Here is a 72,089-nt window from a genome sequence, read left to right as displayed (position 1 = left end):
CAACAGAGCGGCAGGAACACAGAATCCCCACAGACATTCCGAAAGAAAAATAACATGCTGGGTTGCGGATTCTATCAGAAGCATAAACATCAGAACAGACGGAGCAAAATTTTTCTAATTAGCCTCATAAACATAGACCAATAAAAACGATATTAGTAATAAGAAGCAAATACATGAAAACAAAAAGACCCAAGAAGCAGAGCAGCGCTGGGTGTGAAAATGTCTTGGTTGGAAATAAAACATTCGATTCGGAAAATGAAGCCATTAAAATGAACAAAACAGCCCTGGGGTGTAGGTCAGCGGTAGGCCATTTGCCTAGCACACACCAGGTATTGATTTGGAACCCCAGCACCACAAAAATGAACCAATAGGATAATTATAAGCTAAGGAGTGGGGGAGGGTCAGAAGAGGAAATTCTTAAAAAGAAAGGAAAAGACAAAGAATGGGGGACCCCTAAGAGAGACGGGAGACACCAGACCTAGCCCACCCCAGGGAGAAGGGAGTTGGGGTCCTCTTTCTGAGAGGAATTGAAGAACTTGTGGGTTCTCCATCTTCTCCACTGATAGAATTTTCTTTTCTTTTTTGAGACAGGATATCTACGTAGCCCTGGCTGTCCTGGAACTTGCTTTGCAAACCAGGCTGGCCTCAACTCTGCCTCCCTTGTGCTGGGATTAAGGTGTGTACCACCCATGCCCAGCTCTAGAATTTTCTTAATGTATCATGCTTGGAATAAATGAAGACTGATGTCAAGCCTCGATTTTAGAAAATTCCTAGCGGTTGTATCCTTAGTTCATTTTTTGTTTGTTTGTTTGTTTGTTTTCTCTTCTGAAACTATTATTAAACACAAACCAAAGTATCTCATACCTAGTTTCTATGTCCTAATTTGAGCTGAAATATTGTTAACTTCTAGTTCTTTACTTCTTTCTAAACCTGGAGAGAAAGAGAGAGATCGTGTGTGTGTGTGTGTGTGTGTGTGTGTGTGTGTGTGTGTGTGTGTGTGTGTTTGAACAGGGTCTTGCATTAGCCTAGTCTGGCCTTGAACTTCGACCTTCCTGCCTCTGATTCCCAAAGGCTAGAGTTGTAAACATGCATTACCATACCTGGAAAATGAACTCTTTAATTGGGACTTACCTGGTACTTACCCCCTCCTTTTTCATTTTAACATTCCATTTTTACAGTTATAGAATGCATGTAAGTTTAATTTTTTATTTATGTGTATCTATGTGTGGACATGTCTGTGGGACATGAGTGCCCACAGAGACTGGAAGAGGCTATCAGATCCCTCTGAGTTACAAGTAGATGTGAGTCACTTAATGTTGGTGCTGGGACCTGAACTCAGGAGATCTGGGAGAGCAGCAAGTGGTTTTAACCAGAGAGCCATCTCTTCAGCCTCCAGAAGGCTACAGTGCTTGTCACTCTTCCTGGCCACTTCTGCAAGTCTTTCATTGCTGCCCCAGTTCCGTGATTCCATCCTTTCTTCCTTTGCAAGTTCCCTACAAGATTGTTGTATGCTTAAGTCTGGTGATTCCACTATCTGATGTCCTTGAGGCGCTGTCTATGTTGGTTATTTCTTCTGGCTCTCTCTCCCTCAATGAGCTGTTGCCTTGTGTTTGTGGTGATTGATGATTGTGAGTTCACATTGATAGATGTTCATCTGTGGAGTATCTGGCTGTAAAAAGGGAGACTTTGTTCAGAAAACATCTCCCCCCAATATTTTTCAGGGTGCCAAGTTTTGTACTAACCTGAATGTCTAATCACTAGTGTACCTGCCCACTGTAGGGGTCTCCTGGATGCTAGCTCAAAGTTTAGTCTTTAAAAAAAATATTTCTTCTTATTTCTGATTAGGTATGCATGCATGTGTGTTGTCTGTGTGTCTCTGTGTGGGTATGTGCATTTGAGTGCAGGTGTTCTCAGAGGACAGAGGTGCTGAACCCTCTTGGAGCCGGACCTACAGCCCTTTGTGAGCCATGTAACATGGATGCTAGGAACCAAATTTGGGTCCTCAGAACAATAGATCTCTTAACCACTGCACCATCTCTCCAGCTCCACAAAGTTCATCTTGCTGCATTTGTGTGTGAGAACATTTATACACAGGGCACTTACATCCCAACAGCGTGGTTATGCCTTCTGCGGTGTCAGTACACTTGGTCCCTTAGAGATTTCATTTACTTGCTGCAATCACAGCTGTGCAAGAGGAACCATGTTCCCCGCAGGTTAGACAAGAACATGACAAGACTTGTCAGTATAGCTAGGCCGCTGCTTGCCAAAGTAGAAGGACCAAGAATTCTTGGCTGAGGAAATATCCCCTTGTAAGAAAATTTAGCAAAACTTTTGAGAGATGTTAACAAAGAAAACCAATGTACACAACTGGTGATTACCAATTAGAAAATACAACAGAGCCTGGCAATGATGGCTCACACCTTTAATCCCAGCACTCAGGAAGCGGACTTCTATGAGTTCCCTGCCAGCCTGGTCTACAAAGGAAGTTCTACAACAGCCAGGGCTACACAGAGAAACCCTGTCTCAAAAGAGAGAGAGAGAGAGAGAGAGAGAGAGAGAGAGAGAGAGAGAGAGAGAGAGAGAGGAACAAACAAACAACAAAATATTCACAATGGTAATGAATGTTAAGGTACTTAGGACTAAATCTAACAAAATACTTTTTATGGAGCAAAATCAGAAGACAGAAGGTCTGGATAAGTGGGGTTTTGAATATTCATGGGTCATATTCCTGGGTTGGAAGATATTGCAGTAACGATGTCAGCTCATCTCAATTTAATTTATAAACTTAAAGCAATAAAAATAAAAATGCTGCAAGTTTGCAGAACTTGGCCAGCTTATCCTAATACTAATGCTGGAAGAGCAAGAAGGCCCTGAAACAATCTTGGAGCTATGAAGGCAGAATGCAGCTCTCCCTGCCAAGGATGAAGATGTATTAGAAACCTGCACCGAGACAGTGTGCTATTAACAAAGGGACAGAAAAGTAGCCCATGGATTAAAACAGGCTTCTGCCCGGAAAATAAACCCACCAACTTGGAAATTTGATGTATGAGAGAGGCTGAATTACATTCATGGGGAAAGAAAGGCTGTTTAATAAATGATGCTGAGGCAAACTGTTGCTTCTATGGGGTAATAAATCTCCACAGACACCACATCAAATCCTGCATGGAATAAATATGAAAAGCCAAACTTGCAAAAATCTTTGTGATCTCAAGTTGGAAGGAAAAGAATTTTTTGAGGCTGAACACAAGACTTCCCAGTTCTAAAATATCAAAGTTGGTCTCATTTAAATCAAGAACTTTAGGGTGGGGCCTACTGGTCAAGATACAGCATTTTCAAAGCCCCCAGTTCATTCCAAGGCACTGAAAACAAGTAGAACTTTGTTGCAACAAAAGACACCATCCACTTTTAAACATTGACTTATTTATTCATTTATCTATTACTGTGGGGGGTGCACTTGTTGCAGCATGGGTGGGTGGTCAGAGGACAGCTTGTGGGAGTTGGTTCTCTTCTTCTACCTACCATGTGTGTCCTGGGGCTCCACCTCAGGTTTTCAAGCTCGGCAGCCAGTGCATAGTCACTGGCTGAGCCATCTCCCTGGTCCTAAAGACACTATAAATACAGCCAAAGACAAGACACACACTAGAGAGGGGAAAATTGCAACACTAATAACTGTGGGTTGGCATCTTGACTATACTGAAAGGTTTTACCAATCAAAAATTTTAAATGACACAGTTAGGCAGAAAAAAATTGACACAAATGGGCTTCGGCAGAAGGGGAAACCCAAGTGGCCAGCAGTCATCTGAAAAACTGCTTGACTTCAGTAGTAATCAAGAAATCACACATTACATACCCACCCAAATACCATTGCTGGATATTAGGCATTTAATATTAATAAATGTTTGCACTTTTAGAAGCAAAAGCTTATGTAACTATTCTAAAGAGCAGTTTGACAAAATCTAGCAGAGCCACGTGCCTGACACCCAGCCATTCTTCTCACTGCCGCAGTCCCTGGAGAAGTTGTCATATGCATAAAGAGACCCCGTGCGGGAATGCTCAACATTACCCCAGCACCGCTGGCAATAATGAACAACCAGAATCACAGGAGAATGGATAAATCACGACAGAGCCCGTTGAAAGAATACAGTGAAGCCTTCGGAGTAAATGAACAATAGCCTCATATATCAATACAGATGTCTAACTCCACAGTGCCTGAAGAACGTATTCTGTGAGGTGCCATTTATAAAAAGTTTCAAACCATGCAAATGGCTCTTTATATTGTTTATGGCTGTGATTACTATATGTATAAAACATAGATGGGAAGTAAACACAACAGAACGTTAAAAATTGATAATGTCGATAAAGTGGGCGCATGGGGTGTCTTATTATATTACTCTTCTTGCCAGACCCAAGTTTTGAAGTATTTCATTTAAAGAAATCACCCTGTGGCTGTGTGGGAAATGGAATTGAAGGAAGCAAAACCTATGGGTGGCTCTTGCAGCAGAGTGTAGGTGTGAGGTGGTGAGGGAGAGGGTAGAGGGATGGTATGAAAATGCCCTTTGTGTTGCTGTGACAGAGTATCTGAGGCAGAGTAACATTGCAAAGAAAAGATGTCTATTTAGAGGGCAGCTTTGGGCACTGTCAGACTAAACAGCTCGATGCAGGCCCTGGAAAAGGCTGAAGTCCCTTGGAGGTATCACCTTGTGGTGGATAGCAACGGTGGGGGCATGCATTCAAGGAAGAGGGAAGCCAGATGATTTAACTTATTTTTATTATTTTTTTATTTTATGTACATTAGTGTTTTGGGTCCCCTGGAACTGGAGTTACAGACAGTCATGAGCTGTCACGTGTGTGCTGGGAACTGAACCCAGGTCCTCTGGAAGAGCAGTCAGTGCTCCTTACCACGGAACCATGTCTCCAACCCCAATTTAGCTTATTTTTGTAACACTTGGTCCTTGCAGAAAGTCAGAGGCGCCACAATCCTTAATGGCTTCCAAGGGCCACAGCTTGCATTCCCTAAAGTCGTGCCTGTGTGCCCTGCTTCTATACAACCACACAGGGGATCAACTTCTAAATATGATACAGATATGGGGGAAAGCACTCAAACAGCTGCAGAGAAACGAAGGATCAACATTTAGTTCTGTAATTATGAGTTTCTTGTTACTTTATTTTGGTTTTGTCTTATACAACTCTGTAAATGGGGAAGCTAAGTGAAAAGTTTGAACATATGACCATTTCAAATACTCTCATGGGGGAGAACATGGAAATCATCTCGGTGGCTTTGTTGGTCCTTTGGTGACAGCTACACTTCTAGTCAAACCCACGTTGTTCCTATGCTATGATAGTACAGTGGTGAAAGCCATAACCCACCAAGGAGGATGAATGCAACGCGTGTACCACCGTGTATGGTGGGCTGGCATAAACGACCCCTCAGCTCTTCTTGAGACTGATGTCCAGAAGCCGGGAGTAGCCTGGAAGTCAGGAGTAGTGCCTACAACCCAGGAGCAAAACAAGAATGGGTCTTCTTTTAAAATGCAGTGAAAAGCTGGGCGGTGTTGGAGAACGCCCTTAATCCCAGCACTCGGGAGCTAGAGCCAGGCGGATCTCTGTGAGTTCCAGACCAGCCTCGTCTACAAGAGCTAGTTCCAGGACAACCTGCAAAGCCACAGAGAAACCCTGTCTCAAAAAACAAAACAAAACAAGACAAAAAACCAAAAAATAAAATGCAGTGAAAAGTTAAGAACCCTTAAAGCAAACACAGTTTCCAGAGGTTGAGAACAACCACAGCCCCACTGCCTTCTCCAGCCCTTATGCCGGGCAGACCCCCAGACCTCACCTCACTTAGCAGTCATGAGTAATGAATGAGGATATTACAGAACAACAAGTATCCCAAGATACTCAAGTATCTTAAGAAAGAATACAGGGTGAAAACAAAACAAAGCAAAACAAAAACAAAAACAACAAGGTCCTGAGCTGTGTACAATGGTGCTCACCTTTAATTCCAGCATTCAGGAGGCAGAGGCAGGTGGATCTCTGTGAGTTTGAGGTCAGCCTGGTTCCCTCCCTCTCTCTCTCCCTCCCTCTCTCTCTCTCTCTCTCTCTCTCTCTCTCTCTCTCTCTGTGTATGTGTGAGTGAGAGACAGAGACAGAGACAGAGACAGAGACAGAGAGATCGAAGTCCTCATAGAAGTGTGCAGCGTTGTGTGGATTTACTAGAGGAAAGTTATGAATTAGTCATACATTTTCTGCCGACACATAAAATTCATTTTTTTCTTTTTGAGATAGGGTTTCATGTAGCTAAGACTGGGCTTGAAAGCCTAGTCCTATCGCCTCAGCCTTCCAAGTGCTGGGATTATAGGTATACTGCACTATACTCAACTAAATGCATTTTCAGTGATTTGGAAGGTGATCACTTAAATTTTATTTTACAAATTTATTCTTTCACAATTTCATGCATAGATATAATGTCCTGTGGACATATTTACCCTCATTGCCCTCTCTTATGCCCTCCGGTCCTTCCTGATCCCCTCTGCCCAGCAAGTCCCTTCCTGCTGCCATCTTTTTTTTTTTTTTTAAAGGATCTAAATGATTTTAATTAGGGCTGTTTGCATGAGGCCCTGGGTGTGGGGTTATTTACTGGGGCGTGGGCAGCTGGCCTGTGACTGCACCACGAGGAAAATTTCTGCTCCTCCCCAGCAGCCATTAGCTGCCAATAGCTCCTCCAGGAAGGGGGGGGGGGCAAAGCCGTTCCCATACCCAGGCAATAATATTAACCAGCCTGGACTTGTGGAAAGATGATCATTTTTAATGATCATACAATTCATAATGGCATTTCTCCAGGTGATGGGAAGAGATTGGGCAGGGGGAGGAGGAGAGATGGAGCAGAGGTGGTGTTACCGGGTAATTTGGGGTTCTCTTTTTGAGTTCCTAGTCTCATCAACAAGAATCCCAGCACTCGGGAGGCAGAGGCAGGCGGATCTCTCTGAGTTTGAGGCCAGCCTATTCTTCCAGAGAGAGTGCCAGGATAGGCTCCAAAGCTACACAGAGAAACCCTGTCTGGAAAAACCAAAAAAAAAAAAAAAAAAAAAAAAAAAAAAAAAAAAAAAAAAAAAGAAGACTTACAAACCAGCTGAGAATGAATCGTTTAAGGGGAAAACAACAGGTCAGGCAAACTGAAGCTTTCAGTAGCTGTTGGAGGAGGGGGATGTGGAGAAAACCAGGCATGGAGGAGGAGAAACCGTGGGAAACCCTGCAGGGTCAGAAACAGGAGCAGCCTCTAAAAGAAAAAGAGAAAGCAAGCATTGAAAGGAAAAGTTACGTATTTTGAGGTACAGCTCAGGAAATGGGAGGGCTTCACAATGACACTGGAAGCTCTTCAGGGGACAGCACTGAAGAGGGGTGGGCCTTCTTTCTCACTAAGGGAATAATTGTTCCTCCCAACTCTTAGCATATCTTCAGGTGAGTCAGATTTTCCAGGAGGGGGGTGTCCTGGCCAGGTGACTCTTAATGTATTTGTTTACTTCACATTTTTAAGCTTTAAAATTTTTTTAGAGAGAAGTTATGTGTATGGGTGTTCTGTCTGCATATGTCTGTGCACACACCAGCATGCCTGGTGACCTTGGAGGCCTGAAGAGGACATTAGACCCCCTGGGACTGTAGTCACAGAGCTACATCCTCTGTGTAGGTGCTGGGAATCCAGTCCAGGTCCTCCAGAAGAGCTGCCAGTCCTCCTAACCGTTGACTAATCCCTCTAGCCCCCTTTAAGTGTAGTTCTGTATGATATGTGGGCGCGGGGTGCCCATGGACTACAGTTTGAGTGTGGAGGTCAGAAGGAAAAGTTTGCAGGAGTTGGTTTTCCTCTTCCACCTTGTGGACCCTTGAATCAAACACGCGTTGTCAGGTGTCTTCACCCACTGAGCCATCCTTCTGGTTCAAAATCTTTTAAAAACAGCATTTTATGTATTTATTTGTGTGTGTGTGTGTGTGTGTGTGAGAGAGAGAGAGAGAGAGAGAGAGAGAGAGAGAGAGAGAGAGAGAGAAAGAGAGAGAGAGAGTGTGTACATGGAGGTTAGAGACTTCCTATGAGAGTCTATGCTCTCCTTCCACCAAGTGGGCTTCAGGATGGCTTCCCGTCTTCAAGCACAGTGGCAAGCACCTTTACCTGCTGAGACATTACAGTCCATTTTTACATGTGGGAGGGGGGTTGTTTTTGTTTTTCCAGACAGGGTTTTTCAGTGTAACAGCTCTGGCTGTCCTGGAACTCACTTTGTAGACGAGGCTGGCCTCGAACTGAGAGATCCACCTTCCTCTGCCTCTGCCTCCTGAGTGCTGAAATTAAAGGCGTACACCATCACTATCTCCCAGCACTGTATTAACTTTTAAAGGAAGATGATAGTATATGATATTTTCATCTTTGGGACAGTTCCATGAGGTAGACTCCATTATTTTGATAAGAAAGAAGCAGTTTTTATTAACAAGCCTCAAAAAAAAAAAAAAACCCTGAAAGTTCCACCTTTTTATATGTTAATTAAGTTTTGTTTTGTTTTGTTTTGTTTTACAAAGTCTTATTATGAATCCCTGGCTAGCCTGGATCTCACTATGTGATGTAGACCAGGCTGGCCTCAAACTCAGGGAGACCCACCTGCCTCTGCCTCACAAGTGTAGGGACTGAAGGCATGCACCACCATCAGTAATTACATTTTAAGGGGGCAATTGTGATGCTTGCCCTTTCTGGAGTTACCAGTGACATGAGAGGTGTGGCCCAAAGCCGACCACAAGAGAAGGGCCCTTCCTCGATGGCCTCCAAGGCTGATAATCAGTCCCTTGTTACCTAACAGCTTTGTTCATTATGCCTAACTGCTGAGGGAGGGGCTACTGTAGTTTTAACTGCACACACTTTTCCTGTAATAACATAAAATACAAAGCAGAAAACCCAAAATGCAGTATGTCATCAGGAAGTGATTTCTTGGGCCTAAAAGTATAGATAATGTCACCTTTACATCCCTGTGCTTTCCATGGTATGGTTTTAATTTAAACCCCTCTTTACAGTTTGCCATTCTGGGAGACTATGATGATGAAGTCAGCATCACCTAACTTGAGCACTCTCGGAGACCCAGTAAATATTTACTGATCTTAGGGAAGTAAATGAGATGGGACAAGCTGGTGACAACGGCTTGGAAAAATCTCTCTGTGAAGTGGTGCAGATGCCAGTCTCTTGCTGCTGTGCTGGGAGGAGTCCTGTGGAGGTGGCTGTGAGCTGGAGGTGGAACGGGTCACTCAGCAGAGTAGAGGTCGACCACTGCCAAGAAGACGCGCTCTGAGTTGTAAACCTCGGATCTATCGCTTACAGTGCACAGCCTCCATTTTCTCAACTGTACGATGGGAGTGATGTTCACCCAGCAGAGGTGTAGGAACCACAGACCCAGAACTGCTTTCATTTAGACCTCCAGGGTCTGCCTCCTCCTCCTTCACCACAGTTAAAATTCAAGCTCATACCCCTGTCCTGGGATGTGGGGAGTACAGGGATATTAGAGGGTGAGCAGGGGCCGTGTGGAAAGGGGAAAGATGGGTTTTAAAATCATTGCTCTGGCTGAACGCGAGGGTGAAGGGAGAGCCATTTCCTGGGTTCTGGGGGGGGGGCACTATGTCAGCAGGGGTGGGTGCCCTCCTCCCTGGAAGCATCTGGGGTTCCAGATAACCCTCCGGATGGCCGCCTTACTGGGACTACCTCTGAGCGCTTTCCAGACCCCATCTCTACTCAGGAACCTGCCCCCACAGGAGCCCCTTTCTCCCCCCTCATTTATCTCATAACAACCCTTGATGGCTCATTAACTCCAGAACATAAACCAGCCTAAGACTAGTCCCTCTCTGGGGAAGCTGAGGCCTCCGACCCATCCAGAAGAGCAAAGGGAGGACTCGATGAAGATGAAGAGATAAGAAAGGCGGGGTCTAGTGTAGCAGCAGTGTCTGCCTGCTTATAGCAAAGGCGCTTTCCTTCTGTGAGGCGCTGACAGCAATTGTAGCAAATGGCTGAGTTAAAGTTAAACATGTTGATTGCAGGGATTATCGGAACCTCCCAAATCTATGTACTGTGCAAATCTTCAAAGAGAGAATTTTAAAAAATAATGAGAACTGTAAACAGATTCCTAGACTTGCTGGACCATAGGGCTCTTGTTCCAGAGCACAGCAGCAAATCTCCTCTGAAATGAGAGCCTAAGGAGTGTCATCTCTGCAACAGGGTTCTGGGGAACGGGCTATATAACTGGGCTCCCCCCCACCCCGTGTGTGTGTGTGTGTGTGTGTGTGTGTGTGTATGTGTGTGTGATGTGTATGTGTGTGTGTGGTGTGTGTGTGGTGTGATGTGTGTGGTGTGTGTATGATGTGTGTGGTGTGTGTGTGTGTGGTGTGTGTATGTGTGTGGTGTGGTGTGATGTGTGTGGTGTGATGTGTGTGGTGTGTGTGGTGTATGTGTGTGTGTGTGATGTGTGTGATGTGTGTGGTGTGGTGTGTGTGTGTGTGGTGTGTGTATGTGTGTGTTGTGTGTGTGGTGTGATGTGTGCGGTGTGTGTGTTGTGTGTGTATGTGTGTGTGTGTGGTGTGTGTGTGTGGTGTGTGGGTGTGTGTGGTGTGTGTGTGTGTGTGTGTGTGTGTGTGTGTGTGTGTATGTGTGTGTGGTGTGTGTGTGTGTGGTGTGTGTGTGTGTGTGTGTGTGTGTGTGTGTGGTGTGTGTGTGTGTGTGTGTGTGTGTGTGTGTGTGATGTGTGTGTGGTGGGGTGTGTGTGTGTGTGGTGTGTGTGTGTGATCTGTGTGGTGTGTGTGGGTGTGTGATGTGTGTGGTGTGTGTGTATGATCTGTGTGGTGTGTGTAGGTGTGTGATGTGTGTGGTGGTGTGTGTGATCTGTGTGGTGTGTGTGGGTGTGTGATCTGTGTGGTGTGTGTAGGTGTGTGATGTGTGTGGTGGTGGTGGTGTGTGTGTGTGTATGTGTGTGTGTTGTGTATGTGTGTGTGTGGTGTATGTGTGTGTGTGTGGTGTGTGGTGTATGTGGTGTGTGTGTGTATGTGTGTGTGTGTGGCGTGTGTGTGGTGTGTGTGTGTTGTGTATGTGTGTGTGTGGTGGGTGTGTGTGGTGTGTGTGTGGCGTGTGTGTGTGTGATGTGTGTGATGGGGTGTGTGTGTGTGTGTGTGGTGTGTGTATATGTGTGTGGTGTGTGTATGTGTGTGGTGTGTGTGGTGTGGTGTGCTGTGTAGTGTGTGTGTGTGATCTGTGTGGTGTGTGTGTGTGATGTGTGTGTGTGGTGTGTGTATGTGTGTGGTGTGTGTGGTGTGGTGTGTGTGTGGTGTGTGTGTGTGTGATCTGTGGTGTGTGTGTGTGTATGTGTGATGTGTGGTGGTGTGTGTGTGTGTGTGTGTGTGTGTGTGTGTACATACAACATATGTGGAGGTCAGAGGACATTTTGTAGGAGTTGGTTCTCTCCTTCCAGCACATGGATCTTGGGGACCAAATTCAGATCATCAGGCTCGGTGTTGAGTGCCTTTACCGGCTAAACCACCTCGGTGGCTCCAAGGTATATAAATTAAACCTTTTGAGATTATTGTGGGTTCACATTCATTTGTAAGAACTGTTACATAGCAAATTCCTGTACCCTTTATCTGCTCCCCCCCCCCCGTGGTAAAACTGTAGTTACAGTATGACAACCAGGCGATGGTGTTGAGTGTGGACGCAGTGTGGCCATCCCGCCTCCCATCTAGCTGCCATGCCTCACCAGCCATGATGGACGGATCCCACAGGACTAGTAAGCCAAAAATCAACACTTCCCCCTTGAGTTGCTTCTCTCGGGGTATTTTATCACAGCAAGAGAGTAACTAAGACACATGGGTTCATGTAGACACCATGATCAAGACACATAACTCTCAACCACATGGATCTCTCCTCTCCTCCAGCCCCTGACAGGGCTTTGTGAGGGCTTTCCAAAGAGGAAGAGGAGAAAGAGAAAAATTTTAAATAGAGTCATGCCCCAGGAAGGCTGGCTGCCCACAATGAGGACTGCATAGGACAGTGGGGGGTTTTAGAAAGGGGCAGTTTTAGGAGGCTTTGCTGTGCGATGGATGAGTTATGTCACCATTTTCCCACACAATCTGAAGAATGTGGGTCTCCAGTGGGTGGGGGATGGAGTACGGAATACTCCTTTACACTGTGTGTGGTGTGTGTGTGTGTGGTGTGTGTGTGTGTGTGTGAGTGTGTGGTGTGTGTGTGTGGTGTGGTGTGTGTGTGTGTGTGTGTGTGTGTGTGTGTGTGTGTGTGTGTGTGTGAGTTGTGATTGGATTAATAAAGAAGTTGCCTGGCCAGTAGCGGGGCAGGAAGAGATTGGGAGGGAGAGCCAAACTGAGAATGCTGGGAGGAAGAAGGGCAAAAGTCAGGGGTTGCCAGCAGACGCAGAGAGAAGCAAGATGGCATGCCGTACTGAGAAAAGGTATCAAGCCAGGTGGCAAAGCATAGATAAGAAATATGGGTTAATTTAAATGTAAGCGATAGCTAGAAACAAGTCTGAGCTATTGGCTGAGCATTTATAATTAATATTAAGCCTCTGTGGGGTTACTTGGGAGCAGCTTGTGGGACAGAAACTTCTGCCTACAGTGGAAGGAACTAGAGGGGGATGGATCCTTGTTAGTCTCTAGTGAAATGTCACTGGCTCCACCACTGACTAAGGAAATATTCTGTCCACTGACACAAGCAAACAGAGTGGCCAGAGGTGATTTGCCTGAAGCCACAATCCTTGGAAATAGCAGGCTTTGAGGAAAAATAACCAGGTGTGGAGACTTCCTGGGGAGTTGGGGGGAGCAAGCTGGCTGGGCTTCAGGTTAAGTCTGAATCTTTCTAGATGCCAACAGAAGCCAACATGGAGTGTTCAGTCAGATTTCTTACTGGAGAGACCAGTTCCTTTCGGGCCACCCACTCTCAGAGAATGACGCCATCACAGTCATCCCCACTACCCCGGGGTCTCAGCCCCACACCTTGTACACCACCTGGAATCCCCATGGCTTCCACTGAGCCACCCACAAACCTTCATCACCTTTTGATAGATTTCTTGCCAAAACCTCTTAACCAGCTCTCAGCTTCCCTTGCCCAATGCCCAAGGGCTGTGAATAAGGACCCCTCATGGGGTCCTACCCAGCATGCCCTGAGGCCAAACCTGGGCTGCTGCCTGGCTTTGTCAACCACACATGTTGGGGGGGAAAAGAACTTTCTTTTATTAAACGATGGAGGAAAGCCAGAAGACTAATACTTTGTGACAGAAAATATTATGGAATTCGGATTTGGATTGCGAAGAAGTGGGATTTGATCTGATGCAGCCACAGCCATCGCTTATGTATTGACTGTATCTGCTTCCACAGAGATGAGTGGTTCCTGCTGGACCTCCGCAGTTTTACTGACTCACACCCCTCATTCTCCTCCAATGGCCTCCTTTCCTCCCAGAGTTCCCAAGTCTTCCTCACTCCCAACCAAAGGTCCAGCTGACTCTGACTATCCCTTCTCACTCATCACTTCTGTATTCCTGTCTTTCTGGCCTGCATGGCTGTTTTTCTGTCCAGAATGTTCTTCTGCCCTTTGTATAGCGGACACCTTTGATCCAGGCATAATGGTGAATATTCGTCGACAACTTGACTGAATTTAGGATCACCTAAGAGACTGGTGAGGTACATCTGTGAGTGTGTCCATGAGTATGTTTCCTGAGAGGATCAACGGAAGAAGGAACACTTAGCCTACACGTGGGTGGTGTGTGGTGTGTGTGTGTGTGTGTGTGTTTGTGTGCAGTAAAAGTTGGGGAGAGCAAGCCAACAGGGCACCAATGTAGCCTGCCCCCTCTACCCTGCTTCCCTGCCCTGCAGGATGTGTTCCAATAAGTTCTGTCAGGGAAGAGAAGATATTAAATGTTCAGTGAAAGTTTGTGAATGGGGGAGTCATTTTTTTGGATCAAGAGCTGTGTGTCCATTTGGCTAGCAGGGTGACTTCTGCCTCCTAGGTCAGAGCACACCCTGCCATTTCTTTCTCGGTGTTTTTTTTTGTTTTTTTTTTTGTTTTTTTTTTTTTTTTCTTCACTTGGACTCGTCAGTGTTATTAATCACCGTGAGTTTGTTCCAAAGACTCTGTCTGCCTTGAGATTGTTTTGCAGGGAACCATGAAGACAGCTGGCCCTTAACCAGTTTAGGAAAGACATACTTTCCTTTCTCAGCAGGTGAAGGGGCTCCTTCTTCAAGGATCCGCAATACCAATCTATCAAAAAGATTAGCCGTGTCAGCATCCAAGTTTAGTGACTGGTACAAAATATAAAGCTTTCCATTCCAAGAAGCAGGAAACACTTTCAGCTAATAAACACAATGGGTTGCGGTACTATAAGGCTGAGAGAGGAAACAGGCAAGAAGTGCATGGCTGGGCTGATTGATTAGATGATGTTGGGAAAATAAAGTCCCCAAGTACCAATACTTGAAACAACACAGGCTTGTTCCTGCTAGGGTTGTCAACTTGGTGGCCTCTCAGGAATCCAGGATGGTGGAGCAGTGGTCAGCTTTTTGTTTGTTTGGTTTTGGTTTTTTCGAGACAGAGTTTCCCTGTAGCTTTGGAGGCTGTCCTGGAACTCACTCTGTAGACCAGGCTGGCCTTAAATTCACTGAGATCCGCCTGTCTCTGCCTCCCAAGCGCTGGGATTAAAGGTGTGCGCTACTACTGCCTGGCCAGAGGTCATTTTGAACATTGCTGGTGGCCATGCCAGAAAGAGATCCCTCCCTGGGGGTCCCACATCAGCTATTAGAAGCTGTGAGGAAGAACAGTGAAGGCTTCTGCTTACCACCCTGGCTCAACCCATGAGTGCAGCCCCACATGACAGAATGGGAATACAATCTTGTCCTGAGCCTAAAAGGTGTTGTGAGTGCTGCATGGAAAGTAAAGACAGCCACATGCATGGGCAGTGAGGGAACCCTGCTCTCTTTAGAGACTACGGTAGGAAAGGAAAACACAGGGAGATGAGCACTGAGAGCAGAAGTCCTGGTAGACCTGTAAAGGCACGCCAGCAAGACTAACAGTTCTGGCTTTGTTTACCGGAGCTGCAGAGTCCCAAATGCCATCTATTGTCACGGTCTTTGAAAAGATTACTATGCTTTATTCATAGTTCCTCAGTCACTCCTTACCCTTAAAACATCAATAGCACCCTTGTGAACAGTAAGTTACAGCAATCCTCATCAGGTAAAATTATTCTCCAGGCTCCTGCCTCAGTGAGCAGAGGCATACACCCCTGGGGGACATGCCTAGCCAAGGTATGAACTTGGGAACAAATGCTTCCCAAGCATTCCTCACGGCTTACTTCACATTCCAAGCATTAAGGACTATGGCTAAATAAAACAATTAGGTTTCTTCTCCTCCTACCCTAAGATGTGTTTCCAGATACAGCCAGACTTCCTGATGGCTGGTCTCATTTTCCTTCAGAATGGCATGTCACCACATTTGTGATGCTTGTCTCTGTGTGCACCATCCAACACAGGAACCAGGAGCCACATGTGAGTTCCAGGCTCTGGAAATGTGGCTAATGTTATAAGGGCAGAGAGAGAGAGAGAGAGAGAGAGAGAGAGAGAGAGAGAGAGAGAGAGAGAGTTGCTAAGGATCAAATCCAGGTCCTCAGAAATTCTGGGCAAGTGCTCTACCACTGAATTGCATCCTACACCCTTTGGTTTAACATTAAATGATTTAAGCTTAAGTAGCCACTGGTAATATGTGGCCATCTCAGGGGAAAGTGCAGTTTTGGTGTAAAAAAGAAAAAACAAACATACTTTTGTTTGTATTTAACCATCTTTGTCACAGAAAAACAGCTTTCCTTTACCCATGTAGAAAGAGAAAATGCTGGTTATGGTGTGTGAACCTGTTAGACCCCTGGAAAACTCAGGTATCTGGGGTCCCAGGCCACAACGATGGTCACCCCAATCACCAGGCGGATTCAAGAGCTTGATGCAAACTGCACGAGGCTTTATTGTAATTTAACGAGCTAATCCCATGTTAGCTCAGGTCTTTCACCCACCCGCCATGGCGGATGGCTTGCAAAAGTCAACTCCTAGGGCCTCCCAAGAGATCTTGTAGGGCAGCATAAGGGGATTGTCTAGGGGTACGCACAGGCTCACGATTGGTGTGCCTCCAGCCTTGGAGGGCTTGCCCTGTGTTGATTGGTCAACTAGTTGTTATGGCCCATAGGCCCTCCCAGGGTGGTTGCTATGCTCTGCGTCATTGCTGTGTACTTGTCCGAAAAGCACACCCAGGGTTATAAAGCATAGCGCCACCAGCTAACTTCTGATTGGTTCCTTGTCACGATGCAGGCACCTAACCTCTGGTGACTAAGACAAGGTCATAGAGCATGTGTTACTGTCATGGCTGCCAAAATGGGGAGCTGGTCCCTTCAAACCCAATACCCCCTTTGAACTCACACTGCCTTACTCAGAGCCTCTTAGCCAGGGAAGGTGTTGACACTGTTGCTTGTTTAAACACAGCCTCTAGTTGGGTGAAGAGGTAAGTCACCATCCAGAGGCTCTTGTTTATCTCACAGAATGCCACAACATGGAAAAATAGTCTCCACAGGAGCAGTGATGATGGATCTATGAGCTGCTTCCTGAAGATGTTTGTTTGTTGGGTTGGTTGGTTGGTTGGTTGGTCTGGAGGATGTGACCAAGGTCGCCATGAATTTAAGTGCTCTGCGACTGAACTACATTCCCAGCCAGTCAGCATTGAGAAGAGGCAAATATAACAAAAAGAATTTACTGAGAGAGCTGGGTTCCCAATGGCCATCCTGTCTGAATTGTCCTTACTGTCCAGACCTTCAACACGAAACCCAATAGATGACCTTTGCCCTTTATGGGACTGGGAGTCTTTTGTTCCATGTTTCAGAAGAAAGCTAAGGACATAGCACAGTGGTACAGCTCTTGTCATGTGAAGGCCTCATATCCTACACACACAAAGAAATTAAAAGAGGGTAGAGGAGTTAACAGTTAAGTTGGTAAAGTGCTTGTTATGAACACGAGGACCTGGTTTGATCCCCAGCATTAAAACAAAACAAATGAACAAAATATGGCACAGTGACACACGCTTTGAATGGCCACACTGGGCAGGTGCATACAGAAGATTCTTAGGGCTTGCTGGTCAGCCATTTGTGGTTCAGGCTGGGTAAGAAACCCTGTCAAAAAAAAAAAAAAGTGGATGGGCCCTGAGAGAAATAACAGTTAAACACACATGAAGGGACCAGCTCCCCATTTCAGCAGCCATAACAGCCAAACAGGTACTTGCCTGACCTTGTCTTGGTCACTAGGAAGTCAGAAGCCTGCCCCTTTCGGCAGCCATGACAGTAACACGTGCTTACCTGGCCTTGCCTTGGTCACTAGGAGGTCAGATGCCTGCCTCGTGGCAAGGAACCAATCAGAAGTTAGCCAGTGGTGCTATGCTTTATGGCTCTGGGTGTGCTTTACGGACAAGTGCACAGCAATGAAGTGCAGAGCATAGCAACCACCCTGGGAGGGCCTATAGGCCATAGCAACCAGTTGGCCAATCAACACAGGGCAAACCCTCCAAGCCTGGAGGCACACCAATCCTGAGCCTGTGTGTACACTCCCCTTACACTGCCCTACAAGATCTCTCTGCAGCGGATTCGAACTGTCTTTGCTAGCCATCTGCCATGGCGGATGGATGAAAGGCCCGAGCTAACATGGGGTTAGCTCGTTAAACAACAACAAAGCCTCATGCAGTTTGCATCAAGCTTTTTTCACCTCCCCCTGGTGATTGGGGTGACCGAGGTCCTGGGCTGAGATCCTGGGGGCCTGAGCCCACCTGCACAAGAAATTAAAACAAAACCCTCCTAACTCAGGACATCTCACCATTGGCACTATGACTTTCAGGGCCAGATACTCCTCCATGTGAGATTGCACTTCACAGGCCTGGAGCAGCACCCTTGGTGTGTCTACCCACTAGAACCAGAAACAAACCCCACCCACCCACCTCTAGTCAGGATAACCCCACATGCCCCCAGATATTGCTGAACATCCCAGGAGTGGGAGTAGGAAGGAAGAATCTCCAGTCCCCTGAAATCAGTTCTGTAACTGAATCCCAAGTCCACCTCCTCTGGTCTCCTCAGGAGGGAAAGACAAGAGAAGTAGGTTATTCCTAGCAACATCACATTTCTCCCTCCTTCTCTTTCCCATCCTAAATAAAGATGGCTTTTTTAGTCACTTTCTTAGACTCTGATTCACAGATATTGGTGGAGGCATCTAAAGATGAGACTGGAACCATTTGGTTGGGAGCAACTGTGTTGCCTTAATTTACCTATTTATAGAGATACTGGGGCGGGGCAGATGCAGCTGAGCAACCTGCAGCCCTGGAAGTTTCCAGGCCAAGGAAATGTCCACAGTAGGAGCTGTGGGGACTCAGCACCAAGCTGAGCCAGCCTGTTTCCCCATAAACTGACTCAGACCTTTGTAAGCCAGCTAACTGCTGATTTACATGACGAGGGGAGAGGGTTTGTCCTTTGACACAGGGGGATTTGTCTCTTCCCACCCCCTGAGCATTCCGCCTTTTCCCAGAATCTTTGTGTTTTGTCTCTGTTGGGGACACAGCAAACTTAAAAATGTAATTCCTCATCTGTTTCCTCAAATACATACATCTGTCCAGTTTCTTTTAAATTTACTTTATTTTATTTATTCATGTGTGCCTGCGTCGGGGGTATGTGCAGGTGACCAGAAGAGATGGACCCTCAGGAGCTGGAGTTGCAGGTGGCTGGGAACCGGCTGCCATGGGTGCTGAGAGCCAAGCCAAGATTCTCTGAAAGAAAAGCATGTGCCCTTAACCGCTGGCCCATCTCTTCAGCCTTCTACCCAGTTTCTTGAATCAGAAACCAGGGTGTCATCCTTGAACAAACACCCCCTCCCTCACCATCACACCTCACTGAACACTCAAGTTTCAAATTCTGTCTATTTGAGACTACCCACCCCTTTCCCTCCCCTTCCCTGGGTACTTAGCAGCCTCTCAGCTACTTGGACCATCCCTAGGTCATCTCTGTTCCCTCCCGTCCTTTGTGCTGCCATCAAACTAATATCGTAAATGTTTACATTTACATGTTTCATCCTACTTAAACCATCGGTAGCCATCCATTGCTTTAGGATGAAGTCTAACTGTCTTACCAAACCTTTTAGGTTCACCTGCTCAGCACCCATGGGTCATCATTTCACTGTCACTTCAGTCCCAGTGGTCTTTCAGCTCTTCAAAAACATGTCCAGCCCCAGACCTATAGCTGGGATACCAGCATGGGACTGATCCAGACTCCAGGAACATGGGGTTCAGTGAGGAAACCTCGGAAATCTACAGGACCTCCTGTAGTAGTTCAGAACTTATCCCTAGCATAGGTGTGGACTTTGGGAGCCCATTCCACATAGAGGGATACTCCCTGAGCCAAGACACACAGGGGTGGGCCTAGGCCCTATCCCAAAGGATACGATAGACTCTGATGACACCCTATGGAAGGCCTCACCATCCAGGGGGAGCAGAAAGGGTATGTGATAGGTAGGGTTTTAGTTTGGGGGGGGGAGGCGGTGGTAGGGGAGGATGGGAGGGAGAGGGAACCGGGATTGTCATGTAAAACAATCTTGTTTCTAATTCAATAAAAAATTTGCAGATTCAATAAAAAATCTGCAAATAAACAAAAACAAAAACAAAAACATGCCCAGTGTGGATTCTGAGTCTTTGCTCACATTGGACTATGTTTACGCCCTGCACTAGTCAGTTTTGGCATCATTTCCTAAGAGCTTCCTAAGAAATCCTCAGGAAGTCCAAACAGGTGGAATTCTCACAACACTTTGAGATCCCACTATGTTTGGTTAGGTCCCCCAGTGCAGGCCACGAGACAGACTTTTGTGCAGGTCACGGGTGTGATCAGACAAATCTGGAGTGTGTATGCCTCAAGTTGGAGATGCTGCCAACAAGACATGGATCTGAGTTCATGCAGATCTGTCCCCCTGGCCATGGCTGGAATCAGAGGCAATGGCGGAAGGGTGACCTAACTTACCAAATGTGGCACTTGCTACTGCCTCCATCACACTTGAAATGGTCAAATCCACTTAAATTTTCTCCTGTCCATGAGTATAGAGTTTTTCTTGTTCATAGTTCATTCTCAATGCCTAGTTACTGTAGGAAAAAAAAGTACTCTGGCACATAATAGGTCATTAATTAACTTTTACTGAATTAAAAGGAATTCAATAGGGTAGTAATTGGGTGAGCAAGCCTAAGGGGAAAGGACCCTGAGGTCCTAATTAGGATGTGATCGTTCTTTATCCCAGTTGAGACTTGGTATTAATTTATGGATTGAATGCCAAATTTATTGTTGCCTTTGTTTTTCTCCCCTCTTATCAGTTCAGAGTCCTTTTACATTGGAAATAAAGATGCTTGAATCCCCTGTACCCTACCATCTTAGTTATCAAGATCACATTACTCTCTGTCTAAACCAAGGTATACCAGATCTTGCTTATTAAAAGTGCCAAAATTCATCCTCACTGGATGGTGACAGAGAAGCCTGATTATAATGAGTCCTCACTTAAAGCTTCCCACTCCACACTTGTCCTCCCATTCTGTCTGCCAGCCCCAGAATAAATGTCCCTTGTCCTATGTTCTCTTGATACCAGCTCTTGAGGGATCTTTTTTTAATCTGCTGCCCACATATTTGAGAGTTCACTGTACACCAAGTGTTGTGCTACATTTTGTGGCTACAAAAACATTCTGCTGTGTGCTTGCCTTCCAGAATCTTGCAAGGGAGATAAACTCATAATCCACTGTGCAAGTCTAAAGATACGATGGGGTGAGGTTTGGGGTACCATGTAAGTACTAAAGAGATATCTACCCGTTCTTGTGGGTTAGTGGCAGAGCAATGCATGGTTTGAGATTGGAAGCGTGAGTAGGGGGGAACTGTAAAGGGAACAGCAGAGGACATGCCAGGTGTTGTGGAAATGAAGCCATCAGGTATGGAGCAGTTGGGTAGATCTGGATCAAGATGTTAAGGGATGTGACCAGCAGAAGAGTCTAGAGAGGGAGGCAGAAGGCAGTTCCTGGGAGATTTTGAGCACTGTGCTAAGATTTTCTTTATGTGGCTGACTGCCTCCTCCTCATGAACCATGTCAGTCCCCCTTAACCCCTTACATTTGCCTTGTATCTCCTCTACACTTTAAATGTTCCCCTGAAAACTCCCATTACGTTCTGCACCCCCATCCACAAGTAAGGGGTTAGACAGGGGTACACAACAGAAGCGGGAGATCTTGGGGCTGTCTTGGAATTCTGTCTATCTTATAACACATTACTCTGCAATGTATTTTAAAGATTGTTTTTCCCCAATGGACTCCCTGATTCAAATTCACCGTTTAATGAAGTGAGGCAATTGTACAGACTATTAGTGCCTCCCTAACATCTGACCCCTGGGTTCTAATTCTATCACAAGGGGTACCATAGAAGTTCTAGCTGATACAAACCTAATTAGAAAATAGAGAGCAGAAATAGAAAATAGCTACGAGAGTATTTTTTTAGTAAAGGAATATAAGTAAACGATAAGGAGCCTTCTCAAGAGACCCTGACTCTTGCCCTTTTCTTTCTTTTTTTTTTTTTTCAGAGTCTCCTGTACGCCAGACAATGTAGGCAAAGATGACCTTGAACTTCTGATCCTCCTGACTGTCAGATTCTGGGAACACAGGTGTATGGCACCACATGCCCCTGAAGCAGGGAAGGGTATCAAACTCAGGGCTTCACAGATGCTATGCAAGTTCTCTGTAAATGAAACAACACCCCCAGTACTCTACAGTCAGTTCTCTTCATTCCTTTCTCCATATGCGGATGCTGGACCCCAAGTATCAGTATCTAGTTCCATGAGAATAGAGATGTCAGGAGCCTAAACCTTCACAGACTTTGTGGAACAGAAACACTGTAACAATTTTAAACTGTTTGCATCTGGACTTTTAACAGGTAGAGAAATAAACTTGAATTGTGTTTAAGCCATGGATACTTAGTTGAATCTAGCCCCAACCAACACAGGAGCTACCCTTGGTCTTCCTAGTTGTGAGAACTTATTAATGCTCTTTTCTCAATTTCCCTAAGATCTTAGTCCACTAAGATACCAAATCCTGTTCAAGTTTCCTCCATGTTTCCTCTCAAATGCTCCCTCTTCTGCAACTTCCCCAGCCCTCTTGAGCTTACTGTTTTCCAAACCCTATCTCCTTCCCCTCAGTCAGAACAGTGCAACCCCAGATTCCTGAATATCATTGAGTTCACCATGTCATTCCTTACCCTCAACCCCCCTGCCAAACGTGGGCTTCAGTTATGTTTAATAGGACAATATCACAATTTAGTCTTGACCTGGAATTTTAGTATCTCCTTCCTCTGATAATTGTTCCCAACACTATGTCTCCAGCAGAGGCCATTTTCTCTGAATTTCCTTGCCTTTTTTTTTTTCCTGAGTTCTTTCGGCCCTGGCTATACATTGGAACCATCTGGGAAGTCATTGAACAGGACATATGCCCAGTGGATTGGCACTCAGGAGAAAGGCATTATTTCACGGACCCACAAAACAGCCCTGGGAGATGCTGGTAATGTTACTGTCCCTCTCTAAAGCAGAGGGAGGAAGAGGCAGGAAGTTCAGGGCATCTTTCCTGGCCAGTGAGTGGGAGCCAGATTCCAACAGTGAGGACTTCCCTCCATTCCAAATCTTGACTCCTTGAACTGTATTACAAATTAAAAATGATTTTCAATAGCACGGTACAAAACTGCCAACAAATCACAAAGTACAAATGAAATATTACATACTATCAATTCCTGGCCCTCACCCCAAACTGATGAATGTGTAATTTTCTGGGAATCTGGGTCTGAGTGAATTCTCATTCATTTGAGGTTGAGCCAAATTATCTCTCAGGGACCCTGATGAGAAGCCAGGTTGAGAATTGCTTCATCGAGGTGCACCGACCTGTCTTCCGCCCATGTCCTCTTTCACTCTGGGGTTCAGCCCATATCATCCGTCTACAGACCTGACCTACTTTCCCCACATGCATAACCCTTCCCTTTCCCAAATGCAGGTGGCACAACTTGTCCATCCCAGCGAAGCTGGCACACACTCCACTCTTCAGTTTGGACCTACCTCCTCTTGGCTTTCCGCCTCTAGATTCTTGGCAGACTTTGCACATTTCATCATTTGCTGCTCAGCTACCTCCACCTCTGCTCCAAACAGCAACAAGCACAGTTGCTCCTCTATCAGAAAGCAAGGCTTAGACTCAGGGTCTTGCCAAGTGGCATTCTTGAATCCGTAGGCCATCCTAAGCAACCCCAAAGCCAGGGGAATATGGTTAGTGGACAGCAGTTTTAGAGCAATGAGGGAAGGGAGTGCACGCAGGGCTTCCAGGGTTTCAGGTGCAAACATGGGAGTGAATAAAATAGTGATGGAGGTGATGGCCTCTCTAAGGATCTGTGGGCAAATAGACGCTGAGAGCAAAACCTGAATAGAGCCCTGTAGCACGAATAATAAAAACCCAGAGACAGATATTGGGGTTCAAGCTGAAGATCAGAAAAGCAAAGCAGCCTGCCACTAGAGCATTGTCACTTCTACCAAAGCTCAGACAAAAAGGGCGATCCTGTCCTCAGCATGGCTGCAGACTGACTGACTCCTGTCTCCTCCCCTCTTGTATTTCTCTCTAATCCTGGGATTAAAAGCATGCACCATCACCACCACCACCACTGGCTTCTACAGCTAACTAATGTGGTTGCTGGGATTAAAGGTGTGTGCCACCTGTATGTATATGCCTAGCCTGTGTGGTTGACTAGTGTGCTAGCTTTGCACTCTGATCTACAGCCAAGCTCTATTTGTTAGATCATAAACAAAATATTACCATAGAGCCCAGAATAACAAAAATTGGTGGTGGTCAAGGGCCAGGAAATGAGAAGGGAAGGATTTAAGCAGAGGTGGTATTGGGTCAACCGAGGTTGCTAAAGATTGATAGAATAAATGGATAGTCTCCTGGGTGGCTGGGAAGAATTTAGGAGCTACGACACTACTGCTTTGTGTAAGAGGCTGTTAGACAGGAGGGATGAGGTTTAACATCTTAGATACTTTTCCATTGCTGTAACAAAACCCCATGACCAAGGCAATTTATAAAAGAACACGTTTACTTTAGGGCTCGTGGTTCCAGAGGGTTGGAGTGCATGACCATCACGGGGAGGAGCTCAACGATAAGCATGCAGCATGGTGCTGAAGCCCTAGCTGAGAACCTACATCTTCATCCACAAGTGTGAGACACAGACAGCTAACTGGGAATGATGTAAGCTTTGAAAACCTCAAAGCCAAGCCAGGTGGTGCTGTTGTAGTGTTTAATCCCAGCACTTAGTGTTGTGCCCAAATTCTGACCCCCCAAATCACCAAGAGGCCCATTTCAATGCAAAAGCAAAGAGACTTATATTGCAGTTGTTTAACGAGCTAACCCCATTAGCTCGGGCCTTTTATCCATCCACTGCGGCAAATGGCTGGGGAAAGACTCCGAGAAACTACAAGACAGGGATCCTATAGGGCAGTGTAAGGGGAGTGTCTAGGGGTACACACAGGCTCAGGATTGGTGCACCTCCAGACTTGGACCACTTGCCCTGTGTTGATTGGTCAACTGGTTGTTATGGCCCATAGGCCCTCCCAGGGCGGTTGCTATGCTCTGCATGCCATTGCTGTGCACTTGTCCATAAAGCACACCCAGAGCCGTAAAGCATAGCACCACCAGCTAACTTCTGATTGGTTCCTTGCCACGAGGAGGGCATCTGACCTCCAAGTGACCAGGTAAGGTCCAGCAAGATCAGGCTGGCCTCGAACTCACAGAGATCAGCCTGCCTCTGCCTCCCGAGTGCTGGGATTAAAGGTGTGTGCCACCAATGTTGGCTTCCTCTTCTTGACTGTTGCTCGTATTACTCTCTTTGCCTTTGCAAGTCTAAAAGCAAGGCCTTGGGAAGGCCAACCTGTGAATTTGAGGGTAGCTTGGTCTACACAGTGAGTCCCAGGCCATCCAGGAACACACAGTGAGACCCTATCTCAAAAACAGAAACACTACAAATGCACCCTGAGAATAACACCTTGGGTGGAGGGCTGAGATGGGACAGGCTCATTTCCTGGCCTCCCTGCTTCCTCCAGAAAGCCCCGGGACTTCTGTGAGACAGCCTGCGCCATCCAAGTTCTTACCTGAGTCATGCTGATTCTTTCTTTCAGTGATTTTGAACTGAAGATCATCAGAGGATCTCATGCTGTCCTGGGATGTCCCTTCCAGGGGCTGGGTAGCCTGAGACATTCCCTCCAGATCTGTCTCTCCCAGCACAGGTCTGCAGAGCTGTCATCAGCGTCACAAGCCCCTGGACTTTAGTAGGGTCCCAGACCTTAGCACAACTGACTCGATGATGGAAGTACCATTCAGGTTATAAAACTCAGCACGTAGACAACACCACCTACCAAAACCAAAACAAAGGCTTAACCCATCAAAGTTCATAGTTCTGGGAAAGTCTCTAAATGTACTAACTGAAAGGTTTATGCCCTGCACCCTGACAATGGTCAGGGCATGCATAAGAAAACATGCTACGTCATCGCCACGTCACCCGTCACCCATGAGGACTCTGCTCTGGGCATGCGTGGAACCTCAGTGCACATGCACAGTCTTCCCTTTAAAAGCTCCAACTTTCCTGCTTCACTCTCTCTCTATTCTCTGTTTCTTCTTGGCTCTCTCTCAGCCTGTCTCTATGGTGACCGGCCATGGCGGTCAGCCATTACCCCTGTTCCTCTTCTCTTAGTCTCCCTATTCTGCCGGGCTCATATAATAAACTAGTCAACATGTCTCATATTGAATCTTTCTCTTTTCCTCTTTTTAAATAAAAACATAGCACTAACTTTGCTTTTCGGTGTCTCTAGTTCTGCTTCTGGCTAACTGTTGTTGTTAACTGAAGTATATCAACCCAGAACATGGGGCCGGTGCTTGAAAGTTTGTCTTAAGAAAGGTTCAGGGCTACAGTGAGATCCCGAACACCCAGTGTAGTCACCAGCCTTCTAATAACGACTTTCTATTGGCTTAGACGGGTGTGTGAATGGGCTTCTCTGGTGGAAACCGACAGCAGTCAGTGTTATGACCAGATCAGAGTCCCCCAAAGACTGACAAGGAGACCGAGTCCCGTACGTAAAAGCAAAGAGCCTTTATTCAAGCTTAAGCTTGGACCCTCTGTCTGTCCAATGCATCGGTTGAGAGAAGAGAGTGCCCAGCCTAGGTGGGGCAGGGTTTTTGTCATAGTAGAGGTTAGAGGTGAGGGGATTTTCAGGGTTTAAGACCCTGACTGGCTGACATTTGTCTAGGGGTGTCTTGGTGAAAGGGGATGGGTGTGTGTTAGGCTAAGGGACATCGGGTGATCCTAGCTACAATGGTTGGAATATTAGGTATTTTCCCCTTGGATGGTCCCAGCCTGTGGTCTCTCCTGGAGTCAGGTGTTGCCCCAGGATAAAGTGAAACTTGAGGCCTACTTTCTGGTTTCTGGTTCTGCACTGAGCCTCCTCGGCACAGCAGCCATGCAGCCAAGCGGCAGGTGTGGTGTAGACCGAATTGCCCTGGGCCCCACAGTCAGCAGCACCACTGGCTTTCTCAGGCGATGTGGTGTGCGGTACAGATGATGTGTAGCCTGCAAAGCTCAGCAGGGAAGCTGTTTCCTGAGCATTCGCTGTGTGCCTGCTGGCATAGCTAGGCCACATAGAACCTACGGAGGCGGGCAATGTAAATCAGGGCACAACTCTACGAACAGAAAGAATGGTTTATTGAGGATCAAATTGCCAAGGCCATCTGTTAGAGGACAGAAAAGCAACATGGTAGAAAAGCATGCGGATTTTATATGACAATCATCAGGGTAAGACCCTTGAGCTCATACGGGCTGTTTGGATTGTCTGGGAAGTAGATGCCCAGCCCATGTTAGGTGACCTGGTAAAGGCTTTTGTTTACCCAATAACAATCCTCCTGTTGACCTGGTTAAAGTCATTCTGTTAGGACATTTTCACCAGCACTGCCATTTGGGAGGGCACTTTGGAGCCCTAACATGTAAGACCCCCTTCCAGCTCTAAGATTTATCCCAGAAGAAGGCTGGACGCCTTACTCAGAGAATGGCAATCCAAATGATTAAACCAGGAGTCCCTTCCTCGTCAGAGACTAATGACATACAAGCCTACAACTATGGCGATCAGAGGCCTGAAACGGGGAGTCAACATTTGGTCTGAGTTTTGGGGAGGTGGTACATGGAAATAAACGTTTAAAAGAGGGACTACCTATCTCTGTTCACAAACACATGTTGGTTGTTGTGCCAGGCACAGTGCCAGAAGGAATTGAGGAAGCCAGGGGAGTACTACAAGATCCCACAAGCAGACTTAGGCTACAGCTTAACGGGACAGAAGTTCTGGGTAGGGGAAGGATGGTGGGTTGATGTCCAGACCATGTAGGTTTGGTGCATATCCTACTGGAAAATAACTCTGGGAGAGGGGAAGCCAGATCACCACACAGCCATTACTATTATCACCACCACTCACCTGTACTTGATTCTGAAAGCATTAGAGCTGCTTTGCTGGGGGAGGGGCACGCATACAGAGGCTGGTGGGTTGTAGCGCCAGCGCTACAATGCTTCCGGCGAGGGACCTGAGGATTCAAATAAAGACAAGACAAGGAGTCATTCTTGCAAGGAGAATGCAGTTTATTACAAAGGAGGGGAGGCTTATATGCCAGTGAGCAGGCACGGTGGAAAACTACCCAGGTCAGAAGTTCATGTCCCCAGGCCCCTCCGGCAATAAGGATGGGAGGATATTTTTCATTCTTGCATTCAGGCCTTATCAGAAGGAGGGAAACAAGAAGTAAGCTCCCAGTGACGAGATGGTCAGCAGACCCTATGGGGTAGGGCCCAACAGTGGGTAGTCTGGAAGGGAGGCTACAGTATCATCTTTGGAGGCAACTGGACCCTCAATGTCACTATTACCAAGATGTTCCTTGACCAGTGTCCCCAAATGTTGCCAGGAAGGGTGTATACAGTGGAGAAGGTAGGTTCACTCATAGCTGAGAGAATCCTTGTTGGGTAGGACAGGGAAGAAGGCATACCATTTTTTTCACCACATTCTTGTACTGTTGTACCTGAAGGGACCAGCTCCTCTTTCGGCAGCCATAACAGCCGAACAAGTGCTTGCCATAACCTTGCCTTAGTCACTTAGAGGTCAGATGCCTGTCTCGTGGCAAGGAACCAAGAAGTTAGCTGGTGGTGCTATTTTGCTTTACGGCTCTGGGTGTGCTTTATGAACAAATGCACAGCAATGACGCACAGAGCATAGCAACCACCCTGGGAGGGCCTATGGGCCATAACAACCAGTTGACCAGTCAACACAGGGCAAGCCCTCCAAGCCTGGAAGCACACCAATCGTGAGCCAGTGCGTACCCCTAGACACTCCTCTTAGGCTGCCCTATAAGATCTCGGTCCTGTGGCTTCTCAGAGTCTTTGCTAGTCATCCGCCATGGCGGGTGGGTGAAAGACCTGAGCTAACATGGGGTTAGCTCGTTAAATTACAATAAAGCCTCATGCAGTTTGCAGCAAGCTCTCGAATCTGCCTGGTGATTGGGATGGCCGAAGTCGTGGCCTGGGACCCGGATACCTGAGTTTTCCGGGGGTCTAACAGTACCCAAATTCTAGAACCCCCCAATCACCAAGAGACCCATTTCGATGCAAAAGCAAAAAGTCTTTTATTGTTGTTTAATGAGCTAGCCTCATTAACTCGGGCCCTTTATCCATTCATTTTGTGGATGCTTGGAGAAGGACCCAGAAGAACCTCAAGGTGGGAATCTTATAGAGCAGCGAAAGGAAAGTGTCTAGGGGTAGCAATAGTCTCAGGATTGGTGTGCTTCTGGGCTTGGATGACCTATCCTGTGTTGATTGGTCAACTGGTTGTTATGGCCCATAGGCCCTCCCAGGATGGTTGCTATGCTCTGCACATGACTGTTGTGTACTTGTACCTTAAAGCACAGCCCCACCAGCTAACTTCTGATTGGCTCATTGCCACAAGGAGGGTTTTTTTTTACCTCTAGTGACTAGGACAGGAGGGCCAAGGTCAGGCAAGCACATGTTAGCCTGTCATGGCTGCTAAAGCAGGGGGCTGGTCCCTTCAGTACCATCTCTTGTGTTCACACTCCAGTCCTGTGGACAGTTAACCTTCATTACCAACTTGACTGGATCTGAAAATGTTAGACCCCCAGAAAAACTCAGGGTCCCAGGCCACGACCGCGGTCACCCCAATCACCAGGCAGATTCGAGAGCTTGATGCAAACTGCATGAGGCTTTACTGTTTTTTAACGAGCTAATCCCATGTTAGCTCGGGTCTTTCACCCACCTGCCATGGCGGATGGCTAGGAAAGACAGCTCAAAGGGGCTGCATATAGATCTTTTAAGGCAGCGTAAGGGGAGTGTCTAGGGGTACGCATAGGCTCAGGATTGGTGTGCCTTCAGGCTTGGAGGGCTTGCCCTGTGTTGATTGGTCAACTGGTTGTTATGGCCCATAGGCCCTCCCAGGGTGGTTGCTATGCTCTGTGCGTCATTGCTGTGCATTTGTCCGTAAAGCACACCCAGAGCCGTAAAGTATAGCACCACCAGCTAACTTCTGATTGGTTCCCTGCCACGAGGCAGAGATCTGACTTTCTAGTGACTAGGACAAGGTCAAACAAACATGTGTTCAGCTGTTATGGCTGCTGGAAGGGGTAGGCATCTGACCTTAGTCACTAAGACAAGGTCAAACAAGCTGTTATGGCTGCTGAAATGGGGAGCCGGTCCCTTCAAAAGCACCCATGAAATATACCGCTGGGTGTGACTTCAGGGTGTTTCAGACAGCTTTAACTAAGAGGTAAGACACACCCTGAGTCTGCCTGGCACTGTCCCATGAACTGAGTCCCAGGCAGAATAAAAGAGGGAAAGAAGACAGCAGAGCCTCAGCAGCCATCACCCTCCCGACTATGGCCCCTCCCATTGTTGTATCTTCCCCACTGTGATGGACTGTCTTTCTTCAAACCATGAGCCAGAACAAGCCCCTCCTTTCCCTAAATTCCTTTTGTTAGAGCAAGGAAAAAAGTAATTAAAATAAGAGGACTCGACCTCATTTTACAGTCAAGGACATTCTGGCTCAGGGAGAGAAAGGGACCTGTGGAAGTTGAGCCACACAGGTCCCCAGGGGCCAGACCGCATGCCACTATTCCAAATTTTGTTCTTAGTGTGGCTCCTACCTGATAGAGACAGGTAGGTTTGTTTGTCTCTGTGGCTAATGAGCTTCCTGTGTGGTCAAGGGGAAGCTACCCAATGATGTGTGACCGTCCATCCCTTCCTTTACCAGAGGAAGAAAGGGGTGGGCTCTGGACACAGGGGCAGGCAGGCAGGAACCTTGGGGCACAAGTCACACGTTTCTCGGGTAACAGAGTGAGCAACATTAGAGTGGAATGAAACAAACCTATGGGAACCCCCTCCTTAGGCTCCTGGGAGCCTCCTGAGAAAGGGGAAGGCAGGGATCATTTCAATACCCGGCCCGCAGGATCCGCCGCAAACCCCTACCGGATTTGCACGTTGGCCTTTTGCCTGGGCAGAGCTCTGAGGTTCAGCTGCCACCTCCTCGACTTGGCCGACAGCCCTAGGCTAGGCGCTTGCTATTTTGATCTGGTGGAAAGAGACTGAGTCAAGGGCTCAGACTGGGAAATGCAGACACTAAGAATCTCTGAGATTAGGGGCTCCCCTTGGACAGCCTGCTACGCCATCCCCAGCTTCTTTCGGCTCGCTTGTCCCAGGAGTAGAGAGGCACTCGGAGAAGTCGGTCACTTTTTTGGCCCAAAGGATTCTGTAATTTACTACAGCAACCGGGTCCTCAGACTTTCCCAAATCAGTCGACCTTCCAAGAGGAGGCTCCCCCTTAGACCACGCCAGAGCCATACAGCCCATCCCCCGCCCAGGGGTGGGGGGAACCTCTGGAGGTAGGATGGATCCCTGCGGGGTTTCCTCCATCCTCAGGGCGGGGCACAGCTGGAGGAGAAAGGGCAGGGTGTCCCTGCTTCCGGGAGAAGCATCTCGCTCTCTGGTCCCAGGGTTGCGCTGGACACTAGGGTGGAAGGAAGGTGCACGGACCAGCCTGCGGTGCTGGGTTTCTAATCTTTCAAACCCAGTAGGACGTTTATACCCTGATTCGAACCTATCCTGGGCACCCGGACTCAGGCTCACACAACAGCAGGTCCATGAAAGCCTGAACGCGGGACCCACCCACCCGAGGACAGATAGACCTAGATGTGGTGCGCACACGTGTGTGCGTCCGTGGGCGTCTGCGCGTGCAAGGCTAGAGGGTCTCGGTGTCCCCCGAACTCTCTCTCCCCCTCTCTTTCTCTCTCTGGGATTCTATAATTTGCCTTCCTTTGTTCTCAAAATAGTAAGCGAGCGCTGCCGGCACTGCTCTCGGGAGGGGTGGGGGCTGCTGCGCGCTCGCTCGCGCGCAGAGTTAGCTGCAGGGTTACAAACAGTCTCTCCTGCTCCCCCGGCCTGAATTAATGTGTTACTATTTCGGGCGAGCCAGTGTTTCCAGGGGAAACCTAATGACGCAATGACGTCAATGCAGGTCAGCAGCAGACTCTCCGGGAGGGCGGGCGGGCTCCCGGCTTTCAGGCTCCGCGCAGTCTGCGGGCGGGAGGGTGCCGGCAAGGTGGTGAGGGCGGCAGGTGCGGGGGCGCAGCAGCCCTGGCCAAGCCCAGAGACCGGAGGACACCCCCTCCCAACGCTCTAACACGGGCAACTTCCCACTGCCGGGGACGGAGTTTCTCCGTTGCCCACGGACATCCAGGAGGAGGTGTGGAGGGCAAGCAGGGTAACCCCCACTCCTAACCCACATCTATGCAAGGGGAGCCAGAGGAGCCAGCAGGTCCGGACTCGCTGAGGGGGCTCCACGCGAGGCCTCCCACGCACAGGTACGCGCTGGTCCTCTGGGTGTCTTCAGTTTGGGAGGGAGACACACTTCCGTCCACTCTCCTCTACTGTCCTGGCACCATAAATGGGCGTTTGGGAAAGAAGACGGGGTGTCTGAGGAGCTAACCTTGCAGTCCGTCGCACTCCCTGCTTGTGGGCCTAAGAGCCGACTGCCCTGCTCCAGCAGCTTCCCTGGTCTCAGGCTAGAATTAAGGCTTCCTTACTGGCTGTTTCCCTTGGGGTCACCATCTGAGGCCCAGAAGCAAAGCGGGAGGGACATCCAGGCCACACGGGCCACGATGATGCTGGAGAGGTTCCTTGGTGGCCTGGTGGGAGCCAGTGCTGGTATTTAGAGTGAACAGAACTGCTTGGATGTATTTGGTGTGTTCTAAAGTGTGTGTGCACCCCCTCCCCCCGAGGGTCTATGTGCAAATGTGTCTGTGCCACTCATGTACGTGGGAATGCCTTGTGTATCCTTCCTTGCTCTGCACTCACGGCATCTTCCCTGGGTGCAGGAGGTCAGAGAGAAGTTCAGGGTCTTTTCCTTGCTGGTCCCCGACGACGGTTGGCCCAGATTGCACCTTGCTCCCCCGGAGGATCCTGGCCCGCTTTCCCCAAGCTTCAGATGGCTGCATACTTCTCAGAGCTCAGCCTATCTTCTTGCAGCAACTGGTTCGTGCACTTCCTTTGAGGATAAGTAGATGAGGGGGGATCGAGAGGGAAGAGGGAATCCCTTTCTACCCGCCCCCTCTAACTTGTGGCGGAGGCGCAACCTCCTCGGGGCTCCTCTTTTTAGGCCGCTACTCTCCGATTTCAGCACCTAGGCGTGGACAGCTCCAGGCCGGCTCCTGCGTACCCTCTTCCTCTTTCTTTGCCAACCCTGGAGTCAGGCCTGGGAGTGAGCAATCCCTAGCCTCAGTCTACTCCTCCCGTCCCAGGCCTTCTCAAATTCTAACGAGCTCCAGAACTCGATTCTAGATCCTTCTCCCAGCCCCTCAACATACACACCACACAGAAGTGTTTTGTGTCAGGTAGCCAGGAACTCCAGGTTACCTTTAAGGGATAGGTGACGCCTTTGCCACAAGATCCCCTTTCTCCATTCAATTCATTAAGTGAATAAAGAGATTTCCACTCCCTAAAAGGCAAGCCAGCCTTCTGAAAGCAGAAGAGTGGGAATGGGAAGCCCTTAAGACACACCCCCTCCACTCTCACACCCCCGGCTTCCTTGAGTCTGAGATCTGGGATGAATTGACACTGCACAAGTGGTCAGAGGGTTCAGATGATGTCATGGTTCAGAAGCTCTGTATGGAATAACACTTGAGAAGGTTCTTATGAGAGTGTGTCCAGGGCTTCCCAGAAAGTCTTCAGGGATACATGTTTTGTGTGTGTGACAGAGTTCTACACAATTCACACTTATTAGGTTGTGTCCACCCAGCAAGCTGGAGAGAGCAGCACACACACCCCAGCACAAGTGGAGTCCAGGATAAAGGATAAAGCAACTGTGCCTTTAGCTCACTCCATCCTGTGTGTCATGACCAGCAAGGTGCTGTGATACTGTCCCAGACACACCTCAGGCCCCCGCTTCTGGAGTCTCCTTGTCATCCTAGATCTCCCAGAAAGAGCTGGGAAGAGTCTGTGGGATATCCCAGTTGGCCCAGGGATGAGCAGAAGAAAACAGAGAGAAGTCACCTCTTTCCATCCCATTCCACCCTGTTTCAGAGACACACAGAGCTCCTTGCACTCTGAAGCCTGAGTTTGAGACAGCTTTCATCATTAGATATTCTCTCTGGGCAGTAGGGATTAGGCCAGCCTTGTCAGATCTGACCCAGGGCAGATCCAGGTATTGTCACTGTACTTCCAAGGTCAACAGCACCAGATGAGGTCTGGCCTCAGGGAGGTGGTCACCTCTCTGCAGAAGCTCTGGGGCCTGGAGTGGGCATACACTCTGTCAGCAGGAAATGGCCTTTCCTCTGAAACAGCCATTGTTCTGTTTGCTGCTGATCTACCAGGGCAAGGCAAAGAAAAGATTTCCTGGCTGGGAATGAGGAAAGAGGTGGCAGTCATTCTAGTCCAGGGCACTTCCTTTTCACACTGCAGCTCTCGGTGTTTCCTCAGGTTCTGAGAGGTACAAGGATATGGCTGTTCTCCAAAAATGAATTCATTTCATACCAGAAAAACCATATGCGACTGGGTTCAAGAGGTGGCGGTGTGGACACGCATGTAAGAAGATGTGCCCTCTGCTAAAGGTCAAGGAACTCCCTGCAGTCTTCCAGCCAAAACCCACTTTTCTAGGAGTACTGAGCTACCTGGCCCTATGTCTGGTCATGGGCCAAGTTTCCTCAGCTCCCTGGCTTCCCTCCTTGTTCAGTTGGGTAGTATCTGGCTATGACCTCAGGGAAGAGTGGCCATGCTCAAATGGGTACTGTGATATAAGTGTGTCCTGTGATATAAGCCTGGCTTGTCTAGTTATTCAGAGCAGGGACCTTAAGGAGGAGCCAAGAAGGTGACCGGCCTTGCTGCCCTGGAAGCCAGCACATGGTATTTACTGGGTGGCAGGGAGAACCCTGTGACTGCAGACATGACAAGCCAGAGCAACTCCTGGTCCTCATGGCCAGGTGCTCTATAGGAAGCTGAACAGACAGAACATGAGAGCCTGCAAAGGCCTCGATGCTCCCTTCAGCCCCATGCTGATTCTTAAGCCAGTCTTCACGATGAACCTAGAGGGGGATTAGTGATGGCACCCACAGTTTGAGAGTCGGCTCGTTCTGAGGGTGCCTGGCCAACATTGTGACTGGGAGACCTTGTTCCTTTATTCACAAACTGCCTGAGATCCTGGCTTGCTGGAACACCCTGGCACTTGGGGAAGGTGGATCCAGGTCAGGTGGTAACTTTTTCTGCTGCTTGGTGAAGATCTCTTCATCAAGGTCTCAGCCTGTGCCTGTAGAGAGATGCTTGGGTTCCACTGATCGACCAGACATCAGACCTCTCCCTGTGTCAGCGAGCTTCCACCGAGACGTGGATAAGGTTGCCCAAAGGCACCCCAACCCAGCCCTTGGCTCTATCTTGCATCTCGCAGCTCCCCAAATAATGGATGGAGTAAGGGGTTCCACAGCAAAATGGCAGTGGTCCTAAAGTTTGTTCTTGGGGCCAAGAAACTTGGGATTTTCTCACCTGAAGGATTGCATACAAGCCTGACAGCCATGCTGTCTTCCAACTAGAGCCCAGAGCCCTGGGGCACTGAGCCAAGGTCCAAGTGACCAGGGACAAGGTCTTCCTTGTCTACTTCCCTGTGTCCTCCCAGGAAGCACAAGTCTCATGTGTGGCCAGCCTTTGGATTCTGCCTCTTTTAGGAGATCTACAGGCCTGCAGCATTGTTAACCACTCTGCTAAGGGTGAAGTTGACTGGGAGAGCTTCATTCCAGCATAGAGAAACAATGCTCATGACACAACGCTTCTGCTTCCCCCAGAGCAGCAGTTCTCAACTTGTGGGCTGCCACCCCTTTGGAGGTTAAACAACCCTTTCACAAGGGAAGCCTAAGACCATAAGAAAACACAGAGATTTGCATTACAATTCATATCAGTAGCAAAGTTGCAGTTATGAAGAAGCAATGAGAATAATCTTATGGTTGGAGGTCACCACAACATGAGGAACTGTATTAAAGGGTTGAAGCATCAGGAAGGTTGAGAACCGCCGCCCCAGAGGCTGCAAGTGCAGGGCCAACGCAGGCACTGCAGTTGTGAGACTCACTCTGTCTCATCTCTTGCCTATGTAACCTTGGACTAGTCATTTCATTCCCAGCATGAAAATGGGTGAAGCAGCAATCAGTGCCCTTCACAGAGCCATCAAATGAAGACAAGCATGTCAAGACATGTTAAACCTAGTCTCACAATCAGGTGGATTTGGCACCAGTGTGTTAGTCATTTATTCACAAGCTGGGGTTGAAAGACAGTACATGCCATGCAGGACCACATAAGGAATGCACTCAGAGCTACATCCAGGGCTGTGGAAACTGCAAGGGTCTGTATGGTGACAATATGATGAGTGTCTATAGGAGGATTCAATGGATTGTTCAGGTCACCTCATGGGCTTATGGGGAAGTAAAACTTTTGGGCTGAGGACCAGGTAGTGAGCCATCAACTTGGCTGTGAGGGGAACTGGCCAGATGGGGATTTTTTTCCCCCACAGGGTAGGGACATGTCTGGAGAAAGCATGGAAACTCACGGTTGTTAGGACTCCTGGGATTTAGATTTCAAGGCTGCACTTGAAATGTTCAGCTTCCAAATACAATGCTCTAGGCTGTGTGTTCAGTCATTCATCCTCATGAAATCCCTTCAAGAGGGTTACGTTCCTTATGATGAACCTGAGGCTAAGTATAAGACATCATCACCAGGACTGGGCTGTGGCCCAGGTCTCTCTGTAATGTCTGCATTGACTCCTCAAAGCAGGCACAATGAGAAACAATCTCCAGATGTCCCAGAATTCTCTGCAGCTTTTCTTTGGTTGTAGTTGGAATGCCACCCAAGAGAATCTCGAGCACTTTTGACTTCTCTGCTTCCAGATCATGGAGCTGGTGAATTGATTTACATATCAAGGCACCAGAATTTCAATTGTGAAGGCCAGAGTGGGTTCAAGAGCATGATACAGAGCTGACTACATTAGTGAGGAGAACTGGGTCCCAGCCACCCTCAGTGTCTCCCCTGCTGTGTGGCTTTGGGCAGACTTACTCTTCCTTGGGCACAGACTTCTCTGCAGTAACCACAGGAAGAAAGATGAGCGTGGAGTTTCTTCTAGTTTGGTAGTGTTGTGAATCTTTAATAACTATATTCTGTGGAATAAAAAGCCCCATCTATAGAGAAAGTGGATCCCAGTAAAGATGTGGCCCTGTTGGGTCTAGAGGAGTCACATTGACTCAGACCTTCGTGAATCAGTGGTGATATGGTGAATGTGTGAGCCACGCCTTACCTCAGCCCAGCCTGGCCTGCCTCAGGGAAGTGACTGGACTTGGCCAGCCAAGGTTAGTGTGAGCTAGTTTTCCACTTTAATTTCAGACCCCCAAAGCTTTGCGTTCCAACTTAGCTCGGCCAGCAGGCTCTTCCCTGTGAGCCCAAGCTCTTGCTGTGCCTTCTAGCTCTTTCCTTTCTTTCCTTCAGGACTTAACAAATAAATACCACTTAAGTTTTAATTTCAGATAAATGCACCTCCTTTTTAAAAAGTCTCAAAAGTCCCTGCGCAGCCTGGAATGTTCCTACTCTGTCCATAACCCTTTTACTTCGAGGTTCAGGGTTTCTACTGCCTACAGGGACAAGAGTGTGCTAACAAAACAAAAAATAATAATGAAAGCTGCAGAGGAACCTGGTATTGAAGCTCCAATATCCAGGAGCAGTAAGCCAGGTTTGAACCAAAGGCCTTTGTGTTTGTTATGTGATCTACCTTCCCATAAGTGTGGCATTCCAGAGACAGTACGTGAGGACAGAGACTGAAGAAGACCTTCAGGCTCATTGCCCGGGTCAGGTGGCTGTACCATATGCATCCAGGAGCGGGTGAGTCCTGGCTCTGTGTAGGGCTGAATGCCCCACTGTGTAGCCTCTAGGCTGAGGCCAGCCTGCTTTAAAGGGCTTGTGTTTGCTTCCACCTCTCAGTCCGAAGCAAATCCATGTCCTTGTGACTCCCCTTTGGTGGCCTGGCTACTAACGAACCATCTGCTCCACGGCTGGTGTTCTCACTGCAAGGCTATAAAAATGAGAGAACTTTCTTGCAGACAGGCAGTCTGGCTGGGTGAACTCAAGGGGTCACAACTTATTAGTGAGGTAAAGATGGGCTCCTGTGTGGACACTTACACACTCCAGTGGGATCTTGATGACTTCCAGGGAAATCAGCTCAAAGTAAGGTAGAGTAAGGACTTTCACACTGAAGTACGTCAGAATTAATTCCTCTATTGTAACACAGCGCTTAACAGGAGAGCAGGAGGGGGGTCAAATCTGACTTCACAGCCATACTTTCTCTGCATTTGTGACCATCGACCCCCACTCCCCAATACCAATGGTCATTCCTTGGAAGCACAGCCTGGAAGGAATGGCTTCCACCCCAGTGGGGATATTGGAAAATTCACCTAAGGACCTTAAAGGATGCTCAGAGATCCTGATTTAATAAATAAGGGTGTGATCCAGGCATCAACAGTTTGTAAAAAGCTCCCCCAGGCAATTCTAATGAGCACTCAGGGCTCCATGCCTGAAACAGCCTAGGCCAGAGTTTTTCACCACACCATACATTGGCTTTTGACTCCCTCATCTAGATGTTCTTATTAATGAATTATTTCTTGGTTTTGTTTCTTGAGACAGGCCCTCGAATGTCTCAGGCTGGCTTCAAATTTTCTATGTAGCTAAGAATGACCCTAAACTCCCAATTCTCCTGCCTGGGGCTCACACACGACCAGCGTCTTCCACTATACTCCATTTTATTCAGTGCTGGGGATCGAAACCAGGGCTTTATGCAAATACTGAACCTATTGAGCTATCTTCCTAGCCCAATATAATCAGTAAGACTATTAGGAATTTAGAAAGCTCTCCAGGTGACCCTATTCAGCAAAGTTTGAGAGTATTGTCCTGGAATCTGACCTGGATCTAAGTGTGGTCAAAAAGCTAGCAGCATCAAGCTGGAGCTAGTGTCGAACGCCTTTAATCCCAGCACTCGGGAGGCAGAGGCAGGTGGATCTCTGTGAATTTGAGGCCAGCCTGGTCTACAGAGCAAGTTCCAGAGCTGTTACACAAAGAAACCCTGTCTTCAAGCCCCCCCACCCAAAAGCCAGCAGTATTAAGAGGCCCTGACAGCCTGTTGGAAATGAAGAGTTTCAGGCTCATCCTGGCCTACAGAATTAGCATCACATTTTAGCAAGTCTTCCAAGTCATTTACATACATCTTAAAAATTGGCTTAGTGAGGTCTTTGCTAGTGTGGCTGATGTAGCCCTTTAATTCCAGCACGCAATAGGCAGAAGTAGTAGGATTTCTGTGAGTCTGAAGTCAGCTTGGTCTACAGTAGTGAGTTTCAGGCTAGCCAGAGCTAAATAGTGAGACTCTGTCTCAAAACAAACAAACAAACAAAATTATATAGAGAAATGGATAAATTAATTAAATAATTTTTAAAAAGTCTATGAGAGAATGAAAAGGCAGATGTGGGCTTTTCTTTCTTTCTTTTTTTTTCTTCCCTAAAAAACCAATCAGCCCCTCTGCTGACTCATTCATTCGGTCATTCTGTTGATAACTTACTACCTGCTGGTACCATGCTGGGTGTTATGGTGAAAGATTTGCCCCAGCCCCTGGCATCCATATACCCAGAGAGTCTGGAATGTTATGATAGAAGTTCCACCCAAGTCCCCTTCCCTGTCTCCCTCCAAACCCTGCTGCTTCTCAGAAAGCCTGCCAAATGATGACCCCTCCCCCAGAGATGCTCAAGACCACTCCCACAGGGTATTTAAACTGTCCCCCAGAAAATAGTCTTGTGGTTTTCCAGTCTCTCTTTCCCCCCTCCTCTCTGGGGGGCTGGAAAACTGTCCGGGAGCATTGTATCCATTGATCGTGGGCTTTTTCTAATTCGGTTTGATTGGTCTGATTTGGATTGCTGCATCGGCAGAGAGGCTTATTGGGGTGTAGAAACATTTCACTGGGCACCACTTATTCAAAGAGGAATAGGGGTGAAGTGGGCACATAGCTGTCAATTATAACAGTAAGGTGAGGCCAGTACTTGTAGCAAGCAGCTTGAGGAGCATCCTGCATGAGAGTACAAGGAATGTGCCCTTCTCTGTCCTAGGAGCAAAGGAATCCTGCAGTCTGATGCAGCTGGTTACAGAGGCTCAGAGTGACTGTGGATGAGACGGAAAGGACAGGCTGGGAAAGGGTGTGCTCGGCCCTTCAGAGGAATCACAGCTTTATCTATGCACAGTGAAAAGTCCATGGGAGTTTCTGGTATGAGAAAGAGGGATGTCCGAGGTGGAGGATTCCAGAAAAGTACATGAAGGCCCAGTGAGCAAGTGGAATCTTGAGAGGCGGTTCCCTTGGAGGAACCCCTGGGTTTAGGATCAGGCAGTGTCTCGGGTATAAGCAACAGAAGCTGAGTAAGACTTGAGGAGTTCAGAGCGGACACAGGTGAAGGGGCACCACTCTGCGAGGTAGAGGCTCGTGAAGCTGAGTATGCTGTGTTTGGGGACCTCTCCAGGGGAGCTGAAGTGTGTGGATCTGAGAGCCCACGGTGTACAGGGGTTGTGGAAACCATGGGAGTGAAAAGCCAGAACTAAGAGAAGGAGAAAGGGGAATTCACAGCACCCTGAACTGCACTGTGTACAGAGAAAGAGAGACGGGAAGTGTTGGAGCAGGGGGAGGGAGCTGGCCGACACATCCCGAGAGAGTAGGTCAGAAAAGGGACACAAAACAAGAGACTCCAGGTGGGCACAAAGAGCATAATTCATGGCATTAGATGCTGCGGAGAATTTAAGTTGGATATGAAGGCTGGAAACAGGAGTTAATGGTTAGACCATTAGTGACCCGGGTGGATGCAATAGCGGAGAGAGCAGATGGCAAGGCTAGAAGGTACGGAAGAAGATGCAAGTGTGGACGGCGTGGGCGTTGCTTCATCGTGGGTGGGAGGCAGGGACAATGGAACAGTTGTTTCACAGAGAGGCAAGATGCGCTGGGCTTTGTTTCCTGTTGGGGTTAGAGGAAATGAGACAGTTTCTGAGCAGAAAGGATGAGTCAAAACTGGTGAAGGATGAGGAGGGAGAGAAGGGAACTGCTAGTCATTCTGAGAAGAGAGACTTCGTCTTGGAGAAGAGGCGTGTTAAAGTGGTGCCCATCATTGTCCCCTGTATCCCTTGGGGATAGGCTCACTCACCTGTCAACAAGGGAATAGTGAGCTAAGCCTCCTGGGCACAGGATGCGGGTGGGAGTTGGTGGGTCCCTTTTGCTGTAGCCCCAACAGCCTGCAGTATGTTACATTGTTTCCAGCCACAGAGGCTCAGGAGGTACGATTGTGAAGGTGACTCATTTTCTTCAGGTTTGGGAATTGCCAAAAAAAAAAAAAAATAGAGCAAGAGAGGGTATTAAGCTGGGGGCAGGGAACCCCACTGATACACTAATGCTGTCGTCTTGTCTGATAAAGGTCAAAGGCAGGGACAGTCATAGCTTATTGTCAAGCCTCCCTCATGAAGGTGAAAAATACAGGGGCTACTGGTTCCTCGGCTATGTGCATGGAGCTGTCTGGAGAAAGGGGAGCCTTTCAGGTTCCGCTTGCTGCAGCTGCTGCTCTGTTCCAGACTTGCAGCTGGCTCTGGTGACAGGAGTCCTATGCATTTACCTCTGGTGGTTTGCTCTTCAGCCCTTGGGAGAATCTCGGGATCTCAGGGGTGGAGGGAACCTTAGTGGTCATTTAGTCCAGTGGTTCTCGAGCACTGGTGACTTTGGTCATCCTAATGCCATTGACATTTAGAAGGAGGAGGCCAGGCGTTCCTGGCTGTGTGCAGTGCACAAAACAGGCTTGCACAGACCCTTGATGGGTCCCTTGTCTCTCACAGCTTTCACACATTTCCCAAGCAGTGAAACACTATTCACGATAATCCATGAGTGGAGTTTACACATTAACACCCTTGAGCCCTCTAGGGCCATTCCTGTATTGTAAGTTGAGAATAGATTATACTTCTACAGGTTGACATACATGCTCTGTCATGGTGAGTTGTAAACTAAATCATTTTAATTTTGCGTATCAATTAGGAAGCTATATTGATTTTTTTACCAAAATTATTTTTCTTGAAAATAGCGTTTTCTGTTATTTTATTTCAGGATAACAGCTGTTATCGGAGGTTTGCTATAAAAGAGGTTGTTCAGTTTTGGTAGAGTTTCAAGAGGACCTAGTCCAATTTTTCAGCCAGTGAGTTGACTTTTCTCCACAGTAACTCTCCTTGCTTGAACAACTCCAGGGTGGGAACTCACAACCTACCCAAGCAGTCTGCTCCATCACCAGGGTGTAATGATAAATCTTTCCGCCAGCCGCCTGAGTTCCACCACCATGTCAGGACCCCAAATAACACACAGAGATTAATATTGGTTACAATGCTGCTGGCCAATGACTAGGATTTCTTATATGCTAGATCCGTCTTAAATATCAACCATAACCATTCATCTATATATTTTATAAATACTTATCGAGGATGCCAGAGACATGTGTCCTCTCTTCTTGGGAGCACATGGCGACTCCTGTCTACTACATTTCCCAGAATCCTCCTCAACTCCTAACCCCACCAATCTTGCTTTCCTATTGGTCAACAGTGCTTTATTTATCAACCAATAAGACAAACATTTACACAGAAGGACTTCCCCCATCACCAGGGAGCTGGTGTTTACAAATGACTGCACAGGAAGAACAGAGTCTGCCGCTCAGCACCTCCTGCCTTTGACAGTCCTGGGTGTGTCCTTCAAGGGCACATAGGAAGTGACAGTTCTACATGAGAGCTTCCTGACACGTGTGGATGTCACTGGCTCTACACACTTCTACCTATCCATCCCCAACATTGCTATCCATACAGAATCTTGCTCTAAGTGACCTGATTTGGGTAACCCTTGTTATATGGGCCAATCTAGACACTGTACTAAGAGTGAGGGATTCAGAGAAACTGGGTAATTTAGTTCAATGGATATTTTATAGACAATTGGCCAGTTACAGCATCCATGCTGGGGGGGGGGCACAGAGATGATGGAGAAACATCTCTGACCTCCAGGAGCTCACCTGGGAGTGAAATCCCACAGAACAACAGGTTAATCCATATCTCTGTCTCCCTGCCCTGCTCAGGCTGCTCTAGAGTTATAGTGAGTGGGGTGTTTAAAGGAAAGAATCATTGCCATGGGATGATGGAGAAAGGCCATCCCCAGAGGGAGGTTTCCATTAAGTTCTACAAGACCAAAAGCAGGGGCAATACAAGGTGCCATGTTGAAGGGTGAGGAAGCATTAACTTAGAGTACTCAGAGAAGGTGGGGGGGTGACTTCTCGGAGAACCCGATGGGATGTTGTCTGCAAAGGGTCTAAGGCAGCAGGAGCATACTTGAAAGTCCACTGTGTTACAGTCCACAGCCTTATCAAGCAAACTGTTTTCATTCAGAGTTCTGTCCTTCTGTCAGAGGATTAGAAGCTAGCCCGTGGGACAAGTAAGGGTCCCTAAATATGGGAAATGACTTTCAGCCAAACTTAGCTATTGAGAAAACCTCATGAACGTGTGTACAGCTCTTAAGTAGCCAATGTCTGCTTTTTTATCATTTTTATTTGAATTAGAAAGAAGATTGATTTACATGACAATCCCAGTTCCCTTCTCCCTCCCTTCCTCCCCTACCACCCCCAACTAAATCCCTACCTATCACATACCCTTTCTTCTAATCTTCACCTGACTCAACCTTTCTGCTCCCTCATGACCTCTGCATCCTTCCTCTTCTTCCCTTCTCATTCTCATAGCTCCCTCCCCCCTCTTCCCATGCTCTCAATTTGCTCAGGGGATGGTGACCCTTTCCCCTTCTCCAGGGGACAATGTTTGTCTCTTTTAGGGTCCTCCTTGTTTACTAGTTTCTCTGGCAGTGTGGATTGTAGGCTGGTAATCCCTTACTCCATGTCTAAAATCCACATATGAGTGAGTACATATCATGTTTGTCTTTTTGTGATAGGGTTACCTCACTCAGAATGGTTTCTTCGAGTTCCATCCATTTTCCTGCAAATTTCAAGATTCCATTGTTTTTTTCTGCTGAGTAGTACTCCGTTGTGTAAAGTAACACATTTTCTCTATCCATTCTTCGGTTGAAGGGCATCTAGGTTGCTTCCAGTTTCTGGCTAATACAAATAGTGCTGCTATGAACATTGTTGAACAGATGTCCTTGTTGTATGAATGTGCTTCTTTTGGGTATATGCCTAGGAGTGGAATTGCTGGATCTTGAGGTAGACTCATTCCCATTTTCTTGAGGAGTCACCATACTGATTTTCAGAGTGGCTGTACAAGTTGGCACTCCCACCAGCAGTGGAGGAGTGTTCCCTTTTCTCCACATCCTCTCCAGCATAAACTGTCATTGGTGTTCTTGATTTTGGCCATTCTGACAGGAGTAAGATGGTATCTCAGAGTTGTTTTGATTTGCATTTCCCTGATGGCTAAGGATGTTGAACACTTTCTTATGTGTCTTTCAGCCATTTTAGATTCCTCTATTGAGAATTGTCTATTTAGTTCTGTACCCCACTTTTTAATTGGATTATTTGGTGTTTTGGAGACTAGCTTCTTGAGTTCTTTGTATATTTTGGAGATCAGCCCTCTGTCAGATGTGGGGTTGGTGAATATCTTTTCCCAGTCTGTGGGCTGCCGTTTTGTCTTGCTGACTGTGTCCTTTGCCTTACAGAAGCTTCTCAGTTTCAGGAGGTCCCATTTATCAATTGTTGATCTCAGTGTCTGTGCTACTGGTGTAATGTTCAGGAAGCAGTCTCCTGTACCAATTAATTCAAGGGTATTTCCCACTTTATCTTCTAATAGGTTCAGTGTGGCTGGGTTTATGTTGAGGTCTTTGATCCATTTTGACTTAAGTTTTGTGCAGGGCAAAAGGCTTGAGTCTATCTCTAGTCTTCTACATGTTTGCATCCAGTTATGCCAGCACCATTTGTTGAAGATGTTCTCTTTGTTCCAGCGTATAAATTTGGATTGTTTGTCAAAAATCAGGTGTTCGTAGGTGTGTGGGTTAATATCAGGGATTTCAACTCTATTCCATTGGTCTACCTGAGACTCAAAATTCTTAATGGTACAGATCTTTCACTTTTTTGGTTAGTGTTACTCCAAGTTATTTCATGTTGTTTGTGGCAATTGTAAAGGGTGCTGTCTCTCTGATTTCTTTCTCCACCAATGTGTCATCGGTATATAGTAGGGCTACAGATTTTTTTGAGTTAATCTTGTATCCTGCCACTTTGCTGAAGGTGTTTATCAGCTGTAGGAGTTTCCTGGTAGAGTTTTTCGGGTCACTTATGTAGACTTCATATCATCTGCAAATAGTGAAAGTTTGACTTCTTCCTTTCGGATTTGTATCCCCTTGATCTCCTTTTGTTGTCTTATTGCTCTAGTTAGAACTTCAAGGACAATATTGAAGAGGTATGGAGAGAGTGGACAGCCTTGTTTTGTCCCTGATTTTAGAGGAATTGCATTGAGTTTCTCTCCATTTAATTTGATGTTGGCTGTCTGCTTGCTGTATATTGCTTTTATTATGTTGAGGTATGTTCCTGTTATCCCTGATTTCTCCAAAACCTTTATCATGAAGGGGTGTTGGATTTTGTCAAAGGCTTTTTTGGCATCCAGTGAGATGATTATGTGGTTTTTTTCTCAGTCTGTTTACATGGTGGATTACATTGATGGATTTTCGTATGTTGAACCATCCTTGCATCCCTGGGATGAAGCCTACTTGATCGTGGTGGATGATTTCTCTGATGTGTTCTTGGATTTGATTTGCCAGTATTTTATTGAGAATTTTTGCATCAATGTTCATGAGGGATATTGGTCTGTAGTTCTCTTTCTTAGTTGTGTCTTTGTGTGGCTTGGGTATCAAGGTTATTGAAGCCTCATAAAAAGAGTTTGGCAATGACCCTTCTGCTTCTATTGTGTGGAATACTTTGAGGAGAATTGGTATTAGCTGTACCTTGAATTTCTGGTAGAATTCTGCACTGAAGCCATCTGGCCCTGGGCTTTTTTTGGTTGGGAGACTTCTGATGACTACTTCAATTTCATTAGGGGTTATAGGTCTATATAAGCTGCTTATTTGTTCTTGATTTAATTTTGGTAAGTGAAATCTGTCCAGAAAATTGTCCATTTCCTTTAGATTTTCAAATTTTAAGGAACATAGATTTTCGAAGTATGACCTGATGATTCTCTGGATTTCCTCTGTGTCTGTTGTTATGTCCCCCTTTTCAGTCCTGATTTTATTAATTTGCATGTTCACTCTTTGTTGTTTGGTAAGTTTGGATAAAGGTTTGTCTATCTTGTTGATTTTCTCAAAGAACCAACTCTTCGTTATATTGATTCTTTGTATTGTTCTCCTAGTTTCCATTTTATTGATTTCAGCCCTCAAATTGATTATTTCCTGGCATCTGCTCCTCTGGGATGTATTGGCTTCTTTGTTTTCTAAAGCTTTCAGTTGTGCTGTTAATTCTCTAGTGTGATTATTCTCCTGTTTCTTCATGTGGGCACTTAGCGCTATGAACTTTCCTCTTAGCACTGCTTTCAAAGTGTCCCATAGGTTTGGATATGTTGTGTCCACATTCTCATTGAATTCTAGGAAATCTTTAATTTCTTTTTTTATTTCTTCCTGGACCCAGGAGTTGTGCAATTGAGTGTTACTTAATTTCCATGAGTTTGTAGGTTTTCTGTAATTCGTGTTGTTGTTGAATTCTAACATTAAAGCATGGTGGTCTGATAAGATACAGGGGGTTATTTCAATTTTTTGTACCTGTTGAGGTTTGCTATGTTACCAAGTATGTGGTCAATTTTAGAGAAGGTTCCATGTGGTGCTGAGAAGAAGGTAAATTGTTTTGTATTTGGATGGAATGTTCTATAGATATCTGTTAAGTCCAATTGTGCCATAACTTCTATTAGTAACTTTGTTTCTTTGTTAAGTTTCTGTCTGGTGTTCCTGTCCAGTGGTGAGAGTGGGGTGTTGAAATCTCCTACTATAAGTGTGTGCGGTTTTATGTGTGATTTGAGTTTTAGTAATATTTCTCTTACAAACGTGGATGCCTTTGTATTTGGGGAATAAATGTTCAGAATTGAGACTTCATCCTGATGGATTTCCCCTGTGATGAGTAGGAAATGACCTTCTTCATCTCTTTTGACTGATTTTAGTTTAAAGTCCAATTTGTTGGATATTAGGATTGCTACCCCCACTTGTTTCTTAGGTCCATTTGATTGGAAAATCTTTCCCCAACCTTTAATTCTTAGGTACCGTCTGTCTTTGAGGTTGAGGTGAGTTTCTTGTATGCAGCAGAAGGAAGGATTCTGTCTTCTTATCCATTCTGCTAATCTGTATCTTTTTATAGGCAAGTTAAGACCATTAATGTTGACGGATATTATGAACATTGATTGTTCATTCTTGTTTGTTTTTTATTTGGCGATGGTGATGAGATTATGTGTGGGATTCTATCCCTCTTTCCTTTTGGCTGTTGGTAAAGTGGGGTTATCTATTGCCTATATTTTTCTGGTTGTAGTTAACTTCCTTAGGTTGCAGTTTTCCTTCCAGAACTTTCTGTAGGGCTGGATTGGTGGATATGTATTGTTTGAATCTGGTTTTGTCATGGAATATCTTGTTTTCTCCATCTATATTGATTGAAAGCTTTGCTGGGTATAGTAGTCTGGGCTGGCATCCATGGTCTCTTAGTGTAGGTAGAATATCTATTCAGGACCTTCTGGCTTTCAGAGTTTCCGTGGAAAAGTCAGGTGTGATTCTGATAGGTTTGCCTTTACAGGTTACTTGACCTTTTTCCTTTGCAGCTCTTAATATTTTCTCTTTATTCTGTATGTTTGGTGTTTTGATTATTATGTGGCGAGGAGACTTTTTTTTTGGTTCAGTCTATTTGGTGTTCTGTAGGCTTCTTATATTTTCATTGGCATGTCTTTCTTTAGGTTGGGAAAGTTTTCTTCTATGATTTTGTTGTATATGTTTTCTGTGCCTTTGAGTTGGATTTCTTCACCTTCTATACCTATTATTCTTAGGTTTGGTCTTTTCATGGTATCCCATATTTCCTGGCTATTTTGTTTTAGGGATTTGTTGGACTTAAGATTTTCTTTAGTTGATGAATCTATTTCCGCTAGTGTATCTTCAACTCCTGAGATTCTCTCTTCCATCTCTTGTATTCTGTTGGTTATGCTTACATCTGTAGTTCCTGATCGTTTACCCAGCTTTTCTATTTCCAGCATTCCCTCAGATTGTGCTTTCTTTATTGTCTCTATTTCAGTTTTTAGGTCTTGAACTGTTTCCTTGAGAGGTTTGTTGATATCTTGTATTTTTTGGTTTGTTTTTTCTTCCATTTTTTCAAGGGATTTTCTCATGTCCTCTTTGAGGTCCTCTATCATTTTCATGAAGATGTTCTTAAGGTCATTCTCTTCTGGTTCATCTGCATCGTGATGCTGAGGTCTTGCTGATGTATGGTTCCTAGTCTTCTTCCATTTTTTCAAGGGATTTTCTCATGTCCTCTTTGAGGTCCTCTATCATTTTCATGAAGATGTTCTTAAGGTCATTCTCTTCTGGTTCATCTGCATCGTGATGCTGAGGTCTTGCTGATGTATGGTTCCTAGTCTCCGCTGGTGTCATATTGGGTTTTCTGTTGTAGAATGTGCTTTTTTACCTTGTCCTCTTCTCATCCTTTCTTCTGGTGGGATTATCAGGAGTCTCTTGTGGGTATGGGACCAAGGTTCCCTTCTGCTACATGCAAACAGATCCAGTACTCTGATGTCTGTCCTCTTCTCATGGATGGAGGTGGCACTGTTACCGGGGCCTCGGCAGTGTTCAGGTATGTTGGGTCCCGCTGGGTCGGTGGATGGAGTCGGAACTGCCACCGGGGCCTTGGTAGTGTCCTGGTGTGTCGGGTTCCGCCGCCGAGTTCAGATCCGGCGAGCAGATAGCTGGCTTCAGATCCAATGTCTGCTTTTTCAATATTTAAGTGCATGTGTGCATGCCTGAACTTACCCATGTGCACCACATGTGTACAGGTACCTTCAGAGATCAGAAGAGGGCATTGGATCCCCTGGAACTGGAGTTACAGGCTGCTGTGAGCTGCCATATGGATGCTGGGAACCACACCCTGGTCTTCTGCAAGAACACTAGGTGCTCTTAACCACTGAGCCATCTCTCTCCTTCGATGTCTTATTTTTAAGTATATAAAAAGGCACTGCCCCATATGTCCTAACCACAAGGGTAGCCTTCAACAAGACTGAAGCTGAGGGAGGGAAAGAGAAAAAGAAGACCCCGAGGAAACAGAAATAATGTGAAGAACAGAAAGACCTAAAAACAAAGCAAGAGAAGCTCACATTTATATCCACCAGGAGAGTGGTGAAAGGGAAAACTCCAAGGAAGAAAATGCTGTTGGAAATGAAAACATTCTCTAAATGGCTGCCAAAAGAAAATATTCGGTAGAATTGAAGGAGAGGGAAGTAGCTCTCCCAGAAAGCAGAATTGTAAAAATCCAATAGAATTGCAGACTGAAGCTAAGGAGAACTCCGGAAATCAGGCTAACAAGACGTATGGAAAAGATAACAGAGACGAAGGGAGAATCAATTGGGAAGGTTCATACTGGACTAATGGGCATCCCAGAAAGACACAACAGGGAAAATTGAGAGGAAATGATCAAATAAATAATAGAGGAAAATTCTCAACCCTGAAGCTGGAGGGTCCTTAAAGAGCCTGCTGAGTCAATCCAGCCAAGAGTGAGCATCCATTTGCAGCAGTGTGTGTCAGCCTTGAATTCCAGAGACAAAGAAAATGAGCAAAAAAACGCTCAGTGAAGATATATAAAACTCCAATAAACATTAAAGTGGCATGAGAAGTTTTCATGACTCCACAGTGCAGACAGAACAGGCCTTTACAGTTTACAGCAGAAGCCATCTGAGTTCAATAGCCAAAATAATGACCATCAAGCTTCGGGGTAGAACAAAGGCATTTTTCAGCGATGTAAGGACTCACTGACCTATTTTAAAAAGTTATTAACAGCATACTTCATGGCGGGCCTGCAGCACGGGTCTATAATTCCAGCTACTCCGGAGGCTGAGGCAGGTGGACAAGTTCAGTACCTGCCTGGGGTACAGAGTGAGTTCAAGGCCAGCCCAGGAAAGTTGGTGAGAGCTTGTCCCAAAGACAAAAAATAAAAAGAGGGCCAAGGCTTTAGCTTAGTGGTGAAGGGCTTGCCTAGTATGTGGAGGGAAAAACTAAGCCAAGAATGTCAGATGAAAGTCCAGACTAGTGACTCCACTCTGGAGAGCATCTGGGAGGAGTCCCGGGTTGCCCCAGCCTGATAGCTATGCTCACACAGGGAAGCTGCCACCCAATTTGGAGCATTAAGATGACAGGGGCTGTTCTGAATGAAAGAGATACTCTATAAAGTATAGGAGGGGCCAGGGCAGCCACTTAAAGGAGATCATGGCAAAAGTATCAGAAAGTCAACCAGAAATTCCAAACTTCTGCAAACATGAGTCCCTGGCAGTAATAGCTCAGTAATGACTCTTGTTGTGAGTGGAGATGTTTTATTCTAAGTCTTAAGGATGCCTGGATCTGTCTACTCAACCAACACAGCAGTCTTAAAGCTACTGCTGATGCACTTGTAAATTTAAATGTAAATTAATCAGGGGCTGGAGAGATGGCTCAGGGGTTAAGAGCACTGACTGCTTTTCCAGAAGGCCGCAGTTCAATTCCCAGCACCAACATGGCAGCTCATAGCTGCCTGAAACTTCAATCTTCTTCTGGCCTCAGTGGGCAAAATAAAAGTAATCTTAAGTTTTTCAAAAGTAAATTAGATAAACTCGCTTTTCACCAAAAGCTCAAGCTGACAGGCTACGTGATTGCTTGTGCAAGATGCCATAGGCCGAAGCAATGTGGTTACAGTAGGAGGTGGGGCCAGCTTCTCAAAACAGACTTTGTTTCTAAAGATCAAAAAAAAAAAAAAAGAGAGAGATCTTTAATTTCATAAATGTGTGTGTATATAAGCATGCCTATGTATGTGTCTGTATGCATGTGTATCTATGTGTGTGTATGCATGCATATGCATATGTATGTGTGTTGCATGCATGTATAAGAATGTGTGTGTGTGTGTGCATATGTGTGTGAGTGTGTACTGTGTGTGTATATATGTGTGTATGTTCATGCATGCATGCTTGTATTTATAAGTGTGCGTGTGTGTATGTCCCAAGAAAATTGTGACTGGGTAGAAGGACCCTGTCAAGAACCTGGCCTTAGAACTTCTCCACTGTACTAATGGGGAGCCACCAATGAGGTGTAGTCGTTGTTTGAGACAGGATCTCACTATGTAGTCCTGGCTGTCCTAGAACTCACTCTGTAGGCCAGGCTGGCCTTGGACTCACAGAGATTCTCCTGCTTTGCCTCCTAAGTGCTAGGATTAAAGGCATGCACCACTGAGCCCAGCTCACCAATGAGTTTTAAGAAGAAAGGTGGTTAGGATTGAATTTCTATTTTTGGAAAAATGCCTTGGCCACAATAAATCTGGAAGCTGTTTCTAAAAGGCTCTGAAATGCAGAAGGAAAATCCCGCACCAGTCAGGCAGGGATCACGGCCAAGTGGGGAGGTAGGAGGAAGCACATTAAAGCAAATACTTGAGGTAAATGTGTGACAAGGCTTGAGTCGTTACATGGTGGAAGGGGGCTTTTCTGAAGTCTGGAGAAGACACGCAGCGCCTCATGACGGTTAGCAGTTGAGATGAGTGGCTCAGCTTGCAGGATGGACAGACCGTGTGCTCTGGGGAAAGGGCAGTGCTGAGGCTGTAGACTAGAGACCATCTGCCTGTGGGGGCCAGCTGAGGAGGCAAGGGTCCAAAGAGCCTCCTGTGGGCAGAGAATCTGGACCAGCAACAAAAGGTAAATCGGGATTTTAGCTAGGAAGAGTGGTGCACATCTAAACCCCATGAGGCAGAGGTGGGAAGAGACTGACTTGAGGCCAGCCTGAGTTGCAGTGAGTGACCTTGTCTCAAAATGAAATGAACCGATAAAATAGGGCAGTGTGAGACTGCTGAGTGTACAATCGAGCATCTTTTTGGGGCTCATCAGTCACTTTTATTTCCCCTCCTGTGGAATACCTATTTTGTGTCTTGATTATTTTTCCATTTCTATTATTTATTTCAAACCAAACTCATCAGCTAGCTTAACGATAAAACTATGGAAGGATTCCCACTAGAGTAAGGAGCAGTTAGATGAAGTAGTAATTAAAGCAGTTAAATAAGAAGAAGAAATGAAGCGCCAAATTACAGAACAGGAAGTAAAATTGTATCTTTAGTGTAACACGACCTGGTTGCATAAGTTGAAAATCCGAGAAAATGACAAGAAAAACATTGCAGCTAGTAAGAATTCTATGAAATAGGTAATGCAGAATTAATACAGAACATTAATATCATCCCTCGAACAACAAGAAGTTTAAAAGCTTAATGGAAGGGGAGAGCTGATTGCAATAGCAATAAAGATGCAAGAATCATATGAAGAATTTACAACCTTGCTGAGGATCACAATAGAAGGAGTTACAGCATAGAAATGAAAAGTCTCATTCTTTACTTGGACGTTGCTTATCCAAGTATTACATGTTCATTCTTCTTAAATTATGCCTGATACTTAATTACCTGCGTATTTTTTATTCTTGGAATCAGACAGGGTTGTTCTTAAGTGTTTGTGAGAAAAATAAACACTCACAGACATCCAGGAAATTCTCTTCAGTCGCCTCAGAAGAGACCAACTCTGCTGTTTGTGAAAACATAATTAAAATAAAGAAGTAGTGGAAAACATTTGGTCAGAGCGGCAGAGCAGAGTGAAGCTCTCAGGGAGAAAGATTAATGGAGGGATTTAGCATTTCCTGAAACAGCGTCTCACACCAGAGAGATTAAGACAGGCTGTTCAGTATTTAAATCTGCAGCAGCTGGGGACATATTTTGAGAAAAAGTGACTCTTACTTCAATCTTTACATCAAAATCGAGGAAATGTTTGAAAGTTAAAAGTGAAGTCACAAAAGTACTAGAAGAAAACATGGTCTCGAACTCACAGAGCTCCAACTGCCTTTGCCTCCCAAGTGCTGGGATTAAAGGTGTGTGCCACCAACGCCCAGCTATATTGATTGTTTTTGAAGCAGGGTCTTACTCTCTAGCTAGGGCTGGCTCTGAACTAGTGTTAATTCTCCTGCCTTAGCATCTCAAGTGCTGGCATTACACATGCCATGACACCTAGCACATGTGCTCTCTCTCTCTCTGTCTCTCTCTCTGTCTCTCTCTCTGTCTCTCTCTCTCTCTCTCTCTCGTGTGTGTGTGTGTGTGTGTGTGTGTGTGTGTGTGTGTGTATGTGTGTGAATAGCTATATAAGAATAACACATAAGGGACTGGAGAGATGGCTCAGAGGTTAAGAGCACTGGCTGCTCTTCCAGAGGTCCTGATCTCAATTCCCAGCAACCACATGGTGGCTCACAACCATCTGCAATGAGATCTGGTGCCCTCTTCTGGCCTGCAGGCATACATGCATGCTGGACACTGTATGCAAAATAAATAAATGTCTGTATGGGCTGTAAGGTAACTCAGCAGGTAAAGACACTTGTTGTCAAGTCTAACAACCTGAGTTTATGCTCTGTGACCCACTCCTCTCTTGGTTCTCTGATCTCCATAGTCGACTTTATGTGCTTATATATATCCCATGAGCCACAACTGAAAGAAATCAAATATTTGTTTATCCGAGTTTGGATTCTTTCTCTTAATATGATTATCTCCAGTTGCACCATTTTCCTGCAAGGACATTGCGTTCATTCTTCTCTAAGGCTGAAATAAATTCTGTTGTGTATCTATTCCACATTGTCTTTAGCCATTGTTCTGCTTTTGGATATCTAGGCTGGTTCCATAACTTAGCTATTGTGAATAGGATTGCAGTATACACTAGTGAGCAAATGTCAAGTCCTTTGGGATGGCTGGGTCAGGTGGAAGCCCCGGGCCAACCCCCCAGTGGCCAACCTAGTTTACGTTCCTCACTGCAGTCCACATCCTCACCAGTATCTGTTGTTATTTATTTTCTAAGTGGTTGTCTTTCTTACTGGGGTGAGATGGACGCGCACTGTGGTTTTGTTTTGCATTTCTCTGATGACTGGTGATTTGACCACTTTTTCATGTGTTTATTTGCCATGTGTACTTCACCTTTTGAGGGCCATCTGCTCATTTCACTAGCCCGTTTATTAGTTGGGTTCTTTGATTTCCTTTTTAAAAAAACATGTTAAGTACACAGTACATTGTCATTAAGTGTTTTCGAAATGTTTTACAATAATTGCTGGAACACTTTTTATCCTGTAAAATTAAAACTCTACACTCATTAAAAATAATCCTAGATATCAACCACTTATCTGGGTACAAATATTTTGTCAGATAAACGATTTCCATATATTTTCTGGGTTGTCCTCTAACTATTGATAGTTCATTTTGATACATATTTCTTTTGAGAGAAAGCTTCGTGTAGTCAAGAGAGGTCTCAACGATAGTAGGTACCCAAGGTTGGCTTTGAACTCCTGATCCTCTCAAGTTCTGGGATTATAGGCATGCAACATCCTGGTTTGGTTTCTTGTTGTTTAGTTCAGCCTTTTTTTTTTTTTTTAAGCTTCTTAATATAGTCTACCTAGTGACAGAATAGGAAGTCTAGATACAGACCTAGCCAGATATACCCACTCTGTTTTTGGCTACAATGACAGAAATACACACAGGAGGTTTTTGTCTGTTTTTTCAAAGATAACCTCTTTGACAAATGATGCTGGGGTAAATAGATACCCACATGTAGAAGGATGACACTAGGTCCACATCTCTCATCCTGTGCAAAAATTTGTTCCAGATGGGTCACAACTTTAATAGAAGACCTGAGAGCCTGGGTCTGGAGAAGAGATGGTTCAGTGACTAAGAGCATTGTTGCTGTCGTAGAGGGCCATTCCGCCCACATGGCAACTCACAATCATCTGCAACTCCAGTTTCAGAGAATCTGGTCCCCTCTTCTGGCACTGCACACACACGGCACACACATCAAATAAAAAATAAACGCATCTCTCTTTAAAAGGCCTGAAACTCTTAGAGGGAAAAAAAAATCAAAGAAATGCTTCAAGGTACAGGTGCCCTCAGCCAGAATTGCAGTCACTAGAGAAATAAGACCTACATTTATGCTTCCTAACATGTGGATGCAACACTTTCTTCTAAGCTGTCAATCAACTAATGGGGGGGGGATTTTCTCAGTGTTTCAGTGTTATACATAAAATTATGCTAAGCACACATGGGTAAACATCCAAGGGAACTTGTTTATCTACATCTGTGAAAAAAATAATCAAAAATGAATTGAGTCAAAGTGTAAGCATATTTCAAAGGACCCTGAGGTATACAGATGATTTGGCTAGAATATTTGTAACAGTTTTCTTCCAGCCCCATGTAAGAGATTCCATTTCCCCACGTCTTTCCCTGTCCTGAGCATTACTGTTCTTTCTCGTCTTCACTGTTCCCTTTTTGATGTTATTTATTTCTGTTCATGTATGTGCTTGCGTGTGCCTGAGAGTACATGGAGAAGTCAGAAGTCAACTTCCACCATGTGTGTCCCAGGGATGGAACTCAGGTTGCCAGGGACAGCAGCAAATACCTTTATCTGCTGAGCCGTCTCACGGGCCCTTAATTAATGTGTTAGTCAGAGTAAAATGAAGTAAGTTTCATTGTGACAATTTCATGCATGCATTATCATTATACTTTCTTCTTATTTACCCCAACCCAACCACTCTCCCTCATCCCTTCTCCCTCCTTTGGTCATCATCTTTTCCCTAAGAGTCCATCTTTCTACTTTCATGCCACAAATATTCAATAACTCCATGGCATCCTCTCCCTCTTCCCTTTAGACGTCTTCCTCATCTTTAGTTCTCTATTTTCATGGTGTGTGTGTGTGTGTGTGTGTGTGTGTGTGTGTGTGTGTTTATTCTATATGAGAGAAAACAGGCAATATTCATCTGTCTGAATCTAGCTCATTTCAATATTTGCTATCCTCATAGACTGAAAACTAATTCTCATTTTAAAAATATCATTCCTTTTATTATTATTAGGGCTGAAGGTTTGTAGACTATTATTGGGCTAGGGATGAAGCTCAGTGTGGAGCACTTGCCTATTATGTGTGTAGGAGTTTGACAGTAATTGGCCCCCATAAGCTCATAGGGAATGGCACTATTGGGAGGTGTGGCTTTGTTGGAATAAATATAACCTTTTTGGAGGAAGTGTGTCACTGTGGAGGCAGGCTTTGGGGTCTCATATATGTCAAGCCACACCCAGCATTTCAGTTAACTTCCTGTCGCCTATGCAAGATGAAGAACTCTCAGCTGTCTCTCTAGCATCATGTCTGCCTGAGAGCCATCATGATGACAATGGACTGAACCTCTGAACTATAGGCCACCCAATTAAATGTTTTCCTTTATAAGAGTTGCTGTGCGCCGGGCATTTGTGGTGCACACCTTTAATCCCAGCACTCAGGAGGCAGAGGCAGGTGGATCTCTATGAGTTTGAGACCAGCCTGGTCTACAAGAGCTAGTTCCAGGACAGCCTCCAAAGCCACAGGGAAACCCTGTCTAGAAGAAAAAAAAAAAGAGTTGCTGTGCTCATGGTGTCTCTTCACAACAATAAAAAACCCTAACACAGGGTTGGTACCAGGAACTGGGACATTGCTGTGACAGGCTGGACCATGCATTTCTTTAGAGTAATATGGACTTTGACACTTTGGATTTGGAAAGCAGTGCAATGCTTTAAGCATGGCCCTCACTAGTAGAAGCATGGAAGACAATGTTGCTAAGAACGATTTGAACTGTTGGGTGTTGGTGGCGCACACCTTTAAAATCCCAGCACTCGGGAGGCAGAGGCAGGCGGATCTCTGTGAATTCGAGGCCAGCCTGGTCTCCAGAGCGAGTGCCAGGATAGGCTCCAAAGCTACACAGAGAAACCTTGTCTCGAAAAACCAAAAAAAAAAAAAAAAAAAAAAAAAAAAAAAAAAAAAAGAATGATTTGGATGGATGGCTCAAGTAGTTTCAGAGAAGAAGAATTTCAATATGTTGCCTAGATACCATTCTTATGATGTTTTAGCCTTGTGATGCTTTTTGTTCTTGTCCAAGGAGTCTGACTGAGGCTAAAGTGAAGACATCTGGATTAATTCTGTTGACAGAGGAAATCTCAAAACAGCCTAGTATAGACTCTGTCATGTGGTTACTAGTGTTCATGCTTTTAAAGATTTATAATGAAAAGGAGAAAGTTGAGAAAGGAAAAATACTAAATGTTCAATTTGAGGAGAAAAGGAGCACCAGGAAGTGGAATGGAGCTAAGTTCTGTGTTCAAGGCAAATAGATTAAGAGATGGAATAAAGGGAGTGGTAACCTCAGGACAAGATCCAACCCAGCTAAATTTCCAACTTGTGGGAAAGAATTAAAGAAAAGCTTAGAGCAGGGTGTGGTGGGGCACAACTTTATTCCCAGCACTGGGAAAGCAGAAGTTGGCAGATCTCTTGAGTTTGAGGCCAATCTGGTCTAAAAGCTTAGGCATCCAAGCTTATATAGTGAAGGAAACCGTGGAAAACAGAAAGCTGATGAAGATGTAATTGAACGAGGGGCCATGTTCCAGCCCCAGTAAGCAGCAGAATTTGGCAGCTTCAGCCACGTGGTTCTGGCCTTAAGAATCAAGGACAGAAGAAAGGGTTATGGAATATTCCTCTGTAATTTAGGAAAGCCGCTGAGGCAAGGCATGTGTCAGGGGTGTTCCTGAATGGAGGTCCAGAGAGGCCATTGTGTGAAGCTGTGAAGGAGAAGCTTGGATTGCCTTGGAGACCCCAAGATGTTAGAGATGCCAGAGCCATGGAATACCTGCTTGGGAAAGCTGATAACAGGGAGTGGAACCAGCCCAAGAAAAAGAACTGTGTTACAGTCAACAAGACTGCAAGGAGTTGGAGATCTGAAGATGCTTTGACATCAGACATAGAGAGGCAGAGTTGGGATTTGCCCAGCTGTTTTTCAGTCTTTCTTTGGTCCAGTATTTCCTATGCTTCCTTTCCTACATTTTGGAATGTAATATATATATCCTGTGCCATTATATGTTAGAAGTAGGTGTTCTGCTTTTTGATTTTATAGGGGCTTATAGATAAGGGGCTTCATGAATCTCAGGAGAGACTTTGATCTTTGGACTTTTAAGCATTGTTGAGACTGTGATAGACTATGGGGACTTTTGAAGTTGGACTAAATAACATTTTGCATTATGGTATTGTTACAAGCTTATGGGGGCCAAGGAGTGAAATATGGTAGTTTGAATGTAATTGGCCCCCATAAGCTCGAGGAAATGGCACTATTAGGAGGTGTGGCTTTGTTGGAGTGGGTGTGTCCTCATTGGAGGAAGTGTGTCACTGTGAAGGCAGGCTTTGAGGTCTCATATGCTCAAGCCACATGCAGTATTTCAGTTCAGTTCCTGTTGCCTGTGTAAGATGGAGAACTCTCAGCTGCTTCTCCAGCACCATGTCTGCCTGCACACCACCATGGCCTACCATGATGATAATGGACTGAACCTCTGAACTGTAAACCACCACCCAACTAAATGTCTTCCTTTATAAGAGTTGTGTGGTTGTGGTGTCTCTTCACAGCAATAGAAACCCTAACTAAGACAATGTGCTAGGCCTGATTTTGATCCCTGGACACACACACACACACACACACACACACACACACACACACACACATCTTAAGGATAATTGTCTTAGTGTGTCATGTTGGAAATATTTACCTAGCTGGGATTTGCAACCTGTATAATATTTAAAGTTTCAAGCACCTATAATGAAGGCAGAATAGCATAATAAAGTCTCACATCTCCACGGCCCAGTGGCAACCATTATTAGCAGTCAATTTTGTTTATTCTCTGCTTTCCCTCAGCCTCCTTCTATTATTTTAAAGCAAATCCCAGACATCATATAGTCTTTACCTCAAATAATATTTTTTTTCTGAAATCATTTCTGTTGTGTGTTGTCTTTGATACAGGGAAGGAATTTGTACTTCTGTAAATCTAATCAGAAGGGGGCAGTCTTTCTGTTATCCAGCAGTACTTCCTCAACAGTGTCCCCCGCTGCCAATCTGAAAGGCCAATTGGATTTTCTGTCCTGTTCCTTTGATCCGTTTTCTTTGACACTGAGACCTTATGCAGCAATTACTATGTGCTTAAGATATATATGTTTTCATATTTGGTGTGACAAGCATGCCAGGCTCTCATTCAGCCTTCCCCCCTCCCTGAGTTTTATGAATTCCCTCACTGATCCTAGTCCAGATAATGACAGATCCCTTAAATCAGGCACCACTCAAAAGTCAGCTGAGATGTTGATTGCCGAGATCCAGTGTGTAGGTGAGTCAGGGCAAGACAGACATTTTTACAATATGGATGCCTCCAGATTGACACAAATGGTTACAAGAAGTGTGAGCTTTTCCTCCTGAGAAGCTGCTCACTGGCTGGCACTCTTCCCCAACTGTGTAATTATTTGCTTGTTTATTCAACATGGTGTGGTCCTAGCACCCAGTGCCCAGTGCATGAGCTATGTCCCCAGTCTGTCCCCTCCTGACATTTTATATTTTGCTTGCTATCAAGAGTGAAACCTTGTGGTTTCCCAAAATGATTTCTAGCTGATTGTAGCTAATAAAAATTTTCAATATTTCCTTTGAAACTATCTACTTTTTCCAACTCAACAATTGGCATAGTTTTTACTTGATCTTCAAGTTTCCAATGAAGACAGACAATCAGATATTTAACTCTCCCTGTTGAATAAGGATATTGCTTTTTCTTTCTCTCTGCTGGTCACATTGACTAGGACCTCCAAATAAAGCCATGCGCTGTGATTGCGCCAATCAAGGACACTCTGTGAGTTACAGGCCAGTGTTTCTCATCCTTTTGGCTTTTAAACAGTTTCAACTATTCTAGGAACACGTTTTCCATACACACCAGGAATCTTTAAAATATGCTTTTAGCTCAATTCAGTTTTTTAAAAAATTGTTTTTTATGGGTGTGCTGTGCGTCGCAGGACAGATAATAATATATTTAACAATAAACACGCTTGGCTCCTGGTTAGATTCAGTCTTTATCTGGTTTTAACTTATGGTTTGATTTCTAGAGATGGGCTTTATCAAGCGTCTGGGGGATCTGTCAAAGGATCATACCATTTTAATCTATTCCAGAGATGGGCTGTATTAGCATATGCCCTGACACACAGACTCCACATCCTAGAATAAGCTTTTTGTGGTCATATATGTCATTATTTTAGTACTCTTCTGCTGCCTTCTGTTTATGATATTTTATTTTTGTTCCCACTAATGTTTTCATAGGAAACAACAGGTCACTGTCGTCAAAAGCTTAAGTGAGAAGGGGAAGAAAGAGAGCAGAGGAAGGACTCTCAGGGTGGGGGGTACAAGGAGAGAGCAAGAACTCGGAGAAGTGAAAGAAAGGGGCTTCAGGGTGTCAAGAGAACCAGCTTGTGACAGCAGGGTGGTTCTGAGTAGGAAAAGGGACAACCCAGCTGAGGCTCAGGTTGTGAAGGAGAAACATTGTGCAGTGACGTGGACTAGACCCCTGGGGACAGAAGGATGCTGGGGTAGGTTACAGGGGGAGGCTTTGGTGGTCACCAGGGTCCAAGTTGTCGTCAGGAGAAAATTACACACTGTCACAGTTGGCAGTGGTTGAGAGAAAAGGGGCCACTCAGGCTTATTGGGGGATAATGAAACCCTACTGAAGTTAAAGGCCACAATTTCAATTTTGTTAGTTTTTTTTTTTTTTTTTTTTTTTTGGTAGCTCAAGCTGGTCTTGAACCAGTTGGACAGCTGAGGATGACCTTGAACTTCTGATCTTCCTGCCTCCATTTCCTGAGTACTGGGATTACAGGCATGTGTTAGCATGCCTGTTTATGCGATGCTGGGGGCTTCTGCATGCTAGATAAGCACTCCACCAACTGAGCTACATCTCCGGTCAAATACCATGCTTTTGCTTTGTTCTTTTGATTGATTGGTGGTTTGATTTGTTGTTGTCGTTGTTTCTACAGTGCTGGGGGCTGCTTAGTGTGGTGACAAACACGCTACCACTAAACCACATCTTCAGCCCTGGATTAGTTATCCCTTGTATTTTGTTATTTGAACAGGGTCGCATTGTGTAGCCCTGGAACTCACTATGCAAACAAGGTTGGCCTAGAACTTGTGGCAATCCTCCTGCTTCAATCTCAAGTGTGCTGGGATTCAGGTACATGTCATTTTGAGCCCAGACACGAGACCATGATTTGTGTTTGCATCATTTTGCAAACTTGTGGGTTTTTCTTTTTTGTTATTTTTTATGATTGAGCTCTGAGAGTAAAAAAAAAAAAAAAAAAAAAAAGAGCTGATAGTGAAGGTTTTGATGGGCGAGTGTGGAAGACAGACACTGAGGCCAGGGAGGTACACAGGTCCCACAAACAGGCAAGGAGCAGCAGGGATAGCATAACATGCTGGCCTCTCCCGAAGAGGCGATCATAGTCTGTCTTTGTTTTATATTTCTGTCTTGAGGCAAAAGTTTCCATTTTTGCCCTGTCACAAAACAAATAGAGTGCACCCTGGCTTCAGCTAGATCACTTATGTAACGGGTTTCACGCTCTGACACTTCTTGACAAGAAGTCGATGGAGTTGGGAGGTTCCGCTGGAACACCAGCAAGTGTGCACTGCTCTGAGCCAGAGGAAGAATGCAGCTGCTGCTGGACGCAGGAGCCCCTGCTTGCCCTTGGGAAGCTTGGGGGCACTCAGGGGACGCATGAGAGAGCAGTTCAGTGCCTCTGTTTTAATCACTTCCTCCGAGGGTTAGGTCTTTTACCCTTCCCTCTCCGCAGTCTCTGCACAAGGCTCCGGAGAGGCCTCACTTCCCTCTGCCACTGCCGGCCAACTCTCTGCCTCCTTTCCCTTGATTAGAAACTTCTAGATAAAACATTCTCCCTGGGTTTCAGCGCTGTCTTCTCTATTGCTCTCACGGGGTCCAGAGCAGGGTCATTCCCTAGAACATGCAAAACATCCTCCCTTTTTCTTGCCCCACCAAGACCCGTTCCCGTCCTCCTTTCCTTCTGTCCTTCCCCTTTTCCTTCTCCTGCCCCCTCCCCTTCTTCCCCCTATTCCCCCCACTCTTCCTTCCCCTCCCCCCACCTTTCCCTCCCCACTTCTCTCCCCTTCCTCCTTCTGTTGTACCCAGCCCCATTAGCTTCCTCTAACTCAGCCTGGTTGGTTACCAGGCCGCTCTCCTCTCAACTCATCAGACCTTCCAACCTCAGCCTCTGAGCCAGACTCTCCTCCTGCCCTCCAGTCATCTCCTCCAAATGCCAGCTCACCAGGTTCTCTGGCCCCCAAGCCAGCCAGCTCCTCCTTGTGCTTCCCGGAGGCAGGGCTCTGTTCTCCCGGCAACCACAGGAAAGCTGGTGGCTATACACTATACCCGGATTATGTACTATACCCCACTGCGGCTACCTGACTGTCTCACTTGCTTCCCTGTGTTTTTCTTGTGTAGCTTTTCCTTGGGGCAGGGACAGCAAGCGCCAGTGACCCTTCCGCCTCTGCCCCTGAAACTCTGAGGTTACAGACACCACCGTATCTGCATGTTGCACATGTCCTGGAGATTGGGACTCAAGTCCTCATGTTTATACAGCATTCTCTTTTATCCAGTGAGCCATCTCCCTGGTCCAGTTTTACCTGATTTTTGATTGACACACAATTGAACATGTTTGTGGGAGCAGTATGACTTTCTGATGTATGTATACATCGTGTAATTATCAGATCAGGGCAGTTAGCTTATCCATCAGTCTCAGCGTCTATCATTTGTCGTTGTGTTTCAGAAGAGCCAGGACAGAGGGTTTGGAGTCTTCACAGTGCTTTCCTGTTCCCTTTTAATCATCACACATCATTACCTAAAAATAATTGCAAAGCTAGTTTTCCCCTCATGACAAATAATCTATGCTCATGGTAGAAAATTTGTGAAACAGAGATAAAGAGAAAGAAGACAATAGGAAACATTACAGTTCCACCAACCAGGGACAATTGCTGTTAGCAGGGACATAGCCATGCTGTCTTTCAAACTTGAAAATCTGTAGATTCAACTCAAAACATCTACTTAAAATGTTTTATAGCCTGGGTTGTAAGCTCTTAATAGCAAACATATCTAGTTCCAGATATATTAAATTATATATATAAAATCATATATACTTACGTGTTCTATTCTAAAGGTACTAAGTGATTTATGTATTGGATAAAAACTTTTAAGCCAGTCACAGAAAATGAGCTTGGAAGAATGGCCTCACAGAAGTCATGAAGTATTTCACTACTGCCCTGACCGGAACAGCATGGCACAGAGCGGGAACAGACAGGACAGCATGGCACAGAGCCGGAACAGACAGGACAGCATGGCACAGAGTGGGAACAGACAGAACAGCATGGCACAGAGTGGGAACAGACAGGACAGCATGGCACAGAGTGGGAACAGATAGGACAGCATGGCACAGAGTGGGAACAGACAGGACAGGGAACTGGCTACGTGGAAACTTGACCCTTGGCAGGGAGGGGTACTACAGGTTTGTTGAGTCAAATGGACTATGTAATAAATGGCATGGAACTGGTTATCTGTTGTGGGAAACAATCAAATTGCTGTCATGTCTCCCTTCCTTCATAAAACTCAGTTCCAGATATATTCAATATTTTATTTAAAAGAGAAAACTTGACAAGTTTTAGAAGATAACTTGTTAGATAATCTGTTAGAAGATAACAGATTATATGAACTTGGACAGGGAGAGATTCTCTAATCCAGACATGCAAAACAGCCATCATAAAAGTAAAGGCCTCGCTGGGCATTGGTAGCGCATGCCTTTAGTTCCAGCACTCAAGAGGCAGAGGCAGGTGGATCTCTGTGAGTTCAAGGCCAGCCTGGTCTACAGAGCAAGTTCCCGGACAGGCTCCAAAGCTACAGAGAAACCCTGTCCCCCCCCCCAAAAAAAATAACAACTCCAAAGCTACACAGAGAAACCCTGTCTTGAAAAACCAAAAAAATAAATAAATAAAAATAATAACAACAATAAAAAATAAAGGCTTCTGTTGGACATGGTGATATACATCTTTAGTCCTAGCACTCAGGAGGCAGAGGCAGGGACAGACAGAGTTCTGTGAGTTCAAGGCTAGACTGTCCTATATATCAAGTTCCAGGAATAACCAGGGCTACATAGTGAATCCTTGTCTCAAAAAAAAAAAAAAAAAAAAAAGAAGAAAAGAAAGAAAAAAAAAAAAAAAACACTTGGAGGCAGAGGCAGGTGGATCTCTGTAAGTTTGAGACCAGCCTGGTCTACAGAGCTAGTTCCAGGACAGCCTCCAAAGCCACAGGGAAACCCTGTCTCGAAAAACCAAAAAAAAAAAAAAAAGGGATGGGGCCGCTAAGAGGCCTCGTTCATCGATCACAAGAAGAAGAGAAAATCAAAAGCCACAAACTGGGAGAAATTGCCAGCATCCCATTATACCACAAAGGCCAAGTGCAGTTGCTAGTTAAAGGCCATGTACAGTTCATAGCTAAAAGCCTTCTACAAATAAAATTTAAAAAGAACAGTGGGAAAAAGACATTCTGCTCATCTCTCTTTTCATAAGCTCACAGTCAACAACAGACATAGACAATATGGACCTCAGAAATCAGTAAGCCCTAAGCTATCGTATTGGCACATGCCTGTAATTCTGGCACTTGAGAAGCAGGGGCAGGATTACCAAGTTTTAGACCTGATCATCCTACAGAGGATGGCCCTATCTCATAAGGGCGAGGGGAGTAAAACCCAGCATGAAGTAATTTAGAAACACCGAAATGAAAAAATAGAGGCATAAAGCCAAGTAGGGTCATAGAGCCCCTGAGAGGGAGCAGCTTGCATGGTAGATATTGTGGTATCTGTGCAGCCCTTGCTGAGAGATTGAGAACTGAGCATTCTGGGTAGACAGAACAGCAGCAGAGGCCCAGGATGTCATATGAGTCTGATAACCACTAAGACTAGTGTGGGCAGAGCACAGTGGCTGCCAGGAGCTTTCGGGAGCAGAATGCTTTGGGCTATTAGAAGGACTACGGTAGCCCAACTAGGGCATACTATGGAGCAGGCCTGAGAGGAAGGGCTCGTTCCTCCTCAGCTGAGCATAGCTCCCCTTCCTCCCACTAGGAATTCTAAGTCATGGAATGCTCCCATCATACAGTCTTCCAATTCAACTTTATTTCCCTTTGTCAGTATTGTTTGTGTATTCTATGTTCTTCATATTTTTAGCCAGATTTTCTGGTTTTGCTTTACCAAGGTATACTTTATACACAATAAAATGAACTTGTTCAGTTTGCTGTTTTTAGTAATTCTGTGTACACACAAAAACCCACCACACTGGTGATAGTTTTATTCCATCTTGTCCTAGTTTGTGTCTCTGTTGCTGTGATAAAACACAGACCAAAACCAAATGGGAGGGAACTGTTTATTTGGCTTACAGGGTTACAGTCCTTCATCACGGTAAGCCAGGACCTGAGCTCAAGGCAGGAGCTGAGGGTGAGGCATTCCATGGGGGAATCTTCAAACTCTGTCAAGTCATTTGGGGCAGGGCCTAGGCACTCCACCATATATCTAGGCTAAGAGAGTATCCCTCCATGGGGAATGGGCTCCCGAAGTCCCTTCATGCACTAGGGATAAATACTGGTTCCACTGCCAGGGCCCCATAGACTGCCCAGGCCTCCAAGCTGACACCCATGTTCAGGGGTCCTAGTTTGGACCATGCTGGTTCCCCAGCTGTCAGACTGGGGTTTGTGAGCTCCCACTTGCTCAGGTCAGCTGTTTCTGTGGGTTTCCCCAGCATGGTCTTGACTTCTTTGCTCATCACTCCTCCCTCTCTACAACTGGCTTCCAGGAGTTTGGCTCAGTGCTTAACTATGGATCTCTGCTTCTTCCATCAGCTACTGGATGAAGGCTCTAGGATGGCATTTAATGTCATTACCATTCTCACTATAGGAGAAGGACATTTAAAGTAGTCTCTCCATTATTGCTTAGATTCATAGTTGGGGTCATCCTTGTGAATATCTGGACATTTCTCTAGTGCCAGATTTCGCTTTAAACCTATAATGGTTCCCTCTATTAAGCTATCTCTTTTCTTTCTCTCCTCTATTCATCTTCCGACTCAATCTTCCTGATCCCTCATGTCTTCCTCCCACTCCTCTTCTTCCCTCCTTCCCCCCTCCCTCCCCCCTCCTCCCATGATCCCAGTTTGTTCAGGAGCTCTTGTCCCTTTCTCTTTCTCTGGGGGACCATGTATGTCCCTCTTAGCATCCTCTTTGTTTCCTAGCTTCTCTGGAGATATGAATTGTAAGCTGTCAGGCTGTCAATCCTTTGCTCTTTGTCTAATATCCATTTATGAGTGAGTACATACCATGTTTTTCTTTCTGTGGCTGGGTTATCTCACTCAGGATGGTTTCTTCTAGTTCCATCCATTTGCCTGTGAATTTCAAGATTTCATTGTTTTTTTCTTTTGTTTTGTTTTTTTTCTCACTGAGTAGTACTCCATTGTGTAAATGTACCACATTTTCTTTATCCATTCTTCGGTTGAGGGTTATCTGGGTTGCTTCCAGATTCTGGCTATTACAAATAATGCTGCTAAAAACATGGTTGAACAGATGTCCTTGTTGTATGAATGTGCATCTTTGGTTCCCATTTCTTTATTTTTTTTTCTTTTGGTTTTTTGAGACAGGGTTTCTCTGTGGCTTTGGAGGCTGTCCTGGAACTAGCTCTTGTAGACCAGGCTGGTCTCAAACTCACAGAGATCTGCCTGCCTCTGCCTCCCGAGTGTTGGGATCAAAGGCGTGTGCCATCAATGCCCAGCTGGTTCCCATTTCTTATGTCTAAAATATTGTCATGATTTTCTGAACACTGTGAATGATGTACAATAGCAAATATATTTTGTACTTTCTTCCTGTAAAATCTATTGAATTTTGCTCTGATAGACACTGATCCTGGTGGGCTATGTCTGTACAGTACAGTATTTGTCCTAAGGGTTTAGTAGTTGTTCTGTAGGTGAAGTCTTTCTAGGGTAACTCCTGAATGCTTACCTTACCTCAGCCCCTGCATGAATTGTGGTAACCCTGTTCTGTTTTCTCTGATCCCAACAGCAGGGCTTTAGGAAGTCTTGCCTTATGCATAGCAACCCAGCCCTCAGCCACTTACCCAGGACTCCTGTAGAGCCCTCTGTCTCTCACAACTATGGAAGCTACAGGTCGGAAACCAGTTGTTTCTCTGTGGCTCTCAAATAGAATATTCTCTTATAAGAACACAGGTCGTCTCTGAGTGTGGTGGCACATTTGTTTAATGCAAGCACCGGTTCTGGCAGAGGCAGGTGGATCTCTGTGAGTTCAAGTCCAGCAAGAGTATCAATTATCATTAAAACATCAACAACAAAACCCCTCAGACTGTGAGCTGGGGCAGTGGCTCTGCTGGTAAAGTGCTTGCTTCATAAGTATGAGGACCTGAGTTTGAACCCCAGACCCCACATAAAACAGCTGGGTGAGGCAGTGCACACCTGTAACCGTAGCCTGGAAGGCAGAGACAAGAGGATTCCCCGGGGCTTGCTGACTGGCCAGTTTTACTGCACTGGAAAGTTCAGTGAGAGATTTTGCGTCAAAAAGAGGAAGAAACTTCCCATCAGCCTCTGGCGTGTGCAGGTGTGCACACACACAGATAACACAGACTGTGTGAGAAAGGGGAGAAGAGAGGCCTGAGGGCTTGTACTCAATGTACTCAACGTACAATGCATAGTTGTAAGAAAGTATCCTTATGCAACCCAGCCCCATGTACAGTGTATACATACTATGATTTTTTTATTTTTTATTTTTGGTTTTTCAAGACAGGGTTTCTCTGTGTAGCTTTGGAGCCTATCCTGGCACTCACTCTGGAGACCAGGCTGGCCTCGAACTCATCGAGATCCTCCTGCCTCTGCCTCCCGAATGCTGGGATTAAAGGCGTGTGCCACCAACGCCCCGCTGATTTTTTTTTTTTTTAAAGAACACACTGGAGCTGGGCATTGGTGGCGCACGACTTTAATCCCAGCACTCGGGAGGCAGAGTCAGGCGGATCTCTGTGAGTTCGAGGCCCACAGAGCCAGTGCCAGGATAGGCTCCAAAGCTACACAGAGAAACCCTGTCTCGAAAAACCAAAAAAAAAAAAAAAAAAAAGAACACACCGGAATAGTGCCTCCACCAAGAACCTTATTTTAATCTAACCATCTGACTTAAAGGCCTTATCTCTAAAGATAGTCATGTATGGATGTATTGGGAGTTGGGACTTCCACGTGAGATTGGGGGAGGGGGAGAATTCATCCCTACAGGCCGTTGTGACTCTCCAGTTCTCAGCATACCGGTAGCCCTGCATTCTTACCTCTGTCACCTGAAAAGCAACATGGTAGACGTCTGCCTTGCTTGCCTTGTGTGGTTTCCTGCTCTCAACAGCTGCAGTCCTGTTGCCATTGCCCTACAACAGGAGACTGTTGTTTCCTATGTTTTGTTGCTCAAGTCCAGAAAGCAAGTCTAGTGGCTGGCAGTGTGAGCCTGACTTTTTTTTTTCTTTTTCTTTTGTTTTTTGTTGTTGGGTTTTGTTTGTTTGTTTGCTTGTTTGTTTTATGCAAACCGCACGAGGCTTTATTGTTGTTTAACGAGCTAACCCCATGTTAGCTCCGGTCTTTCACCTGTCATGGAGGATGGCTAGCAAAGACAGCTCAAACCGTCTGCATAGAGATCTTGTAAGGCAACATAGGGGAGTGTCTAGGGGTACGCACAGGCCCAGGATTGGTGTGCCTCCAGGCTTGGAGGGTTTGCCCTGTGTTGATTGGCCAACTGGTTGTTATGGCCCATACATAGGCCCTCCCAGTTGCTATACTCTGTGTGTCATTGCTGTGCATTTGAAAAGCACACCCAGAGCCGTAAAGCATAGCACCACCAGCTAACTTCTGATTGGTTCCTTGCCACAAGGCAGGCATCTGACTTCCTAGTGACTAAGACAAGGTCAGACAAGCACGTGTTCAGTTGTTATGGCTGCCGAAAGGGGCAGGCATCTGACCTTAGTGACTAAGACAAGGTTAGACAAATACATGTTTGGCTGTTATGGCTGCCGAAATGGGGAGCTGGTTCCTTCATTCCCCCATTTTTTTTTTTAATTCCAATCATGGAATTGCTGTCTCTCTAGCGTCCCCATCAGGGAGTGAGAGATATTGGCATCCCCCATGTAAGGGAGTTCCTTTTGACTTAGCATTTTAACCAGGGAAAATGGGCGACGTTTGTTGTTGTTTTTTGTTTTGCTTTGTTTTGTTTGTTTGTTTGTTTTGTTTTTTCCTTTGGTTTTGTTGGGACAGGGTTTTTCTGTGTAACAGCTCTGACTGGCCTGGAACTAGCTCTGTAGAACAGGCTGACTGGCCTGGAACTCACAGAGATCCACCTGCCTCTGCCTCCTGAGTGCTGGGATTAAAGTTGTGCGCCACGGCCCGGCTTTGACTCCAGCTGTTGCCAGCTCTGCTTTGACTCAGCCACCAAGATTATTTCTGATGTCTAACAGACTCTTTTCAACACATCTGTGAGTTCAGGTTTCTTTCCCTGGTGCTGTAGTCATGATGTGGCATTTGGCAAATGGCTGGTACATATCAGCTTTGTTTGCCTCCAGTCTCCCTCCAGGAGCTGCCCTGGCCTCTCCATTCTGTAGCCCTTCGATGGGAATTGGGTGTATAATACTTCTCTCTTCTCTTTTCTTGCTGCCTCCCCCCATCTTGGCTTTACTTAGGCACCCCCCTAGGAGGTTTGTTTGAGGGAAGTAAAAATAGAGACATAGGTGGGAGCAGAAGAGAAAAGATGGAGAGAAGAGACGGCCATCAGGACAAGGGGTGGGGGCAAAAAGCAGTCACAGAGGGATTATCTTTGGGGCTCTATATGAACCTGTGCATTGGTCCTCAAGTTCAAGTGAAACCTTTGCAGAATCAGGACCATGGCTTCCCATCTGAGCCCCCAGGATGTGCAGGTCTAGGTCCTGGTGAAACGGATGCTCCTAGCCAGGAGTAGAAGGGTGTCAAGACGGACTTTCGGGGTTCTGACAGTCTTGTCCAGCACCTGCCTGCTACCACGTTGGGAATCACAGCCCAGGAAGCAGTGGTGGTCACCAGAGGACTTTTCAGCAGCCTGGGATGAGGTCACTGTGTGGAAGGTGTGCGGGTTAATACATCTTTGTTAGGATCTAGAATCACTTAAGAGAAAAACATCTGGGGATACATGTAAGGTAGCTGAGTTAACGGATGTCAGTAGATCAACCTAACTGTGGGTGGTATCACTCCATGGGCCAGGGTGCTAGGCTTGATGGAGAGGATAAAGTGAGCTCCCCACCAGCCTTCTCGATCTATTAAATGACTACAACCTCAATGTGTCCAGACACCTCTTGCTGTCGTTCTTTCCCCACTGTGACGGACTGCACCCTCAAGCTGTGAGCCAAAATGAACCCTTCTATCCTCAGGTTGCATTGCAATTTTTTTTCTTACATTTATACACAGCATGTGTGAGTGTGCACACTTGTGCATGGTATGTATGTAAAGGTCAGAGGACAACTTCCAGAAGTCAGTTCTCTCCTTCCACCGTGCGGATTGTAAAGTTGAACGAGGGCTGTCAGGCAAATGCCTTTATCCAGTGAGTCGTGTTGCTGACCCTTAAGTTGCTTTTGTGGTGTGTTTTGTCACAGCAATGAAAAAAGAAATGCAGAGAGCATAGCCCAGAGAGTGAACTCCTCTGGAGAGGGCACCTTCCTAATAGAGCTATAAAACCTGCTCAAGCCTCAGCTCCCACTTCAAGGTCCTCCAGCTCCTGAAGCTCGGTTTGCATTTGTTAGAACCAGCTTTGGGCTACTTGTGTGCAATGCCAGAGACCATCTCTGAGGACCCCTCCAGGCCTGTCTAATAGCACAATCCCCAGGACCAATACCGGCTGCAATATGGTCACCAGCTGTGCAGTTTGGGTTTCTTCTTACCTCCACATTTGGAGGATACTGCCAGCAAACCTCATCTGTACTTGAAATGAGGGAGCAACAGACCTTCTAGAAAGGTCTTTTTCTTGCAGTCAGATCCTCTAACACATCTATCCGTGGGGCTCAGGACATCCAGGAGAAAATGTCCCTACCCCTCTTTTGATGTGAAGAACCCCTGGGAGAACTGACAGCCTTCAAGATTTGAGGGCCCTCCCCTGCCTCACAGTCCAATTCCCTGATGTGAGTTTAAGTGGGTGGAATGGGAAGGGGGTTGGATTTTCATTATCATCAAAAAGAAAGGAACTCTAAAGATATCAATAGAATGGAGTTCTATAAATGGCACTGTCTCCATTCATCACCATTCAGGGTACACAGTCGTTATTTTTATCTAAATTATTTTCAGAACAAGAATAAGATTCATATGTTAAATTAAACAACTGTTACTCTATTTAGTTTCATTTTATGGCTAATGAAACCATGAAGACAATGAGAACTTATAATAGGTCTGGAAAATATTATTACTGAGCTGATAAAAAGAATATAAATATTGGCCTATAAATTAGTGCGGAACACTCAAGTAAGAAATATTTCTATCTTAACGTGAACTAAGGAAAATAAACACTCAACAGAGAAAATTACAAGGAACAACTTGTTGCCAGGCAGGTGACAAATCAAGAAAAATGAAGCTCAACTGAAGAAAAATGAGTCACTCACCAGGTGACGAAATCACAAAATGAAATTACACAGTGTCTTGTCTGATTTTTCTTGCTGTAACAGAATGTCTGAAAACAGATCATTTTTAAAGAAGATCCATTTACTCTGGCTCATAGCTCTACAAGGCCAAGAGCAAGATGCTACCATCTTTTCAGTTTCTGGTGAGAGCTATGTTTCCCAAGGTAGAGTAGAAAGTGCCAGTGGCAGAGCATGTGGAAGGCAGGGAGGGGACACAGAGGCAGGCCTGCTTTATAACCGGACACCCAAGAGTCCTCACCCAGTCTCCAGAGAAAGGCATGAATTCCTCCTCCCCGCAAAGCTACCAGACTTGAACAGAACTTTTGGTGGGAATGAACCACATCCCAGTCATCCCACAAACAAACATTAAATGCCTATTGGAAAACCCTCTCCGAGAGCTCTCGGGGAGGGGAAGTTCATTTGTGGTTAATCACAATTACAACAGGAAGATGTGGCCTTAAAGGGAGGGCTTTTGGACTGTTGGCTACCT

Source organism: Cricetulus griseus (assembly GCF_003668045.3).
Source record: "Cricetulus griseus strain 17A/GY chromosome 1 unlocalized genomic scaffold, alternate assembly CriGri-PICRH-1.0 chr1_0, whole genome shotgun sequence".
Classification (NCBI taxonomy): Eukaryota; Metazoa; Chordata; class Mammalia; order Rodentia; family Cricetidae; genus Cricetulus; species Cricetulus griseus.
Note: the sequence above shows the minus strand (reverse complement) of the source record.